Below are 72089 nucleotides of genomic sequence, written 5' to 3'. Positions count from 1 at the left end.
CCATTATCATGACGATTACTATAAAACATAACACTTATGCTCCCACTAGCTTCGACATGTATTCATAAACATCTTAACTTTCAGAAAAACAATACTTATTGAATTTCTTAAGTTCATGTTTCTAATACTTAGTGCTTTGATAATCTTTTATCAAGGCTTCTTGAACTTATACACCTTTGCCTTTGATAGTTCATATGTGTGTCTAAACAATTAAGACTAATTGCCAAACCTCACAATTCAAATCATGGAAAGGGATACCGTAACCATAATTGAATTCGAGAATGCAACTTTACAATCACTATCTTCTTAAAATCTTTCTTAGTGAAAGCATTTCCTCACAATCATTTTCATGAGGGAGGAAATCTTATGACACTTAGATTTAAAGCATTGTATTTGTTCCTATCCATGTGAATTTGTTAAAAAACAGAGTTTACGACAAATTCAAACTCATATGGATCGAACTTTCTTAATGTTGATTTCTTGCCTTATGGTAGCACGGCTGCCCTCCACGTCTTCCAAGTAGTTTAAGCAGCTCACCTTTTCCTATCAATGTACATTCCATTGATTAAGATGCTTTGCCTTTTATACGTTCAAAATGAGAACTCATAGGACTCACATGCATAATTAACTCAATTGGAACAACACAAAATCAAAATATTGTCAACACGATAGGTTGTAAACCTCAACTCGTGTGCTAGTGATGATCGATAAGGTTTATTTGATTTGTTCTTGAAACCTTTCAAGACCATTAAGACTCCCACTGACTCATTGACATATAAGATTCACTTGTCAATAAACATTTATTGACAATCAAATATTCAAGAGTTAGTGTAGCTTTTATCAAAACACTTTATAAATTGGTCCTAGTTGGCCTTTGTCTTATCCAAGACACCACAACTTTCCACATTTGATGAATGTTATAAACCTTTAATACTTTTCACTCATTGTCACAATCTTAACTTTAAGACTTGTTATTGGAACGAAGTATGATAGACTTCTTGATTTAACCATTTCTTCAATCCTTGATTCCTCTTCTTAAACATACAATTGTACTAAGACTCACTTAGAGGATCAATTAAGATATGGTTCTTAATCATTAAGACCTATCATAAAGCATAAAAGCTACTCTCCCTTCTTCTTAGAATGGAGAACCTTTTATTTTTCTGCCTACGTAATTCTTCTTATTCGTTCTACTATTGATCTAAACCCTTTAATCAATTCAGAATTACACTTAATCTTGTAAGTATAATCATATTTACTAAACCTTTAGTAAATCATGACGCATATCTTTGTTACTCTTGTGGTGAACTTGATCAACACACAACTTTAGGTACTCGATCTCCTAGTCCTTCACTTGACACTTTGTCAACGAATTAGTCTAATTATCAAATATGAAATTTCTCATTCATCATGCAACCAAGTTGCGTGATTCCAAATTTCAGTCCAATTGAAACTTTGGGCGATGAGAAACTCTCCGTATTTGGTAAATTCTCGACATTTCCATAAATAACATAACTAAGAATCATATCCATTCGTTGTATAAATATGCAAACATCAACTTTCATAACGATTTCATTGCAAGGAAGTAAACAAATAAATAAATAAGTCAAAATTTATTTTATTTATAAAAGCAGCGGAAAAACATTTGTCCTTACAATGCAAAATCAATTGAAAACTATGTAAAAGGAAAATTTCTAACAACTCAATCATAACTATCTAAGCTCAAAATCCAATCTTCAAGTCCATGCGATCGAGATCCATCTCTTGTGATTAGATTCATCTTGCTCTCTTATCAAGCTTCCTTTCTTTTCACCGATCCTTCAAAACATTCAAATGCAATCTTATCACATCATGTATTAAGAATCAATGAATAGGAACTTAACGAAGTTAGATAGTGGATTTTACCTGAAGCCTAGTCATACTTTTGACTCTCCCATATCTTAGATCTCTTAGGTAAATAGAGCAACTTCGTCTCCAATGCCCCTTCTCTTGGAAATAAAAACAAATTGACTCGTTTGGAACAACACATGGAACTACTTCAGACATCGCCTTTCTCTTATGATCAAACTTTTTGATCATTCCATGTCTTTCATTCTCATTGTCTATATCCATAGAGGTCTTGAAGGCAGATTCACCAATCAACTTTGCTTTTCTATTGCGCCAAACCATTGCTGATTCAACAGCAATAAGCATATAGGTGAGATCAATGAGGGTCACGTCGTGGTTCGTCTGATGGGTTTTGGTCATAAGACATCCTATGTGCTCATACAAACCCTAATGCTTGGATCTAGGTTTCTCTATTGTACATGCTTTAAATCCAAGACTATAAACCCTAATTCTAGTATATGAAATCAATATTAACATATGAATGGGTTTAAGAACATACCTTGATTGTTATAGAGTAATAACAATCCTAATTCCTCCTTGAATTGACTTTGGAAGGCTTAGAGTCACAAGTGTCACTCCTCTAATGGCTTACAAACACCAAGAGCAAATGGAGAAGGTATAAAGAGAGAGGAGAGAGGTTAGAATTCATCCTTAGGATTCCTTGGGAAGGGATACACGAATTCATGAGCCTTAGGGTCTTTATATAGGTGTAGAGATAGGGTTTCAGTCATTATCCTTATCTAGTTGCTTATCCACAAAGCAACCCATAAGATAATCCTTGAATCCTTATCATAGTCGAATTCTAAGGCCTTATCACCTTAAATTCGTTCACCCTAATAATAAGATAATCCTTACCTTATTTTGTAACTATCACATAGTTACAAATCAGCCCCTCTAGTTTAATTAATTACACTTGATTACAAAATTAATTCCCAATTAATTATTGACCAATATTAATTAAACAAATATGATTTCTCCTTTAATATATTATTCTTATAACATATTAATAAATCATAATAACCTCTCTCTCTTTATTTATTTCTCCAATCAAGTTGCTTTGGTGAAGGCAACCCAAAAGGACCATGCACCATCGGGTCAAGTACATACCAAAATAGTTATGGACTTAGACACTAATCCAACAGTCTCCCACTTGGATAAGTCTAATAACTATTATGCGTATGACTTCAGTCCTGATCTGCAATCGTTGCTTTCCAAAGCCGCTGTCAACTCTGATCATATCAGATACGCGTGTCCTTAGATAAGGGATCATATATTCCTCCATTCTAGATATCATATGAGATATGATTTCAAACCATTCTCTTTGTACTATATCTCGATTTCCGATTTATGACGACTGACTAATTGAACAAATCAAATTAGCCCTAGCCCGACCAAGCATTTACGTTTGTCTTCACTAAACCATCGAGGGGCCCAAAAGATATCGCTTTTATTCTTTGAATAAAAGGAATGGATAAACTTTGATACAATGCTTGCTTGCACTCACTCACCGAATGACACACAACAATATGTTGTGCAACCGATTCGTAAGATACAACTCACACATCTCAGTTTCAAGAATATACGATGTTATCGTCTCACCAATCACTCGTAATACAATTCATGGAGTGATCCAAGTGAGCGTGGGTTTAATCCAATGCTCAAATCATATTCATAAGCACTCATGAACGTTGCAGCAAACATTTGCTTATGTCTAATACTCTTCTAGACAATCCACACACCAATTCACGACAGTCTTCATTCATATCTACTTCCAACATATGAATGACTATGGCCCGTTTGAATAATTCGTTTATTCTTAATAAACTCAATTATTCTGGAAGTCAAAACATGCAAGGTGAAACACAAGAATAATACTAATCCCATATGGCCTCAAACCTTTGAGTATAAATGAAACTCCTTTTATTTATCACCATACCGATTACTCATTATTTGTCGTTTCGGGTAATCAACTTCTTACTTGAATTCCAACACTTGTCCCATGCTCCTAGCATGCACACAATGTTCACCTATGGTTCTTACTTTTGTAAAATAGACAAATTGAACACATTTCCAATCATTCTCATTTTACAACTCCAAATCCTTTTTCATAAGTGTAAGAATATCAAATTCTTGCTACTTATAGAATATGCTAGATTCTAACACTTTATGCAATGATCCTTTCGTAATGTCACTGCACCAAAGTCACAAAGACTATTGCCAATGATATTACAAAGTCCTCTATCGGAGATTATTACAAGACAATTCCTTAGATACGATGTCTCTCTCTCAAAGTACATTCCTTTGAACATCCTTTTGCATAAAAGTTTCTAATCTAGACATAGATTTTCAATATTTACTTCCTAATATGAACACGCTTCCATATTTTCCTCATGACAACTCATTCTTAATAGAATCTTTTCTATTTGTAATGATGTCAATATGGTACATCCAATACCATGCTTCCAACTACTCACAAGCAACCAATCCTCGTCGAACTTTGGATTGTTCTTTGATAGTTGTTTAATTATTTTAGTCAAAAGTGATTCTAGTCGCTTTTCCCTCTAAATGCGCTAGACATTTGGAAAATTTAAGAATGGTCAAACATTAAAGCATTTGCAATCGATCCTATACCCGAAGCGTATGGGACACGATGCACAATGTTTTATTTGCTATGTTCTAAAAATTCGAATTGTGAAGAGGAATGCCGTAATCATAATCGAAATTTTAAGAACACACTATGTACCTTTGACTAAATCTATTAACGTTTCACAAGCTAATCCTTTAGATTTGAAATGAAGCATAATATTCTCTCCCTTAATTATAGCAAAACAACTTTACAACCCTTACGACTTTGCAAGGTATAACTCTTGTTTTTCTATAATTAATATTGCCAACTTGCAATACTTTCCATAATAATCATACAATCATAACTTTTATGCTCCCACTATCATGATGATTACTATAAAACATAACACTTATGCTCCCACTAGCTTTGACATGTATTCATAAACATCTCAACTTTCAGAAAGACAATACCTATTGAATTTCTTAAGTCCATGTTTCTAATACTTAGTGCTTTGATAATCTTTTATCAAGGCTTCTTGAACTTATACACCTTTGCCTTAGATAGTTCATATGTGTGTCTTAACAATTAAGACTATTTTCCAAACCTCACAATTGAAATTATGGAAAGGGATACCGTAACCATGATCGAATTCGAGAATGCAATTTTACAATCACTATCTTCTTAAAATCTTTCTTAGTGAAAGCATTTCCTCACAATCATTTTCATGAAGGAGGAAATCTTATGACACTTAGATTTAAATGGTGTATTTGTTCCTATCCATGTGAATTTGTTAAAACCAAAGTTTACGACAAATTCAAACTCATATGGACCGAGCCTTTTTTAATCTTGATTTCTTGCCTTATGGTAGCACAGCTGCCCACCACGTCTTCCATGTAGTTAAGCATCTCACCTTTTTCCTATCAATGTACCTTTCATTGATCAAGGTGCTTTGCCTTTTATGCATTCAAAATGAGTAATCATAGGACTCACATGCATAATTAACTGAATTGGAACAGCACAGAATCAAAATATCGTCAACACGATAGGTTGTAAAACTCAACTCGTGTGCTAGTGATGATCGATAAGGTTTATTTGATTTGTTCTTGAAACCTTTCCAGACTAATAAGACTCCCACTGACTCCTTGACATATAAGATTGTTTTGTCAATAAACATTTCTTGACAAACAAATATTCAAGAGTTAGTGTAGTTTTTATCAAAACACTTCATAAATTGGTCCTAGTCGATCTTTGTCTTATTCAAGACATCACAACTTTCCACATTTGATGAATGTTATAAACCTTTAATACTTTTCACTCATTGTCACAATCTTAACTTTAAGGCTTGTTATTGGAACGAAGTATGATAGACTTCTTGATTTAACCATTTCTTCAATCCTTGATTCCTCTTCTTAAACATAAAATTGTACTAAGACTCACTTATAGGATCAATTGAGATATGGTTCTTAATCATTAAGACCTATCATAAAGCATAAAAGGTACTCTCCCTTCTTCTTAGAATGAAGAAACTTTTATCTTTCTGCCTACTTGACTCTTCTTATTCGTTCTGCTATTGATTTAAACATTTTTCAATCAATTCAGAATTACACTTAATCTTATAAGCATAATCATATTTACTAGACCTTTAGTAAATCATGACGAATGTCTTTGTTACTCTTATGGTGGACTTTGATCAACACGCAACTTTGTGTACTTGATCTCCTAGTCCTTCACTTGACACTTTCTCAATGAATTAGTCTAATTTTCAAAATATGAAATTTCTCATTCATCGTGCAACCAAGTTGCATGATTCCAAGTTTCTATCCAATTGAAACTTGGTCGATGAGAAACTCTCCCTACTTGGTAAATTCTTGACTTTCCATAACACAATAAGAAACAAATCCATTATTGTTAATAATTTTAACATCAATTTTTCATACACGCCATTGTAAGGATAAAATTTAAAATCAAAATTTATTTTATTGCGGAAAAATTTGTCCTTCACAATGCAACTCATTGAAAAACTTATGCTAATACATCTTTCTTAGCAATCTAATTCTAACTCTAAGTAGTAGCTCAAGAATCTAATCTTCGAGAAACGTGATCGAAATCCATTCCTTCACGGTTAGATTCTGCTCACTTCTTCCCTTAAGCTTCCTTTCTTTTCTTCGATCTTACATGACATCAATTGTAATCTTATCACATTATGTATTAAGAATCTAGAATAGAAGCTTAAAAGAGTTAGTTAATGGATTTTACCTATATTAGAGCAATACGTTTCGACTCTCCCATCTCTTAGATCTCTTAGGTAAATAGGGAAGCTTCGTCTCCAATGCCCCTTCTCTTGGCAATAAAAGCAAATTGACTCTTTTTGGAACAGGACATGGAACTACTTCAGACATCGCCTTTCTCTTATGATCAAACTTTTCGATCATTGCATGTCTTACATTGCCATTGTCTATATCCATAGAGGTCTTGAAGACAGATTCACCAATCAACTTTGCTTTTCTATTGCGCCAAACCATTGCTGATTCAGCAGCAATAAGCATATAGGTGAGATCAATAAGGGTCACGTCGTGGTTCATCATATAGTACTCTCTTACGAACTCACTATACGAGTTAGGAAGTGACTGAAGAACCCAATCAACAGCTATCTCTTCACCGACAACGGATCCCATCATTCTTAACCTATCAATGTGTGACTTCATCCCTAAGATGTGTGCACACACCGACTTTCCTTCTTTATGTTTACTTGCCAAAAGGGCTTGAGTGATATTGAACCTTTCAATTTTACAATCTTGTAGGTTAGGGAGAATAATTAGAGGAGGAGGAGGAAGTGGAGCATGATTTCTTGTTCCTCGATCGAATCGTGGAATATCATCTTCATGTGGAATGCTTGTTCCACGGGATTTGGGAAGACCATAGTTGTCGAACTTTGACATCTACAAAACGGGAGAAACAAATTCAAGTTAGTTGATTGATCGAGTCCTTAGTAAATCACCCAAATGAGATACTAAGGCTAGGACCCAACACAATACGCTACAACCTAGAAAAGGGATGTCGTAATCTAGTTGCAGAATATTTGAAGGTAAGTGAATGACGATTCACTAATTTCCACCATGAAAAACGAAAAAATAAATTTAAGTTTTAAATCTATGAAAACTCCTAGATCCTTTGAGATTGATTGAACTTTCAATGGCATTTTTAAGTCTCGATATGTCCCTCTAGTTTGTGACTAGGATGCCGAGGATCACAAAACGGGTGTGAATAACCATGCAAACTTACATGCTGCCCTCACATGTTACAGTCACCTATTCGATGTGCCAGTAAACCACACACGCTCCACCGAACTATGACAAACATTGAGTCACCATTTGCTACCTTTGCTTAGAACCATTTAGTGTGCCGGTAAACCACACACGCTCCACTAACGTCTTCGCAAGGGCACAAAGTGTAATTTCATGGAATTGCATCAATTCACTTTGCCTAAGTAACTAAGATTGGGAATTTGTAAAACATTTAGTTACTTTGTATTTCATTATACTTATAATGGAAGGTTTCGTCCTATCCTACCCGTTCGGCTAACGACCCTCCACTAGTCAAGAGTGCGGTGGGTAAGAGTGGATACCCATTCAATCGCCATTTTATAGGCAATTTCCTTAAACACCCCTTATAGACCAGCTTGGTGAATGAGGCCTACTAACGGTAAGACTGACTTTTACTCATACATATATATATATATATATATATATATATATATATATATATATATATATATAATGTTAGACTTTTAATGTTATATATAGTATAGGGTGCATTTTATACTTTTAAAATACTATGTGGTTAACTTTAACAATTACACTTTTAATTCAATTAAATGGTTAACCTAAACTTTTATGGATTTATTAAATCTCGTTTAATTATACACCTTAATTAATTAATAAAACCATAAGGGTGTAAATTGAACTTTTCAAAACATTACAAGGGTTTTAGAATTTAACATTCCTAATTAAACTTTTAATCAACTTTTAAATTCCAAAACTTGAGGGCAAGTTTTGAAACATTACAAAACCATTAGGGTTTCAATTATTTAAATTTCAAAACAACAAAACCTTTGGGTTCAAATTTAAACTATAAAACATAAAGGGTAAAATATGAAACTTTTTATAATAACAAGGATCAAATAACAAATAATCTAAACTAACATTTAATAACATAATTATCCATATTTGATTTGTTTAATGATTTTTTGCATAACAATTTATCAATTTACTCAAGATAATTAATCAATTATCTTATAAGGAAACAATTATCGTATTAATTGATAAATATCTTCATTTAGATAGAAATTATAGTCAAATATATCATATAATCGGATTAATATTGATATAACATGATAAGGTAACTATCCATATGCAAAAATAGCAAGAAATCCCGAGATAAGCATTATCTGACGAGTTGACTCGTCGAGTCACCCTGGACTCGGCGAGTTCAGCTATGGACTCAGCGAGTCCAGCCTCCAGAATACCAAAAATCGAATTTTTCAGATATACAATGCATCAATACAATTGAAACCATCCTAGGCTCTGATACCACTGATGGGTTTTGGTCATAAGACATCCTATGTGCTCATACAAACCCTAATGCTTGGATCTAAGTTTCTCTATTGTACATGCTTTGAATCCAAGACTATAAACCTTAATTATAGTATATGAAATCGATATTAACATATGAATGGGTTTAAGAACATACCTTGATTGTTATAGAGTAATAACAATCCTAATTCCTCCTTGAATTGACTTTGGAAGGCTTAGAGTCACAAGTGTCACTCCTCTAATGGCTTACAAACACCAAGAGCAAATGGAGAAGGTATAAAGAGAGAGGAGAGAGGTTAGAATTCGTCCTTAGGACTCCTTGGGAAGGGATACACGAATTCATGAGCCTTAGGGTCTTTATATAGGTGTAGAGATAGGGTTTCAGTCATTATCCTTATCTGGTTGCTTATCCACAAAGCAACCCATAAGATAATCCTTGAATCCTTATCATAGTCGAATTCTAAGGCCTTATCACCTTAAATTCGTTCACCCTAATAATAAGATAATCCTTACCTTATTTTGTAACTATCACATAATTACAAATCAGTCCCGCTAGTTTAATTAATTACACTTGATCACAAAATTAATTCCCAATTAATTATTGACCAATATTAATTAAACAAATATGATTTCTCCTTTAATATATTATTCTTATAACATATTAATAAATCATAATAACCTCTCTCTCTTTATTTATTTCTCCAATCAAGTTGCTTTGGTGAAGGCAACCCAAAAGGACCATGCACCATCGGGTCAAGTACATACCAAAATAGTTATGGACTTAGACACTAATCCAACAGTCATCATATAGTACTCTCTTACGAACTCACTATACGAGTTAGGAAGTGACTGAAGAACCCAATCAACAGCCATCTCTTCACCGACAACGGATCCCATCATTCTTAACCTATCAATGTGTGACTTTATCCCTAAGACGTGTGCACACACCGACTTTCCTTCTTTATGTTTACTTGCCAAAAGGGCTTGAGTGATATTGAACCTTTCAATTTTACAATCTTGTGGGTTAGGGAGAATAATTGGAGGAGGAGGATGAAGTGAAGCATGATTTCTTGTTCCTCGATCGAATCGTGGAATATCATCTTCATGTGGAATGCTTGTTCCACGGGATTTGGGAAGACCATAGTTGTCAAACTTTGACATCTACAAAACGGGAGAAACAAATTCAAGTTAGTTGATTGATTGATTGAGTCCTTAGTAAATCACCCAAATGAGATACTAAGGCTAGGACCTAACACAATACGCTACAACCTAGAAAAGGGATGCCGTAATCTAGTTGCAGAATATTTGAAGGTAAGTGAATGACGATTCACTAATTTCCACCATGAAAAACGAAAAAATAAATTTAAGTTTTAAATCTATGAAAACTCCTAGATCCTTTGAGATTCATTGAACATTTCAATGGCATGTTTAAATCTCAATATGCCCCTCTTGTTTGTGACTGGGATGCCGAGGATCACAAAGCGGGTGTGAATAACCATGCAAACTTACATGGTGCCCTCACATGTTACAATCACCTATTCGATGTGTCGGTAAACCACACACGCTCCACCGAACTATGACAAACATTGAGTCACCCTTTGCTACCTTTGCTTAGAACCATTTAGTGTGCCGGTAAACCACACACGCTCCACTAACGTCTTCGCAAGGGCACAAAGTGTAATTTCATGGAATTGCATCAATTCACTTTTGCCTAAGTAACTAAGATTGGGAATTTGTAAAACATTTAGTTACTTTGTATTTCATTATACTTATAATGGAAGGTTTCGTCCTATCCTACCCGTTCGGCTAACGACCTTCCACTAGTCAAGAGTGCGGTGGGTAAGAGTGGATACCTTTCAATCGCCATATTATAGGCAATTTCCTTAAACACCCCTTATAGACCAGCTTGGTGAATGAGGCCTACTAACGGTAAGACTGATTTTTACTCATACATATATATAATGTTAGACTTTTAATGTTATATATATAGTATAAGGTGTATTTTACACTTTTAAAATACTAGGTGGTCAAATTTAATAATTATACTTTTAATTCAATTAAATTGAAAACCAAAACTTTTATGGATTTATTAAACCTCTTTTAATTATACACCTTAAGTAATTAATAAAACCATAAGGGAGTGATTTGAACTTTTCAAAACATTACTAGGGTTTTAGAATTTAACATTCCTAATTAACTTTTAATCAACTTTTAAATTCCAAAACTTGAGGGAAAGTTTTGAAACATTTCAAAACATTAGGGTTTAGAATTTAAATATGCATCAAAATTAAAATATTTAATTAAAATTTAAATTCCAATACTTGAGGGCAAGTTTTGAATCTTTTTCAAAACATTAGGGTTTCAACTATTTAAATTTCAAAACAACAAAACTTTTGGGTTCAAATTTAAACTATAAAACCTAAAGGGCAAAATATGAAACTTTTCATAACAACAAGGATCAAATAACAAATAATTCAAATTAACATTTAATCACATAATTATCCATATTTGATTTATTTAATGATTTCTTGCAAAACAATTTATCAATATACTCAAAATAATCAATTATCACATAAGGAAACAATTATCTTATTAATTGATAAATATCTTCAATTAGATCAAAATTGCAGTCAAATATATCATATAATCGGATTAATATTGATCTAACATGATAAGGTAACTATCCATAAGCAAAAACAGCAAGAAAACCCAAGATATCCTCCATCTGACGAGTTGACTCGTTGAGTCAAGCCTGGACTCGTCGAGTCAGCATGGACTTGGCGAGTTCAGCTATGGACTCGGCGAGTCCAGCCTCTAGAAACCCAAAAAAACGAATTTTCCAGTTATACAATGCATCATTACAATTGAAATCAAGCTAGGCTCTGATACCACTGATGAGTTTTGGTCATAAGACATCCTATGTGCTCATACCAACCCTAATGCTTGGATCTAGGTTTCTCTATTGTACATGCTTTAAATCCAGGACTATAAACCCTAATTCAAGCATATGGAAATCGATATTAACATATAATTAGTTTTAAGATATTACCTTGATTGTTATGTAGCAATAACAATCCCAATTCCACCTTGAATTGACTTTGGAATGCTTAGAGTCACAAGTGTCACTCCTCTAATGGCTTACAAACATCAAGAGCAAATGGAGAAGGTATAAAGAGAGAGGAGAGAGGTAGGAATTCGTCCTTAGGACTTCTTGGGAAGGCTTACACGAATTCATGAGCCTTAGGGGGTTTATATAGGTGTAAAGATTAGGGTTTTAGTCCTTATCCTTATCTAGTTGCTTGCCCACCAAGTAACCATAAGATAAGTCTTAGAAACCCTTATCCTAGTCGAATTCTAAGGCATTATCTCCTTAAATTCGTTCACCCTATATTTAAGATAATTCTTACCTTATTTTGTAACTATCACATAATTACAAATCAGCCCCTCTAGTTTAATTAATTACACTTGATCACAAAATTAATTCCTAATTAATTATTGACCAATATTAATTAAACAAATATGATTTCTCCTTTAATATATTATTCTTATAACATATTAATAAATCATAATAACCTCTCTCTGTATTTATTTCTCCAATCAAGTTGCTTTGGTGAAGGCAACCCAAAAGGACCATGCACCATCGGGTCAAGTAAATACCAAAATAGTTATGGACTTAGACACTAATCCAACGGGAAGTCCCGTACGCCCATTATTTTATTTTCTATTTATTAAGTTCTATTGGTAACCAATTAATTTTGATCAACAATGTAACCTAACGATTAATCATTAAGATTTTGAAATATGAATAGTTTTTTTTACTTACAACCGTGGTGTAACGACCCACATTTTACAAAGAAAATTTTCATTTAAAAATAATCAAAAACAATTCCAATATTAAGAAAATCTAGTCATAATTGTTTTCAAAACATAAGTCAAATATAACTTTTATTCCAAACATCAGAGTGTCCCGTGAAAAACGCCCGAGAGAGTGCACGCCGCATCATCAAGCTTTGCCCTTGTCATTGGGCTCCGATGTACCTGAAACAATTCCACAAACTGTAAGCTAACGCTTAGTGAGTTCCCCAGAGCATACCCCAACACATAAGTCACATAACACATATATAACAGCTGTAAAGGCTTCGTCTACCACATATCACATATCATCTTAGTTGTAAAGCTATCTCTACCATTAGCCATAAAGGTTATCTCCACCGTTAGCTATAAAAGCTATCTTTACCATTAGCCATAAAGACTATCTCTACCGTTAGCTATAAAGCTATCTCTACCATATCCACAAAAGCTATCTCTACCACATATAATCACATATTCATGCCACACATCTCTACACAACGCATATACCAACTATCACAAAATGGGTCGGCCTAGGTGCCTTAGACCCAAAGGTATGGTGAGAAGACTCACCTCTGAAGACTGAACTGGTAAGCTGAAGTCAAATATATCCCACACGTTGCTCCTTCTTAACTGCCTATAATCAACAATGAGTAACTTAACATCATCCCATAAATACTCTCAAGTCAACCCTGGTCAAAGTCAAGGTCAACAGTCCATGTTGACCTCAACTTGTCGAGTATAGCCAGCCACTCGCTGAGTCCTTGCATAACTCGTTAACTCGCCAAGTCACTTGAGTAACTCGTCGAGTTCCCTAATGTTTGCGGCCGCAAACTCTCAACCGCAAACTCCTGACCGAAAACTCATGCCACCCGTAAGCTCTGAACCAAAAATGAGTAAACCCTACTCGACTTGTCGAGTCAGCCAAGGGACTCGACGAGTTCCTTCAGTTATCCCAAAGTTTGGCCTTTCCAGAGGGATCTAAGGTCCCAAACTTTGGATCCAACTTCTCCTAGTGAAGATACCACATGGTCCTCCAAAGCTAAAAATCCAAAACTAGACCTCAAACAAGGTTCTTGTGCATGGGAAGGGTTGAACTACATAAAAGGAGCAACTTTATGCCTTTGGGGACCTAAAAAGGTCCAGATCTGGGACCATAAGTCCAGATCCAAGCTTGACTCCATTTTTCCTTCCAAAAATGGTCATTCACTTCCAAGAAGGAGATCTAAACAACTAGAGGTCAAGGTAATGACTTTTTACCTTAGAATGATGGCTAATATGATGTAGATGCTAGATCTACTGCTCCTCTACTGCTTCCTTCTTCTTCAACCTCCACAAATCCTCCAAAAATGCTCTTACTATCACTCAAGGGTGTTTACAGCCGCAAACCACTTTCTGTAGGGAGCTAAGGTGCTAGGGGAGGCCACAAGAGCAGTTAATGATCTTTCTATAGGGGGAAAACCCCAAAATTAGGGTTTTATCTTTACAACTCCAACTCGCCGAGTCGAGCCTTATGACTCGCTGAGTTGGTCCCGATCCATGCCCATGATTAATTCCCCTACTCTACGAGTTGAACTCTCAACTTGCCGAGTCCATGCACCAAAAACCATGAAATTTACTAAATCAGATAATATCGGGAACAGGTGTTACACGTCTCCCCCACTTGAACTAGACTTCGCCCTTGAAGTCTGCTAACCTAAACAAATCCAGGTAGTGCTCTCGCATATCCTCTTCCGGCTCCCAAGTTGATTCGGAGCCCCTTTAGTGATGCCATTGTACCTTTACCAGTCTTACTTCCTTATTCTAAAGAACCTTGGTCTTCCTATCAAGGATCACAACGGGATTCTCGATATAGTTCAGGCTCTCATCCACCTCAATATTGCCTAATGAAATGACTGCGGACTCGTCAGTGACACACTTCTGAAGTTGTGACACGTGGAAGGTGTTGTAAATTTGGCTAAGCTCCTCTGGCAGATCCAGGCGATATGCCACCTTGCCCGCCCGGGTCGTGATCCTGAACGAGCCTACGAACCGAGGCCCCAACTTGCCCCTCTTCCGAAACCTGATAATTCCTTTCTAGGGCAACTCCTTCAGCAACACAAAATCCCCTACCTAGAACTCCAGATCTGAACGCCGTCGGTCAGCATAACTTTTCTGACGGCTTTGCGCGACCCTCAGCCAGTCGCGTACCTGCTAAATCAGTCTGGTTATCTTGAACAGGTACCTCAGTACTCCCCATGAACCAATGCCTAACCTCATCCCAACACACCGGGGTCCTACATCGTCGGCCATGTAACATCTCGAATGGAGCTCTGTCGATATTGGGATGATAGTTGTTATTTTATGAAAACTCTGCCAATGAGAGGTATGTGTCCCAACTCCCTCCAAAATCCAGCACACATGCACGAAGCATGTCCTCCAGTGTCTGGATCGTCCTCTCGCTCTAGCCGTCGGTCTGGAGGTGATACACCGTATTAAAATGTAGCCGAGTACCTAGTTCCTCATGAAACTTCTTTCAGAACCTAGATGTGAACCGAACATCCCTGTCCAAGACTACCGACACTGGCACCTCATGCCTAGCCACCACTTCTCGAACATTAATATCCGCCAACTTCTCCGTAGATATACCCTCGAAAATCGTAATGAAGTGGGCACTCTTTGTTAGTCTGTCTACGATCACCCAAATGGCGTCCATGCCACTAGTCGTCCTTAGTAACTTCGTGATGAAGTCCATAGTGATCTCTTCCCACTTCCACATGGGAAAGGGTAGTGACTGTTGTTGGATTAGTGTCTAACCCCGTAACCATATTTGGTAAGTACTTGACCCGGTTGTGCATGATCCTTTTAGGTTGCCTTCACCAAAGCAACTTGATTGGAGAAATAATAGAGAAAGAGGTTATTATGTTTTATTAATATATTTTAAAGAATAATATATTAAAAGAGAAATCATATTTGTTTAGTTAACATTGGTCAAGAATTAATTAAGAATTAATTTTATGATCAAAAGAAGTTAATTGAACTAAGGGGACTGAACTTTAATTATGTGATAGTTTCAAAGTAGGGCAAAGGATTCCCTATATGATAGGGTGGACGAATTCAAGGGGATAAGGCCTTAGAATTCATCCATGATAAGGTTTCTAGGGTTATCCTTTGGACTACTTGGTGGACAAGTAATCAGATAAGGATAAGGACTGACACCCTAATTCCCTACACCTATATAAAGGACCCTTGACATAGGAAAATCGGCCACTTGATCCTAGAAGTTCATAAAGCTGATTTTCTGCCTCTCCTCTCTCTCTCTCTCACACTCTCTCTGTCTGTCTGTCTGTCTGTCTCTCTCTCTCTCTCTCTCTCTCTCTCTTGCTTCTTCAATTGCTCTTGGTGTTTATGTGCCATTAGAGATACTACACTTGTGGTACTTGCTTTCAAACACAAGAAGATTCAAGAAACAAGTTGTTATTAAAATATAACAACAAAAGGTATGTAATTCATTCTCCTTTATGATTTTCAAAATTACCTAGGAGTATGTTAGGTTTCTTTTGTGTTCATAATGTTGTATAACTAATATTGAAAACATAGATCCGTATCTAGGGTTGCATGCACACATAGGATTGTTTGTATAAAACCCATCAACTGTACCTTGCCATGAGGTCGCTGATGCTCGACCTTGACCTTCCTGCAAGTCAAGCACCACTCCACTAACCAAGCGATCTCCCGCTTCATGCAGAGCCACTAATAACTCAGTCTCAAGTCCCTATACATTTTCGTAGCTTCATGCAGGGCCACCAATAACTTGGACTTATGTGCCTCCTATAATATCTTTTGTCTCACTTCCCAGTCACCGGTACCCAACACCTGGCCTCATTGCATCAAGTGGCCATGACTATCCTTAACAAACAAAGGATACCATCCTCAGATTTTCTTTATCTTCCAATTATCTTTCTTCACTCCCTCAAAGGGGGCCTATTTGATCATATCCAATAAAGGAGAAATCACCATCATCCTCAAACAATGGTTCCCAATCAGGGACCCTGCCATCTTGCGGCTCAAAGCATCGGCCACCACGTTAGCCTTCCCCGGATGGTATAGGATCTCACAATCATAATCCTTTAGAACATCCAGCCACCTCCACATGCTCATGTTGAGGTTGTACTGATCCATCAAATACTTTAAACTCTTGCGATCGGTATAAATGGTGCTCCACACCCCATACAAATAGTGCCTCCAAATCTTGAGGGCAAACACCACTACCCCTAATTCTAGGCTGTGAGTGGGGTAATTCTCCTCATGAGGCTTCAACTGTCTCGAGGCGTAAGCTATCATGTGCCTCATCTGCATCAGTACTGCTCTTAACCCTGAAATCGATACGTCGCAGTACACCACCAAATCATCTAATCCCTCAGGATATACTAAAATCGAAGCCTTACATAGTCTCTGTCTCAGGGTCTCAAACGCTGCCTGCTGATCCGTGTCCCACTGGTAGGTCACATTCTTCTTGGTTAAGCGGTTCAATGACACAACAATCTTCGAGAAATCCTGGATAAATCTCCGATAATAGCCCGCTAAACCCAAGAAACTACGAATTTCTAATGCGTTCTTTGGTACTTCCCACCGCATTACAACCTCGGCCTTGGTTGGATTGACCGAAATGCCCTCCTGATTGAGGATATGCCCCAAAAATTGTACCTCCCGCAGCTAGAAGTCACACTTGGAGAACTTTACATAAAGCTTCTCCGCCCTCAGAGTCTCTAGTACCTCCCTCAAATGTTGCTCATGTTGCTCCCTGTTCTTGGAATAAACCAGTATATCATCAATAAAAACGATCACTGACCGGTCCAGCATCGGTCAACCCACCCTATTCATGAGATCCGTAAATGCTGCTGGGGCATTGATGAGCCTAAATGGAATCACCACAAACTCATAATGCCCATACCAAGTCCTGAAAGCCATCTTCGGTATATCCTCATCCCGAATCCTCATCTGATGGTACCCCAGCCGAAGATCAATCTTGGAAAACCAAGACGCACCCTATAGCAGATCGAACAAATCATCGATCCTTGGCAAAGGATAACGGTGCTTCACTGTTAATTTGTTCAGCTCTCGGTAATCAATGCACATCCTGTATGTTTCATCCTTCTTTTTCACGAACAGGATCGGAGCTCCCCATAGGGAACTGCTCAGACAGATGAACCCTCGACCTAGCAGCTCCTAAAGCTGCGTAGATAACTCCTGCATCTCAGGTGGTACCAACCGATACGGTACCTTTGCTATCGGAGTGACACCAATTACCAAGTTGATGCGAAACTCCACCTTACTCTCCGAAGGCACTCCCGATAACTCTTCTAGGAAAACATCCCGAAAGTCATGTACAACTGGCACACTGCCCGCATCCATCCTTGTAACACCTGTTCCAGGAATTGTTTAATCGATGCAAGTTTTTAGGGTTTTGGTTCATGGACTCGACGAGTTGCTCACCGAACTTCACTCGGCTTTTGGTGCATGGACTCGACGAGTTTTAGGAATTTTAAGGTTTGGGGACTACGACCCGACTCGCTGAGTCCCATGAACAACTCGTCAAGTCCCTTGCATGACAAAACCATACAGTTGAATCTAATCGATTCCAATGCTTCTAACTCACATATTTAGACTCCTTAGGCTAGCATAACACGTAAAGTTGCTAACTTTACGTGCATGCATGATGATATAAGGCTAAAACAGCCATTACAATCTATAATGGAGGTCTAGGTCATGGCATGGGGCTATGGTTGAATAAAGGTGTCAACTTTAAGCTTCTAAAGCTCAACAATCCCCATATCTGAAGTCCTTTCATCCCCTAAGGTTCAAATCTCGGAAAGACCTTGGAAATGACCAAAAAAGTGACAATAACAAGCCTACATGAGGATCTAAGTGGATAGAAGCCAAGGTATAAGCTTTATACCTTTAACAAGTCTGAGATGTCACAAAACTCTAGATCTTCTACCCTCTTCTTATGTCTTCACTCTTTTTCTTCCTTCTCCTAGCTTCAAGCCACACAAAATGCAAGGAAATGGCTAAAGAATGCACAAGATCAATTAGGGTTTTGGGAGTGGGGTTGGGAGGTGATAAAGATTGGAGTGGAGGCTGATTATGATGCTTAAATAGGGTGAAAACCCTAAATATTAGGGTTTCATCCAACCTGTACTACTCTCCGAGTCAAGTTCCTGACTCGTCGAGTAGCTCACTTAAAACCCACACAAAAACTGCCTTCTACTCGACGAGTTAGGGCCACCAACTTGTCGAGTAGCCCTTCAAAGAAGCATAAAATAAATAAATGATTAAATCAAATACGTACCAGGGAACCAGGTGTTACAAGTTCGATGGAACTTTTGCTGATATTTCATTTGATCCGGAGGAGGAAAATATTCCAGATAATATGCTACTTATAGGGAAACAATTCATAATCCTCAACCGAAAGCTTAATTCAATTTTACAAATTTAAGCTGATGGAGGAGGTAAACATTCGGTATCCAGTTTGGAGGTTGCTTTGTTGTTAAAACGTCAAGAACATTGTCTTCATGATGCCATTCAAGATGTTGATCACCAAAATGAGACAAGGGTGAAGGCACAATCATTGAAATTTGCTTCTGACCTAAAAGAGTTAAAGGTTGTGGCGAAGGAGAGACATATCTTGTTTATTCAAGATGTCAAGAAAGTTCGTGAAGACGTCAACTTCAAAATTCAAGAACTCAGAGAGGATATAGGCAAAGAGGTTGTAGTTTTACAACAATATTATTCTTCTATTCATTAGAAAGTTAATATTATAGCTGATGTTGTCAAAAAGTTGTTAAATTGTATGAAGCTCTTGGTCCGAAGGACGAGCAGATGACTGTGGATGAAGTTCAAAGTTTTTTTTGAATATCAATCAATTGTTAGTTGAGTTGAAAGGTTTGGTGCTCAAAAAGAGTTTGGTGTCATCTTCGTTAATAACTCTGGAGCTTCTTACACAGAAGTTTTCCTTGCTCGGATCCACTATTCAAAAGGAGTTAGCCCTTTGTCGAAATTGTTGACTATTCTACCAATGGATGCCCTACATGTTTCAACAGGGGTTCAAGGGGGATAGAGGATTGGTGTTGGCAAGGGTTCTTTGTTCGGAACTGGTGGTAGTTCTTCAGTGATAAATGATGAAGATGCGAAAGTAGTGGGATCATGTTCGAAAGTAGTGGGATCAAACTTCTATTTCTTTAGTATATGCTTCAACAATTTCGACTTCCACAACAACCACTACAAGGCCTATAACAAAAGGAATTGTTATTGGTGGTTCAGTTTTTGGGGGATCATGTTCGAAAACGCTACTTCCACAAAACAATTACAGAATAAAGGGAAGGGTGTCATACATGAACCTTCTGCTGAGGAGAAGAAAGCTGCCATTGAACTAGAAATGGAGAAACAAAGGCAGATTCAAAGCATACTTTGAATCAGAGAAAGTGATCCTCCTGGGATGAACAAAGGTGATCCTGCTAAGTATTTTAACTATGAATATATCGAAGCCATGGTTCTATCTGGTGAGATGCATTCATTTAGCAAGAATCCTCAAAAGAGTTATGATATTGAGAATACTAATATCAATTAGTTAGATTTTCCTATAAATCTAATGATGTTTTGTGATGAGTAATTCGAGCTTGCGAATAAGTTCAAGGACAAGGAGGAGTTCAGAAGCTTAAAGTATCGATTCCATGCGGTGTTGGGAAAGAATGAAGATGCAGTCTGGTCTTCAGTGAAAATTGTTCGAGTTCTTAAAGTTACCAAGGATATGTTATGCGAGGGAATGTTACAGAATTACAGATATGTTACGGTAAGGGCCAACAATATGGTTTTTGCCTTCTCAGTTGCTGATTTCCCATTGATGAGCATATATGATCTTTTAATTGTTGCCAAGATCTTGAAGTCAATTGATTATTCGAAGATGCAACAAGTTAACAAGAAAGATTTCATGATGGGTTTCGAACACTTGAGGGTATTCATTGATGGTTACTATGGATCCATGGCCTTAACTGATATTGATCTGGCTACAACATTGGGAAAGAAATTTTTTGTTCCCAAATCAATGATCAAAAAATAGTCTTTTCTTAAAGATTACAAAGATGGGGAGATTTGCTTGAAGCCCTTAGGGATTGTGTTTGTGGGAAAGAATAAGAAGGGTACAATGACAAAATTTCTGTTTCAAGTAAACGAATTGAAAGATACACTTCTTCACATTACACCAATTTGGTTATTCAAATGAAAAATTGTGCGAAGAATAGTTACCAAGAGAAAGCAGAAATTCAGAAGATTGTTAACTGCTACATTGAGATAAGAAGAGTGTTACACCAAGCTGCTCCACTATTCATAACCTGATTTTGAAACTGCTTACAAATGGGGAAATTTGTTAGAGTCGAAGTATGTTGTAAGGCATCGAAGGTTATTTCATATTCGATGGTGATGTAATGTTATTACAAAGGCATAGTTATTTCGAAGCTATAATGTTTTAGTCATTTGTATTTTTTGTGTGCTTTCTACTTTTCCTATAAATAGGATAAGATACATAAGATAGATATAACTTTTTCTATTCTTCTGTCTGAAAACTCTTTTTATTGTGAAAACATAATAGAGTTGCAACCAGATTATATTTACTCAGTGTGTTCTTAATTCATTTCGATTTTGATCTCGTTTCATAACTTGATTAAATAACTTCTATAGTTAATTGATTCAATTCAATATATGATAGGTCATCATATATTAGCTCCCACAATTATTTACCCACTTTTCTATCTAACCCTAGATTTTAGTCAAAACTCTAGTCTTACAACTTTTGTAATCCATAAAGATCATAAGATTCAAGTTCAATTAAGAAAGATAGTCATGCAAACTTAATTAAACTCAACCATAAATAGATAAAACAATTATCATAATCACAGAAGGTTCTTTAATAAGCTAATTAAACAAATAACTAGTAAAAACTTAATCCAACCATAAATCGAAGCATAGATAGTCAAGCAAATCTACACTAAACAAAGTCATGGGGTTTTAGCCCATGATTTCAGCAACTAGAGTCAGAAAAAATGATTTTCATATGAAAAGACATGATTAAACTAGAATATAAAATCGTAATTAAGAGTTTATTGCTTTAATGCTTTACTTCCAAGCTTCAATTCAGATCCTTGGCCTTCAAAAATCGTCAATAGCACCAAGAAAAAGTCCCCATTTCGGAGAATAATGGCAGGAATTTATAGATTCCTGAAAAACAGATCACCACAACGTAGTAAGGCCACCATGTAGTGGTCTTCATTGTTATCCCGTATACAACAAGTCTTCGAAGTCAATCGGGAAAGGTCAAAACACCACGTCGTGGGGAAGTCACCACTTCATGTTGAATGCATTTTTCTTCATTTAAAAGTCTTCATTCAAATTCCTTAGCTTCCAACTTTCAGGCTTCCTTTCTACTCCAAGCATATCTTTTACCCCTACAACACAATACATAACAAATTAAGTACATTTTGCTCTATAAAGGGCATAAAAGTAATGAAAAATATTAAGATATGATGTACATTATATGTATAGATATGCACATATCAGGTACCACCAGGTTAGGGGGAGTTTGATACCGAATATCGATACAAGTTCCAATCTTCATAATTTTTTCGTACGAGCTTCAAATGTGTTAATTCTTTTTTTCAACACATTATTCTATGTCTTTAGTACACGTTAAGCTCAAGAATCAAATTAATTGTAAAAGTATTTATTTTAGTGCATGGCCTCAAACATAGGATATTGGGGCTCTTTCCACTTTTTTTAGTTTTTTATGATATTCTAACCCTCATAATTTTTTCGTATGACATCGATATGAGCTGATTTTTTTCTTGTATATTCATTGATGTCTTAGTTACGGAGGTAGGCTTAAAAAACAACCTAATTAGATAAGTATCAGCTAAACTAAAAAGCCTCAAACAGACTATTTTAGTTTTTGTAATTGTTTTGACCATGTTATGTTCCTCATAATTTATTCGTACGTAGGGGCGGAGGGACCAAGGGGACTAGAGGGTGCGCTTCCCCCTTAACGTCCTTTCTAATAAATAAAGTTTTTTTTTTTTTTTTTGCCATTTGTCACACTTCCATTCAATTTGCTAAATGTAGTTTTGTGGTTATTTTGAATTAATTTTTTTTTCCACATATCATTTTATGAGTTTTTCTATTTTATTAAATTCCATATAATATTTTAATGTAATAATTGCAATAAATGTAATAATAAATGGATATTAGCTTCACTAATAACTTACCTTTTAATTTCAAAATTTTCAAAATTAAAGCTTATTAGTTTATTTTTTTTTATTTATTTAAATTATTTGTTTAAATTTAAAAGATGAAAAATATTTCTATTATAATAAATCATTATTTTCTTATAAATTCAAAGTTTTCAAATATTTTAATCTTTATATTTAATATATTTTTTTTAAATTAATCCATATGGATCTTACAACTAGTTAATGAATATATGAGCTCACAAGTCAAAACTAGTTAATGAATATATGTATTTGTGTGTGAAAGAGTAATATCAATATCCAAGTTGTAAAAAAATTGTCAAACTCTTATTTGTATTTAGTCACAAACTTCAAATATAATGAGTAAACAAATGCCATTAAAATAATATGAACTTTTCATAGTTGTGAAATATCACGATCTGTTTAATGATATGAACTTTTCATCAACAGTAATTTGGTTTTCAAATATTTATTTAAGTCTGACAAGATATGTAGCTACCACCAATAACGGGTGAAAATTATGGGGCACAAATAGATTATAACGAAAGGTAAAGGGGGGTGAATAGAAGATAACCATAATGCAAAAAGGTCAGTAGGTGGCAAGTAAATCTTGAGGGCACTTAATCTAACAAATAAAAAGAAGTGGGTTATAAGTGAAAATATATTAAAAAATTAATCCAATGTCAGAAGTGGGATTTGAACCCACGCCCTCTCTCGAAGACCAGAACTTGAGTCTGGCGCCTTAGACCACTCGGTCATCCTGACTAGATATACATTTCTTTCGATTTCAATTTAATAAATATACTTTAATCTGAGCTATAATATTGTTGTTTTTAAATAGTATTTAACTTTATAATCAATATATTCTTGCTAAGTTAATGAAGAACTCTCAAGATTAAAGATCTTTAAACGTTAAGGTATTCTAGTTATTTTTTTTCCGCCAACACATATATATATATATAAAGCTCTAAATATTAATATATTATTTTTTAATTGGCAAGGTAATACACAAACACAAATCTTTGAATAACCAAGCATTCTTGTTAATATACGTGGCAATAAACAACCAGAGAGCATAAGTCATCAATCTAATTTTGTTACTTTGTTAAGTAGTAAAAGTATAGAGCACTAAATGTCGGTTGCTAATTTGTTGAAGAATATATACGTTTATATAAAACCTTTTTCGTTATTATTATTAGTAGACGAAAATTCATGCCTATGTTGAATATCTAAATTTGTAATAAAATTGAACAATATTATAAAATATACATATATCAAGAATAATATCATTTGATAACATTTACAAATCAGTTGCGTTTAAATAAAACTAAACATGTTTTTCAACTTACTATTATAATTTGACGTTATAATTGATTAATTTAGAAATTACTTATCTATTTTTTTTTTTTTTTTTTTTTTAAAATTGCGATCATGATGATTAATTGATATATGGACCATTGTTTATAACTTAACACAACTAACTTTTATCTGTTATTTAATTAAAAACGGCTTATTTGGAAAAAATGATATATAATAAAAAATAAAATTTTGATATTTTTATTTAATTTGACTCGTGGTTATATATTTATACTATTTAATATTTTTTTGATTATTTTGAAAAATAGTATTTGAACATATTTTTTAAGCTTCTTTTATATTTTGATTTATGGTTTATATTTAATGTAAAATTTTAAATTAACAAATAAATATAGTATAATAATAATTTTTAATGTCTACCAATAATAAAATAATATTTTATATTTAATAATATGTTTTCAATTAATAGATTAATTATATAAAACTGATTATAAAAATCAGATAGTAATAGAATTTTTCTTTACAATATGATATGATTTGTTAATTTACAGAGTGACATACAAAGTCTTTATACATACGATATATATATTGCTCTAAGTTTTATAGGGAAGTTGTTACTAGAGATCCTAAAGTACAATTCGTAAAAAAGCAATGGAAAAAAAAATTTGAATCAAAATCAAACAATTATATGTTCTCATATATCTCATATTCCATTAATTCACTATAAATATACAAAATATAATTCACTATAAATATACAAAATATAATGGGCCAAAGGGAAAAAAATTTGGACCTGAGTGGGCCGGTTATATTCTATATACACACAATACTCACATTAATATTCCTTCAAAATATGATCGGGTGTGTAGGTTGAACATTTAAATTGGTCCTAAATTCATAGAATAATGTTGACGGAAGACTTTTATTGAAGATATCAACAATTATGATGACATGACACATTGAAAACCTGGATGCAACCCACAACGACTTTATCTCAGAGGAAGTGGATGTCAATATCAATATGTTTTGGTATGTTTGTATTGCACCGAGTTAGAAAACATATAAACTACATTAATATTATCATATTAGATAATGATAATGATTGCCTTGGGTGGGGATGAGAGTAGTTCTAGCAACATATTGTGAAGTCAACATACCTTGGCTATGCCGCTGGCGACACCCCAATATTCGACCTCAGAACTAGAGAAGGATAGAAGGCATGGTGTTTGGATGACCATGAGTTGAGGTTACCCCTTAAAAATATGCAATAAATAGAAATAGATAGGTGTACGGTAAGGCAACCTCCCCAATTAACATAACAGTAAGCAATAAGATTTGAGGAAGGCGATGCATGATATGGAGTCTATATGAGAGGGTGTCACGAACATATCGAAGTATGCACATAATCGCCATAATATGAGCCTCTCGGGGATCATGCATGGAGAAGCGGACCTGCATGACAACATATATGAGACCCGGTCGGGTAAATGTCAGATTTTAAAGAATACCATCAAGGCTATGATACTCGGTGGGATCACTAACAGACGGTCCTGAAGTGTACAATTTAAAGTTTTAGAAAACCCGTGTGCAACAAGGCTTACAATTTAGCATCCTAACACGCTATAATATCTCAATGACATATTGAGTCTAATAATGAAAACGTATGGAGGCAGATATGGTAGCTGATGTCCTATGGAAGCAGTTGAGATTTTTGCAAGTATGTAAAGGAAAACTTGATGCAAATGGAGGATTAGTATTATTCTTGTGTTTCACTTTGCATGTTTTGACTTCTTGAATAACTAGGTTATTCAAACCATCCACAGTCAATCATACTTTGGAAGTAGGTATTGAGGCAAGACTGTAATGAATGGATTTGTAGTTTGTCTAAGTGTTTTAGACATATATGCAGTGTTCATGAGTACTCCTGGAATAAGATTGGAGTATTAGATTCAACCCACGCTCATCTGAATCACTTCATGGATTTTATCACTAGTGATTGTGAGACGATAATATATTATATTCTTGAAACGGAGACATATGAGTTGTAGTTGCGAGTCGGTTGCACATTGATATATGTAAACGCACTAGTAACTTGGTGTTAGAAAACATATCGTTGTGTGTAATTTGATGAGTAAGTAAAAGCGAGCATTTGGGTCGAAGTTTATCCGTTCCTTTTAACCCATGTGGATAAAAGCGATATGTGTGGGTCCCTTGATGATTTTGTGATGACACCCCTAAGTGCTTGGCCAAGCCTGGACTGATTTGATTTGTTCAATTAGTCGGCCTTCATAGATCGGAAATCGGGAAACAACAGATAGACAAAGAGAATGTTTATAATCCATTTCTCAGTCCATATAATATCTAGAATGGAGGAATATATGATCCCTTATCTAATGGACACGTCATTGTCTAGGTCAGAGTTCGACAACAAATTTTAAGAGCTACAATTGCTAGTCGGGTTGTGAAGTTGTACTTGCAATAATATTTATTAGACTTATCCAAGTGTGAGACTGTTGGATTAGGCATTTAAGCCCATAACTATAATTCGTATGTGTCACGCCCCAAAACCGGAACGGCGGAAACGTTCTGGGGTGGATGACGTCATGTCAAGTATCACAACAAATGCATTATAGTAATCAAAGTACAACAACCATTGCATTAATAGTAATAGTTTTACATGATTTACATTACAATACACCAAAGTAATACAAGTAGTTATATAAGTGCAGCTTAGCACTAAGCTATCTTCATCAACAGCTCCGGGAATGTACCTGTCTAATGCTGACCTGAGAATACAAGTCATTTAAAAAGCGAGTATCAACATTTTTACAAATGCTGGTGAGTTCATAAGTATTTAGTGTCATTTTATTCAAATAACTTTAATAAAAGTGGTAGTTTTAGAGTATCCTTTACATTAGTGTCCTTTCCAGAAAATCCTATATTTTCTTTAATAAAAGCAGTCTTCTACCAAGACTGGAAGGAGTTAAGTGGTAAAAAGTAGTTTTCCCTTAATCGCTATCATTATCAAAATACAGGATTTGATTATTAAAGAAAGCAAGAGAAATCAGGGAAATAACACATGCCTCAGCAGTGAGGACTGCTGACTAAGGCAAGGGGAATCATAGACTCCAGGAGAGTATCGAACGAACGACATGTCTGGCTCAGTCTAACAAAAGGAGATACAGACCCCAGACGGTACCAAATGAAAGGTACAACTAGTAAAGTCTAAAACAGAGAAATCAGACCGCTGACATTATCAAAATGAAAGATACAACTAGCAAGGTCTAGAAACAGTGTAACTCTGAAAATGGGTTCCCAGCATACAGTGTAAATTGCTGGTATAATACCGTTACCTTAAGGCCATGAATTATAAGGCAACCTAGGATACTCGTAACCATACTAACCGACACTAGAGTACCTGACGCCCTACAAGCGTCTATAAAATATGACATTTTTCACCCCTTGGCTTGGTGGGTCGTGGACTGTAGCTAGCAGTCAGGGTGCGGGGGTGTCAATCCTGTATAGATCTATACACACAATGTTCGCTCTCTCTACAGGATACTCTGGTTACCAACTAGACGACGGAGAAGGTCGTGTCCCGAAGATGCATCCTAAATAGTGGGTAGTGGGTTTCATATGTAAGCGCTGAATTAGGGGTAGAGACTCATAACTGGACTGACTAGAGTAAACCTATATGTCTATGCTCGCATACATAACATACAACTAATGAATCAAACGACCTTCGGACGACCATCAGATTCCACCAGACCACATCTCAACGAAGAAAAGGAAATAGGGCGGACAAGCCTTCCTAAGTCCTTCAATCATTATTTATATGCACCTATACAAGTACAGACATACATCTAACTACGACTGAGTGTGTAACAAGTGGAAACACATCGTGATGTATAACTGAGTCATGGTGTGTAAACGTACAGTGTGGAATAACCGAATCATAAAGTGTGAAAGAATAGTATGGAACAACTGAATCATAAGGTGTGAACGAATAGTGTGGAACAACTGAATCATAAAGTGTGAACGAATAGTGTGGAACAACTGAATCATAAAGTGTGAACGAATAGTGTGGAAATAACCAAATCGTAAAGTGTAAACAAACAGTGTGGGATAATCGAATCGTGAAGTATAAGCGTTACCAAATATAAGTGTATCACAAGTGGAAACGTTATCAAGTAGGAGTTTAAACTAAGTGAAAGCAAAGCAGTGACTTCTAACAAGCAAGAGTATATGAGATGGAAGACAACTTTGATGAGAACCTTGGAAAAACCTTTATACTTGAGAAAGTCACAACTTGGTATTCTTTGGTAAAATAAGTTTGAAAACCTTTAGAAAATTCTTTGGAAACCTTTGATAAACTAGTTTAAAATGAACTTTGATAAAACAGTATAAGTAAGAGTTATGAACAAGTGAAAACATTTTAGAAAACCATTTATAGTATCCTACTCGGTAAAATAGTTTACAGTGTGGTAAATTCTTGTGCATGCGGGTTATCAATCACATGTGAATCAGAATTTCACAAACAAAGAAAAGAAAAGAAAGAGGAAAGCTACGGATCAAAAAAGACCGAACCAAAAATAAAGATCGAAGACGAAGTGACCAAGAAGAAAGCATGGCAGATATAGCAGAGATGACGATGGAATAATACACTCAACTTACTTACTAGGGATGACACCGGACTAGACCTTGTGCGACCGACAACCCAAAAGCAACAAATATCGAGCAAAAAGGGCAATTCCTAAACATGCTTAAAGATACACTGTTTTACAGAAAAGAAAACATGGATGCCTAGCAACATATCAATGAAGTTCTCGAGGATGCAGTAATGCTAAGGATATTACCAATCACGTTCAAGGATGCAGCCGGACGATGGTTAAAATCATTACCACGAGGAACAATCACGACATGAGACACTTTAAAAGAGCAGTTCATACAACAATTTATCCCTCCATCAAAGGTCGCTAAATTGAAGAAGAACATCCAAAACCTTCAACAACTCGACGGGGAATCAACATGTGAAAGATACAAGGAGATGCTACGAAATTATCCGCAACACGATCTCAACGTTCAACAAGAAATTTCAACCTTCTATAATGAGATCAACGTTTGCACACGACCATTAATAATGTAATTTATATACTTATATTAATAAAAGCTACATATTGAGTTTGTAAAATCTTAATAAATATAGAGGTTGTTTTGTAAAATTATAAAAACTTGATAGATAAGAATATATAGGGCTGTAAATGAACCGAACGATCAATGAACTGTTCGTGAACCGTTCGGCGGGAAGTTCGCTTATTTTTGTTTATTTAATAAATGAACGAACATGAACATAAATTCTCGTTCGTTTAATTAAACAAATGAACATGAATAATGATCTTGTTCGTTCAATTATATCCGTGAACGTTCGTTTATGTTGTTCGTCTACATTTGTTTATATTCATTCATATAAGTTCTTTTAATGTTCATATATACTTAATTGTATTTGATTACATTATATTATATATATATGTTCATTTATGTTCATATATGTTTGAATTATGTTTGTTTATCTTTTTTCATTCATGTTCATTTGTTTATATTCATTTAGCATGATCACGAACATGAACGAACAAACATGAACAATGCAATTTGTTAAACGAACGAACATGAACAAGAAATTCCGTTCGTTTATCCGTTTGTGTTCGTTCATTTGTTCGGCTAACTTAAATGAACAAATATAAACAAGCCCCGTTCGTGTTCGTTCGGTTCATTTACCGCCCTAAAAATATACGTAAAATATTTTTAGTGTTAATCATAGCTTAAAAAATAGAGTTATATTTACACACATATTTCAATATTTCATAACCATATTATAATTATTTACATTGCATAACGCTAATTTACACTATATTTACTACTTTTGTCGCTTTTAAGAGGTATATATCCCACCCAATATTCGTTTTGCCTAAACTCTTCATTGAACAATGAACAAGACCACAAAATTGTCGAATGTAACCAAACAACATATGAGTATGCTACAAGCCTACCACGAAAATAATGAATACATGTCTAGCTTACTTTAAAAAAACGATGTATCAGTTAGGTCAAACTTATTTATTTTCTAATAACTATATAGATATCATTTTTATAATATTTAAACCTATTCTTTTAAATCATAAAACTACTTAACAAATAACTTTCTATTTTTGGCAACTCCATTACAACAAACTGTTAGATGTGTTAGGGCGCCTACCTTTGCATAAACCATTGAATGAATAAAACAAAGTCAAAGTCAAATATGAGGAATTAAATTCGACACCCGATATTATCCCCTCAGTGCAACTTGTGGGGATGGGGGATCAGGTATGGTCTTTTAATGAATTTTCAAACATATTTATTATATTATAATTCTTATTATAAGTTGTACGTTATTATTTCTTGAACAAAAAAAATTAGTTTAATGTTAAAACAATACAATATTACCAAAAACATTAGGAAGGAGTAGGGATGCCTCTAAAAACAATACGAAGGGATGCCTCTAAAAACGTACCAATCAACCAAACAAGTGTTGTGAGCCCACCATCGAGTGAAGGCCAAATACAATAGATTGAAACTAGACCAAACAAAAGTATCATTAATATTATATAATTTTTACATAATTAAATCTATCACATTAACAATTGCATCTAGTTCACCAAATTTCCTTTAAATTCAATAACTTTAACAGAATGTTGTAATACGATCAATCCAAGTAAGATTTGAGTCAGATAAATACTATTAATGTCTAATCGTTTCCGAAAAGAATTATTGATTTTTTACTACGTGGTTGGACTTAGACACAACAATTTTTTCTTAAGCGAGATCACTTGTTCGATATCTTTTTATGTAGAATAAGACATAAATATACAAACGTGTCATGATAATCCACCAATCTTGGTAATTAAGCCACATACTTCCACATCAAATTTCTTTTAAACAGATAAAACATTAAAGACGTGTTAATATAAAGTCTTTTTCTCATGTTGATCGAAAAAGAAACATCTGGAAGATAATGTCATGGATCATTCGCTATGACATTCTCCACATCAAATATATCTCAATCAGGTAAAAAACAAAAAACGTCACAAACTAAATTATAAACACTCGTTAAATATTAACCCATATCACACCATAACTACATGGTGTTGACTTTGGTCAGCCTTACCTAGTCTAGTTGTGTCGACCATACCGGTTCTATCTAATTGCCGACACCGGTCCAAATTTAAGAATTATAAAATATCATAAAACATAAAACTACCATAAAAAACTTAGATAATTCCAAAAAAAATCTCAATGCACAAATTCACTTTTTTATATTAATAATAATAATAATAATAAACATTTTTTTTTTTTTTTTTTTTTACATTTTTCTTTATCAACAATTACCAGTCACATGATACCCATCAAACCCAAAAGGCCTGGACTGGCTTCTTCTTAATCATCCCTATCATCGACACCCCAATCTCACAATTTCCATGATATATTCATGGAAAATAAAAATAAAAACAAAAACAAAAAAAAAAACCCAAAAAATATATATATAAATAAAAATCAGTTGTATTTTAAAGAAACTTTGGAGCCACAATTACTAGCAATCGGTAAATCCGAAGGCGTACAAACCAAAGCCCGTTGCTGTAAATGTCTCAAACTCTGCTCCATGCTAACTTGCACCATATCCGCCAGCATTTGTTTCGCATTTCCCGATTGCTCTTCTCCTTCGATCTGCGAAATAATGTCGCACACGATGTTTTCCAACGTGTCAGGTTCCATTTCCGATCTAGGGTACGGCGATTCTCGGAGTAATCGAAGGAGTGTGTGCGCTTTCTTCTGGGAGTTTAAGGTTCCCTGAACAGTAAGCTCCAAGAGCCCCGGAATGACACCTTCTTTCAGAATCGGCTCACGATATCTACACCTGTCGGTTTCACACATAGTTAAAAGTGTCCCCACTGCGTGTTCCCGGTTTTGTGGGGACCCACGTTCGAGAACCTCGACGACTGCTAACACTCCGCCGTCTTCCGAAGTTAGCGCAACTCTTCCGTCTTCGAAACCGACTAAAGCTTCTAGAAGAGCGGTGCATTTTTCCGAGATTTTCGAGGATTTTTTTGAGGTTTTAAGGATTTGTACTAGGTTAGGTATAGGATTCGATTCGAGGATGATTTTGAGATTGTCGGATTCGGATGAGAGATTTGAAAGTGCTAAAACGGCGTCGAATTTAGCTTGTGGGGTTCCTTTGTCAATGATCTTTACAAGAAATGGAATCGCCCCTGATTTTCCGATTGTCGATCTTTTTGCGACGGATGCTGAAAGTGTCGCTAATAATGCTGTGGCGTGTTCTTGCATGTTTGTGTTCTTTAATTCAAACAAACTCACAATTTGTTCTAATGCGCCGGCGTCCACGATACTAATCTTGTTCCTAGAACAAAAAGATATAATGTTTATTTTTATTTTTAGCTTCATGTAGAAGATGGAAGTAAAAGGTAAAAAGGAAATAAAAGAAAGAGTAAGAAATGGGTAAAAGCATAAAACGTTATATCGATAAATCATATAAAAGAATCAGATTCTATAACATTATCCACAGTAAAACAGATATGCACATGGGGTTAAATTGAAAAGACAATTCCATTTAAGCAAATATCAAGAAAACGCATAGTATTTTCAAAGATTTTTTATGTGTACAAATTTGGTAGTTTAGTGTACTCACTTTCGAATCTTTTTTGGTCTCTTTAACACAAGAATCATCAAACACCATGAAAAAGGTCAAGAACAAGAAGTTTCAATTTAAATTCTTCCCACTTCTTGAAACATATGAATAAGTAATATAGTTTCCCAAATTTCTTGTTTGTTAGCTATTTTTGGCAGAAAATACAGAAAAAAAATTCTTCGATATCTTTGTTTAGTCAACAGATTGTATCATTTTAGGATCTAAGTTCAGAAAATAGATTGAATTGTGTTTTCATCAGTGCCATTAATGAATCCTAGGAACAAAAGTAGGGCACGAATTTCAACCACCACAGTTAACTTCAAACTGAATCAATCAAACAAATAGATTACTTTGAAGATCAATCAAACAAAATTGCTTTGTAAATCGTTGATAGATTACGTCAATAAGTCATGATTTGCAGAAAAAAAAAAAGTTAACCTTATCATTCTCCAGATTAGGCTTCGATTGGATCTAATTGCCTTTTTACATGTAACCAATCGGAAGATTGATTGTGATCAAAAAGCAGATACATAAACACATACTTTAATATTATTGTCTTCCCCTTTTTGCTAAATTGATGAATCCGAGGAAAAAAGAGAAGGCATAGAAAGTGACACAGTTACACAAACCACAATCTGAATTCCAAAACTTGATCAACAAAATCTGAGTTAAAAAAATACTTACGTTTCGTCCTGTACGGCGAGATTAAGGAGAGCGAGGAGGGCGGCGGCCTTGGCTTCAAGGGAAGGAGACCGGAGCATGGAGACGAGGGGAACGATGGCGTCGGAAAACTGACGACGGCAGCTCTGGGAGGTTTTGGTGAGGCGACGGATCTCTTTAGCGGCTTGGATTTTGGTAAAAGGATCATGGTTGTTGTCGTGGATGAGAGTGAGGGTGTGAGTGATGGAAGCGGTTGTCGGTGTATGATCTGCGGTGACGACGGCGGGGGAGACGGAGGTGGTGGTGGTGAGATGGGAATCCATGTGGAAATACCACCGACGACGAGGAGGGGAGAGAATACGAGTGAAGTGGTGGAGGGGTTTATTGTGTTTAAAACGGAGGGGAGAGAGAATGTAAGGTGGAGAGGTAACGTGACAAGTGCTGCCGTGGCGTTAAGCGAAAGTTTTTATTTATTTATTTATTTATTTATTTATTTCGAATAAAAATTAATAAAATAGAAAATTACACAAATGGTCCTTATAGTTTGGGTTAATTTGTCGATTCGGTCCATACCATTTTTTAACTTCTACTATGATTTTGTTGCGCGTTTGGTCCCTGCCAATTTTAAAAAGATTGTATTGCACTTTCTATTTTTATATATCATTTTTTTTTATTAATGTTATTATTATTAGAAAATTTGATAATAAAATATGCAGGTCCCACATTCTTATTACCTTTTCCCATTTTCCTCTTACACATATCAAACTCAATATTAATGGGACCATCGATATATAATCTTTCTTCCTTAAAAGTCCACCTCTGTGGCCATCAGCATCCACCATCCCATCATATGTCTGACATCATTACTCTTCATCCTCTATTCCAAACTCCGTCAGTACATGCTAACCTAAAAACACATGATCGACCTTCACATCCTTACAAATTTGACCTTTAACAAGCAAATGGATTCAAGTATAACCATCTTGGAAAAAATGGAGGTTAAAAGAGGTTGTTGTAGGTTCCTCATATGAGGTGCATATCTGTAGGTCACCTGCTTTCTCGTCACACCCATTGGAAATCACAGGTCATAACTCCTAAAATGGGACCATTGATACAACATCATGAGATCCTCACCTATGTGATCCAATCCAACAATTGTGGTGGCTTTAGGGCTTGTGAAATATTATGGTCAACATATACCTTGACCCTGATAGATGTAGTTAACAAGAGGAGGAAGCACATAAGTGGTTACTAGAAGTGAAATATTATGGTTACCGAAATCTGGAATGATAAAAGGAACAAGTAGGAGGTGATGATGGAAATTATAGGTGAAGAAGTTGAAGCGTGAGCACTATCTGGGAGAGGGAAACATTAAAAAAGTGATAAGGATTCTCTGGGTGGCGGCGAGCTGCGGGTTATGGGTGGAAGAGGGTCACCGGGGAAGGAGAAAGAGAAAGGAAAAGGAAACTATTCCTTTCAGAATGTGGAGAGGGAGAGAGAATAAATGGACATTAGGGAGAAAGTGATAAAGGGTGTGGGTGGACTCACCTGTTTAATATATATAAATAATTAAAAAGCATTAAATTAATTAAAATATATATATAAAAGGGAAATACAATTTTTTAAAAACTGCGGGGACCAAACGCACAACAAAAACATACATTAGGGACGGTCAAAGTTAAAAAAAATTGTTATGGAGCAAACATGCAAATAAATCCAAACTATAGGAACCATTAATGTAATTTACCCTTAATAACATCTTTTTTTAATTTAATATTTCTAGTTATGGATCTTGACATAATAGGAATGTACAAGACACACCTAATATCAAATACTCAATCTGAACAAAAAAGTATAAAACTAAAAAAATAGACCATATATAAAATAAATTTATAACGTTTGGTTAAAAGATTGTATTTTCACATAATTAATATGTTTTTATTAAACATGAATAAATAGAAAGTTGTAACGTCATAAAATTTTCAACCAAAAATTTTCATTTTTACAACCATCAAAACATGAGTAATAAGTTTAGATTCCAAAGTAACAAGGTAGTCACAACCGATTACATAACAAAAGATAACGAGATAGTTTCCCCGAGTGTGTGTACGGTCACACTGGCGCCTTCCCACGGTCCTCACTAGTACATGAAACACATAATACAACAACTGTAAGCATAAAGCTTAGTGAGTTCCCAAAATACAACATACGCACATACGCCTTTCTAGGCCTTGACCTTCCGGTCCATGTGTCTCAGGGGACTTCCGTCCCGACTGGGTAAACCTTCCGGTCCTACCCACGTCAACCCTTACAGTCCATATGACCACGCCTTCCGGCCCATATCATATTGCCTTCCGGCCCGGATCAAACATATCATACATGAAACATATAACAAATAACTTAACACACATAAGGCATATATTTCATATCATATTCGACCTTCCGGTCACACAGTCAAAACCCTTCCGGGTACAGTATAGTGAGAAGACTCACCTCGAATGCCTCGCTAAGTCGCTAATCGTGAATCCTGAAATCACTCGGGCTCGAACCCTCGAGCTGCAATCCTCCTATGATATTATAAATCTATAATTATTACTTGTACCACAAAGGTGGGCCATCCTTATCAAGTCAACACAGGTTGACTTGGTCAATCGTCTTTAATCAATTTGGACCGGACTCGGCGAGTGCACACTAGTGACTCGGCGAGTCTACGCATTTTAATCAACTATCAGGGTTATTCCCTTTTGACTCGTCGAGTACTCCCCCGACTCGACGAGTTCCCCCTGGGCCTGAATCACAGGGCCACCGCGACTCAACTCGCTGAGTCGAAGGTCAACTCGGAGAGTCCCAACCTGACTCGGTCCACCTGTTAAAACCTTTCCAACTCTCTGTGACTCACTGAGTCGCCAACAACTCGGTCCGGACTACACACAGGATGGTCTCAAAGACAATCTTCAAGCGACTCGTCGAGTCTGTTCTTCAGACTCGGCGAGTCCATGCCATGCACCAGCTAAAACTGGCTTTTACGGTCAGATCTGTTCCATACATACATAGATCTGGCCTTCCCAAGCTTATTTGTCACGTAAAGTCTCAGTCTTGGTTGCCATGCAATGCATACAAGGCTTTTTTTGAAGAAACGACCTCTAATATGGCAAGTTTAGCTTCTAACTCAAAAGAATGGACATAAAGCTTGTCATAAGGGGTCTCCTGGACCTGCTAAAGTCCAGATCCAGGTTCCATATCTCCATGGGACCTCTCATACTTCTTATTCAAGCCAAGAAATGCAAGAAGAACCCCTAGATTTGGCACATCAACACAAAACACGAAGTTTGGCTCTGAAAATTACCTCAAGAAGACTCCCTTGATGAAATAGCAACAGATCTAAGCTCCCCAACACTTCAAGCTTGCTCCTCCCCCTCCTTTCCTTGCAATATCACACAAAATGATGAACAAATGGCCTTCAAACACACTCACAAGGGCTTACAGACGTATGGAGGCTCTTAGGGTTCAAGGTGGCCGCAAATGAGGGCCATAAGGTCCTTTAAATAGGGCTTAGGACCGGAAAAATTAGGGTTTCATTAAACAGCGCGGACTCGCCGAGTCCATCCCTTGGACTCGCCGAGTCCGGACGCGAACCCCCGCCCAAAACCGCGACCCGAGTCAGCGAGTTCGACCTCCAACTCGCCGAGTCCCCTCACAGAATGTCAAAAATATATGAAATGAAGATACCTGGGGATCCGGGCTGTTACAATTCTCCCCCACTAGAATAAGACTTTGCCCTCGAAGTCCCGCTAGGCAAAAAGCTCCGGATGCTGCTCCCGCATCTCTCGTTCCGGCTCCCAAGTCATCTCTGATCCCTTCCGATGTTGCCACTGAACCAATACCAGGGGTACCTCCTTGTTTCTCAAAACCTTGATCTTCCGATCTTTGATGGCTACAGGTCTTTCAGCATAATTCAGGCTTGCATCCACCTGAATATCCCCTAACGGAACCACCGTTGATTCGTCGACTATACATTTCCTCAGTTGCGACACATGGAAAGTATCGTGAATCTGTCCCAACTCTGGTGGCAAGTCTAAACGGTAGGCTACCCGGCCCACCCTTGCGATCACACGGAAAGGACCAATATATCGGGGCCCCAACTTGCCCCTCTTCCTGAACCGAATCACTCCTTTCCAAGGAGAGACCTTCAGGAGTACAAGATCACCAACTTGGAACTCAAGCTCGGACCGTCGCCTGTCTGCATAACTCTTCTGTCGGCTCTGAGCGGTCAACAACCTTTGCCTGACCATCTGAATTTGCTCGGTCGTCTGAAGCACGATCTCCGTGCTACCCATAACCTGCTGTCCCACCTCACCCCAACAGATGGGGGTGCGGCACCTCCGCCCATACAACAGCTCAAAGGGCGGCATACCAATGCTCGAATGATGGCTGTTGTTATACGAGAACTCTGCTAAAGGTAGATAGGTGTCCCAGCTCCCTCCGAAGTCCAACACACATGCCCGAAGCATGTCCTCGAGTGTCCGAATTGTCCGCTCACTCTGACCGTCTGTCTGAGGATGATATGCCGTACTGAAATGTAACCTAGTACCCAACTCTTCATGGAATTTCTTCCAGAACCTGGAAGTGAAACGCACGTCGCGGTCTGAAATAATCGAGATCGGCACCCCGTGCCGAGATACTACTTCCCTCACATATAACTCAACCAACTTCTCCGCAGAAGAGCTCTCGCTAATGGCTAGAAAATGAGCGCTCTTTGTCAGCCGATCCACGATCACCCAAATCGCATCGACTCCTCTCGCCGTTCGCGGTAACTTGGTGATGAAATCCATAGAGATTTGTTCCCACTTCCATTCAGGAATCTCTAGCGGTTGCAGCTTACCGTGCGGTCGCTGGTGTTCGGCCTTGACCTGCCGACAAGTCAAGCACCTCTCGACGAACCAAGCGACATCCCTTTTCATACATGGCCACCAGTACTCCTTCTTGAGATCCAAATACATTTTCGTAGCACCAGGATGAATCGAGAATTTCGATCGCTGTGCTTCCTCCATCAAAATAGTGCGCGCACCTCCCACAAACGGCACCCAAATCCGTCCCTGAAAAGTCATAAGCCCTCGACCATCCGTAACAAATCCTGATACCTGACCTACAACCCGTTCCTTCTTCTGGTGTTCCGGCTTCGCAGCCTCCATCTGAGCCCCTCGAATAATATCCAGAATCGGGGTCAAAACCGTCAACCTCATACAAATATCTCAGATCGGGGCGCTATCCGCCCTACGGCTCAATGCGTCGGCTACCACATTAGCCTTGCCCGGGTGGTACAGGATCTCACAATCGTAATCCTTCACCACATCCAACCACCTCCTCTGTCGCATATTCAGATTTGGCTGATCCATCAAGTATTTCAAGCTCTTATGGACCGTGTAAATCGTACACCGAACCCCGTACAAATAGTGTCGCCAGATCTTGAGGGCAAACACCACCGCCCCCAATTCCAGGTCGTGCGTGGGATATCTCGACTCATGAGGCTTCAACTGCCTCGAAGCGTATGCTATCACATGACCCCTCTGCATAAGTACTGCCCCCAAACCCGATATAAAGGCATCACAGTATACCACAAAATCCTCCATCCCTTCCGGGAGTGCAAGCACTGGAGCCTCGCACAATTTCTGACGAAGCGTCTCAAATGAAGACTGCTGCTCCGGTCCCCATGAAAACGTAACACCCTTCCGGGTCATCCTAGTAAGTGGCACAACGATCTTGGAGAAATCCTTGATAAATCTGCGGTAATATCCAGCCAAACCCAGAAAACTCCTGATCTCGGTGGGCGATCTCGGCACCTCCCACCTCAACACCGCCTCAATCTTGGCAGGGTCGACCAATATCCCCTTCTGGTTCACAAGATGCCCGAGGAACTGGACCTCTCGTAACCAGAAATCACACTTGGAGAACTTGGCATACAGTCTCTCCGATCTCAAAACCCGAAGAATCTCCCGCAAATGTTCCTCATGCTGGTCCCTAGTCCTCGAATACACCAAAATATCATCGATGAATACGATCACCGATCGATCCAGCATCGGTCGGCACACCCGGTTCAGGAGATCCATGAATGCGGCCGGGGAATTGGTGAGCCCAAAAGGCATCACCACAAACTCATAATGTCCATAACGAGTCCTGAAAGCAGTCTTTTGGATATCCTCCTCGCGAACCCTCATCTGATGATATCCCGACCTCAAGTCAATCTTGGAAAACCAAGATGCCCCCTGCAACTGATCGAACAGATCGTCGATCCTAGGTAACGGGTATCGGTTCTTAACCGTCAACTTGTTCAACTCCCGATAATCGATACACATTCGATGTGAACCATCCTTCTTCTTGACGAACAAAATCGGTGCTCCCCAAGGTGAACTACTCGGTCGAATGAATCCCTTTCCCAACAGCTCCTGAAGCTGCGAGGATAATTCCTGCATTTCCGGTGGAGCGAGACGGTAAGGCGCCTTGGCGATGGGCGCCGCTCCCAGAACCAAATTGATACGAAACTCCACTTGCCTCTCCGGAGGCACACCTGGTAACTCCTCGGGGAACACATCCGAAAACTCGCATACAACCGGAACGTCATCAATCGAATTGGGCCTCTCCGCGGTCACACGAGTATCCATCACATAGGTTATGAATCCATCACAGCCCTGTTGCAAACTCTGCCTTGCCCTGGCCGCCGAACAAAACGCCGACCCACACCGGGTCCCCTCGCCATAAACCGTGAGCACTCCTCCACTAGGGTCTCGAATCATCACCAGTTGTCTCTCGCAGTCAATGACTGCTCCAAACTTGCTCAACCAATCCATGCCCACGATAATGGAAACATCCCCCATAGCTAGGGATGTCAAAAACCCCCGTGGAACCCCGCTTCCGTGGGACCCCGATCCCGTATGGGACTAAATTTTTAAAAAAACCGGGAGCGGGAGCGGGAGCGGGGGCAAAATTAAACCCCGCTTATTTTCGGGACCGGGAGCGGGAGTTGGTATTCCCGTCCCGTACTCCCGCGGGGCCCCGGTTGTACATTTATGTAAAAAATATATATTTAATATAAAATACATATACAAAATAGATTTTCTAATTTTAAGTGTAGGTTAGGTTTCACTTTCCGGTTTTCAATTAATAGATATTGAAGAGGTAGTGAATTGATCATATATTTTTGGATATGTAAGTATTTTATATTTGTAATATTGGATTTGTCATATTTTATATTTTTAAGATTGATGGAATTGTCGTTTTATAATATTGAATTCGTAATGTTGAATTTTTAATTGTTTAGTTTCTAAAAGATTATGTTTTAAACTTTTAAAGTTATTAAAAACAAGTTTTTTAGCCTAGCACAAAATAGTCGTTTAGCAAAAAAAAAACGAATTTTAAGCGGGGGAACCGGGGGAACGGGGGCGGGACCGGGGGTGATGGAGGTAACTTGGAGCGGGACCGGGGGCTATGTAAACGGGGGAGCCAGGGGCGGGACCGGGAGCGGGGGCAACAATTGATTTCGGGGGTGGGAGCGGGGGCAGCTATTCCCGCTCCCGTTTGGTCCCGTTGACATCCCTACCCATAGCTATAGGGACCAAGTCTATAGGAAACTCGACCCCAAAAATCTCGAGCACACATCCTCGAATCACCTCGGTGGCGTATACCACTCTCTCATTCGCTATAGCAACTCGCAGGGGACGACTCATCGTCTCCTGATCGATATCGATGTGCTGGCTGAAAGCCAACGAAACAAAGGACCGACTCGCACCCGAGTCGAATAATACCAAAGCAGGCACGTGATTCACAAGAAAAGTACCTACGCAGATAGTAATATAAGTATAATATCTCAGCATAAATGTAAATACATGAAAGAATACATACCGGCCACTACATCAGGCGCCGCGCGGACCTCCTCCGCAGTCAACTGGAAAGCTCTCCCACGAGCCTTCGGAGCCTCGGTCTTCACTGGCCGAACCTCAGGAACCCTGGCAGCAGGCGAAGATCCCTGGCGAAGCTGGGGGCACTCGGCCTTCCGATGGCCAGTCTGGTTGCAATGGAAGCAAACCATAAATCCCTTGGGGCAATCCCTCGCAATGTGCCCCTCCTTGCCACACTTGTAGCAAACACCCGATCGACATGCCCCCTCGTGACCGTTGCCGCACTTCCCACAAGTGCGGCTCTTCTGTCCTCCGTACCTCAAATCAGCGGACTTGGTCCGCTTGGCTGCCGACTGCGACTGAGCCGGCCGCCGATCCACCCGCTGAGACTCGACCTCCTCCCTGGCCTGGGTCTCCAACTCGATCTCACGCTTCCTGGCATTCGCCTGAAGCTCAGCAAAAGTCTGATATGACGAGTTCGATACGAACTCCCGGATGTCTCTCCTCAGCACTCCCAAATACCGGCTCATCCGAGCCTGCTCCGTGGACACCTGCTCGGGGCAGAACATCGCCCTCTCATGAAACTTCCGCGTGATCACTGTAACCGAATCATTACCCTGCTTGAGGGTCAAGAACTCCTGAACCAACCGTTCCCTCTCCTCCGGGGGAACATACTCGTCTCTGAACATAGCAATAAATCTCTCCCAAGTCACGGCTGAAACCTCCGCAAGAGTGAAGTTCGCCGTCACGAACTTCCACCAATCCTTTGCTCCCAGGCGGAGCTGGTTCAAGGCGAATCACACCCTCAGATGCTCCGGACATGAACAAGTATAGAAGCATCCCTCGATATCAGCAATCCACCTCATCGCAGCAATCAGATCCTGCGTCCCGTCAAACTCTGGTGGTTTCGTGTTGCTGAACTCCCGGAACAGCAACGAGTCACCCCCCTGTGGTCTGGCAGCAGCCACAGTTGCGGTAGCTGCAGCGGTGGCAGCCTCAGTCAACGTGGCGTACCGCTCATCAAATGTCTCCATCAGCGTGGTCTTAATAGACCCAAACATCTCCGGAATCTCGGCCCGGATCGCTGTAGCTACCTCCTCATGAATCATCTGACGAAGCTCCTCATCAGTCACTCCACTCGTACCAGGTCTGTGTCGTGGTCCAACCATGATGTCTCTGAAATACAACATAAAATATCAGAGACTCTATCGGGCAGAATCGCACTCGATAACGTAGTCCTACTTAGTCTCCGATACTCGGGGATTCTTACTTGGGCTGCCCACTGACCCGGTGTCCTTGGTAGTACGGGCCCAATACTACCAATTACACCGCGTCGGTGTTCACCCCAAGTCCTCCTCCCCAAACCCCGAATCCTGAGTACTCTATTCTTGTCATACTCTAGTTACCCACTCGCTCTCGAGCACCTCATAGAATCAGGTTTCCCTAGACTAAGGCATCAAAAAATCAGGCCACTCTAGTCCTAATATGTATACCTAGTCTACTAGCATGCGTATCATATCATATCATATATCGTAACACATATAATAAGAGTATCTTAGGGATTTTTACCGTTCGGGCGCTGGCTGACCGTACACACTTTTTCTTCTTTGGTCGTCTCACTTATCAAAAATTTATTACTTATTTTTTTATTATATATATATATATATATATATATATATATATATATATATATATATATATATATATATATATATATATATATTTCAAATCCCCGGTTTGAGTTCAGTTACGCCCGAAGGTGTACCCGAATCCCTTAAACCAAGGCTCTGATACCAACTTGTAACGTCATAAAATTTCCAACCAAAAATTTTCATTTTTACAACCATCAAAACATGAGTAATAAGTTTAGATTCCAAAGTAACAAGGTAGTTACAACCGATTACATAACAAAAGATAACGAGATAGTTTCCCCGAGTGTGTGTACGGTCACGCTGGCGCCTTCCCACGGTCCTCACTAGTACCTGAAACAAATAATACAACAACTGTAAGCATAAAGCTTAGTGAGTTCCCAAAATACAACATACGCACATACGCCTTTCCAGGCCTTGACCTTCTGGTCCATGTGTCTCAGGGGACTTCCGTCCCGACTGGGTAAACCTTCCGGTCCTACCCACGTCAACCCTTACAGTCCATATGACCACGCCTTCCGGCCCATATCATATTGCCTTCCGGCCCGGATCAAACATATCATACATGAAACATATAACAAATAACTTAACACACATAAGGCATATATTTCATATCATATTCGACCTTCCGGTCACACAGTCAAAACCCTTCCGGGTATAGTATAGTGAGAAGACTCACCTCGAATGCCTCGCTAAGTCGCTAATCGTGAATCCTGAAATCACTCGGGCTTGAACCCTCGAGCTGCAATCCTCCTATGATATTATAAATCTATAATTATTACTTGTACCACAAAGGTGGGCCATCCTTATCAAGTCAACACAGGTTGACTTGGTCAATCGTCTTTAATCAATTTGGACCGGACTCGGCGAGTGCACACTAGTGACTCGGCGAGTCTACGCATTTTAATCAACTATCAGGGTTATTCCCTTTTGACTCGTCGAGTACTCCCCCGACTCGACGAGTTCCCCCTGGGCCTGAATCACAGGGCCACCGCGACACAACTCGCCGAGTCGAAGGTCAACTCGGCGAGTCCCAACCTGACTCGGTCCACCTGTCAAAACCTTTCCAACTCTCTGCGACTCACTGAGTCGCCCACAACTCGGTCCGGACTACACACAGGATGGTCTCAAAGACAATCTTCAAGCGACTCGTCGAGTCTGTTCTTCAGACTCGGCGAGTCCATGCCATGCACCAGCTAAAACTGGCTTTTGCGGTCAGATCCGTTCCACACATACATAGATCTGGCCTTCCCAAGCTTATTTGTCACGTAAAGTCTCAGTCTTGGTTGCCATGCAATGCATACAAGGCTTATTTTGAAGAAACAACCTCTAATATGGCAAGTTTAGCTTCTAACTCAAAAGAATGGACATAAAGCTTGTCATAAGGGGTCTCCTGGACCTACTAAAGTCCAGATCTAGGTTCCATATCTCCATGGGACCTCTCATACTTCTTATTCAAGCCAAGAAATGCAAGAAGAAACCCTAGATTTGGCACATCAACACAAAACACGAAGTTTGGCTCTGAAAATTACCTCAAGAAGACTCCCTTGATGAAATAGCAACAGATCTAAGCTCCCCAACACTTCAAGCTTGCTCCTCCCCCTCCTTTCCTTGCAATATCACACAAAATGATGAACAAATGGCCTTCAAACACACTCACAAGGGCTTACAGACGTATGGAGGCTCTTAGGGTTCAAGGTGGCCGCAAATGAGGGCCATAAGGTCCTTTAAATAGGGCTTAGGACCGGGAAATTAGGGTTTCATTAAACAGCACGGACTCGCCGAGTCCATCCCTTGGACTCGCCGAGTCCGGACACGAACCCCCGCCCAAAACCGCGACCCGACTCGGCGAGTTCGACCTCCAACTCGCCGAGTCCCCTCACAGAATGTCAAAAATATATGAAATGAAGATACCTGGGGATCCGGGCTGTTACAAAAGTTATACGAGAAAAATTAGGCTACATAAAATGAGTCTAACTATACATCATATGTATACACTAATGCCTGCTCTTTCCATGTAGTTTTATCGGGTGACATGGTCTAAACGTTCAAAGTGGATTAAAATCCGTGAAATAAAGATGATAGAAGCCCTTTGGTGAAGATCTTGAGAACAAAAGGCAACATAGAGAACATGGTCTAAATGTTCAAAGTGTTTTGAATGGTGTTTGAGAACTGGTCATTTGGATGAATAGGTGAGAGTTAAAGCAGAGATTCGGAGTCGGGACTTCATCAACTAGTGTTCAGACTGTGAGGTGAGTTTTCCCCATTGTACTTATGGGTCAAAGGCACTAAGGCCAGCCCATTGGATTGATATCTTGCTATACGTTGATATGTTGCGTATAGGATAGATTTGTATCATTATATGCTAGTCGCTAGTATGCGTAGATCGGTAGATCTGTAGAACTACATGTGATTTCTGATTGCATGAATATCTGTCTGTAGATTATGTTTGTTAACTGTTATATGTCGACATATTGTGTTGGGTTGAGACTTTACTTGTTTGTGCATGAGTCAACAGACTGGGGGTATTACAATCCAATGTTTGAGTGGACTCGAAGGTATTCCATTCCGATGGCTGAGTGGGCCCGTTGTATATTGGTATTCCAGACTGATTTCTAGGTGGACCTGTTGTATATTGGCATTCTAGTCTAATGACTGATTGGGCCAGGATGGGGCAATCCAGCCCAATGGTTATGGGCCCGTGGGTATTCCAGTCTGATGACTTATTGGACCCAACATGCTTGTTCGTTGATTATATTTGTTTGTGTGGTGGTGATATAGGGGAACTCACTAAGCTTTAACTTACTATTTTTATTTTATTGTTTTAGGTAATTCTAATGATTGCGGGAAGGCGAAGGAGTGACCGTACACATCCTCTGTTTATGGTTTTATGATTTTGGGATACTATAATATGGATAAATAATTTCGAAATAATGATTTTGTAAAAAATTATGAATATGGGTTGTTTTTTTTAAGTTCAAATTTTTTGTAATTTTTGAGTCATTACATAACTGACCTAAAACTCCAACTCATATCAACGCTCGTTGGCATCACTCTTCTTCTGACTCGATGTAATCTTTGTCTAATTTGTTGAATAAGCTTTGCCGTATGAAGGACTACCTCAATCATTCCCATGACTCTATGACCAACCTCTCCCCAACAAACCGGGTTATGACACTTCCTCCCACAGAGAAGCTTGAATGGTGGTGCACCAATATTGGAGTGAACCTAAAAACACATGATCAACCTTTACATCCTTACAAATTTGACCTTCAATAGGTAGATGGATTCAAGAACAACCATCTCGGAAAAATGGAGGTTAAAAGAGGGTGTTGTAGGTTCTGCATATGAGGTGCATATATGTGGGTCACCTGCTTTCCCGTCACACCCATCAGAAATCGCATGCCATAACTAATGGGTTTTGAGCACCACATCAATCCTATGGTGTACATGCAAACCTTAATGCTTTGGATCTAGTTTGTCTAATGAACATGCAATTGAATTATCCAAAGCTATAAACCCTAGATCTAACATATTATAAACTAAATTAGGGTTTAGAGAGTACCTTTGATTGTTATGTAGCAATAACAATTTATTCCTCCTCGTAATTAGCTTTAGAAAGCTTAGTGCCCCAAGTGCTACACCTCTAATGGAGTCACAAACACCACTAGCAATAAGGATGAAGGAGGAGAAGAGAAGAGGCACCCAAAAATGTCTAGAAACCCTAAGGAATCAATTAGCCCTGTTTTTGGTGCCCTAAGGGTTCTTAAATATGTGAGGCTATTAGGGTTTTGAACTGAGGAAACCCTAATCTAACTGCTTAGGCTCTAAGCAGCCCATTGACTCCTTTCCTTAGAGACATGGACGAAATCTTATGGGCTTCCTCATAAATTTCGTCCACTCCACTCTATTAAATCCATTAGCCCATTCTTGCAACTATCTTATAATTGCAACATCAGTCCCCTTTATTTAATTAATCTCTTTTAGCCACAAAATTAATTATCAATTAATTTTTGACTAATACTAATTAAACAATATGATTTCCCCTTTAATATATTATTCATATAATATATTAATAAATCATAATTAATCCTCTCTCTCTCTCTCTCTCTCTCTCCTTAATTCTTCCTACAAGTTGCTATGGTGAAGGCAACCCAAAAGGACCATGCTTATAATCGGGTCAAGTACATACCAAAATAGTTATGGAATTAGACACTAATCCAACAATCTCCCACTTGGATAAGTCTAATAACTATTATGCATAACTTCAGAACCTGATCAGCAATCGTAGCTTTCAAAATCTGTTGTCAACTCTGATCTTATCAAATACGCGTGTCCTTTAGATAAGGGATCATATATTCATCCGTTCTTCAAGATATCGTATAGACACAAGACATGGATTTAAATCATTCTCTCTGTCTATGTATTGTTTCCCGACATCCGATTTATGACGACTAACAACAGACTACCATTGAACACATGAACTTAGTCCTGGCTTGGCCAAGCGCTTAGGGTGTCATCACTAAATCATCGAGGGGCCCACAGATATCGCTTTTTTCCTACTTTGGGTAAAAGGAATGGTTAAACTTTGACTTAAATGCTCGCTTGCTCTTACTCATCAAATCACACACAACAATATGTTTTATAACACCAAGTTATTGGTGCATTTACATATTATTAATGTGCAACCGAATCGTAATTACAACTCACACATCTCGGTTTCAAGAATTTACAATATTATCGTCTCACAATCACTCGTGATAAATCCGTGAAGCGATTCAAGTGAGCGTGGGTTTAATCCAATACTCTAATCTTATTAAAGCACTCATGAACTCTGCAACAAACTTTTGCTATGTCTAAACACTTTAGACAATCTACAGACGGATTCATGATAGTCTTGCTTCATACCTACTTCTAATGTATGATCGACTGTGGAGGTTTGAATAACCTTGTTATTCTGGAAGTCAAAACATGCAAAGTGAAACACAACGATAATACCTAATCCTATATGGTCCCAAACTTTTGAGTATAAATAAAACACCTTTTATTTAATCACCATATTGATTACTCTTTATTCATTGTTTAATGTTTCATATAATCAACTTGACACTTGAATTATACTAACAACTGTCCCATGCTCCAAGCATGCACACTTTGTTTACTTATGGTCCATAGTTTGTGAAATAGATCAATTGAAAACTTTTCCAATGATGCTCATTTCACAATTCCTAATCCTTATTTCAAGTGTAAGAATACCAAATTCTTGCCACTATCGGAATATTTTAGATTCTAACATTTTATGCAACGATCCTTTCATAAAGTCACAGCACAAAGTCACCAAGACTCGGCCAATGAAATCACAAGGTTCTCTATTAGAAATTGTTACAAGACAATTCCATAGTCGTGAAATCTCTCATTCAAAGTACATTCCTTTGAACATCCTTCTTGCATAAAAGTTTCTAATCTAGACATAGATTCTTAATATCCAACTCCAATTACGAAAACATTTCCATATTTGTCATATGACAACTCATTCTAAATAGAATCTTATCTATTCATAATATTGTTGATATGGTCCATCCAGTACTATACTTCCAACTACTCATAAGCGACCAATCCTCAATGAACTTTGGATTGTCCTTTGATAATTGTTTAATTATTTTAGTCAAAACCGATTCTAGTCCCTTTTCCCTCTAATTGCACTAGGCATTTGGAAAATTTAAGAATGGTCAAATATTACAACATATGCAATCGATCATTCACCCAAAGCATATTGGACACGATGCATAATGTTTCACATAAAGACATGATACTTTATCAGTCTTTTCCCATAATATTTTATGTGCCATGTTCTCACAATTCGAACTATGAAGAGGGATTCTGACGAAATTTATTAACATTTCTCGATCTAAGCATTAGATTTTTGAAATGAAGTATAATATTCTCTTCCTTAATTATAACAAAACAACTTTCAACCTCTACAACTTTGCAAAGTGAATCTTTGTTTTGCTATAATTAATGTTGCTAACTCGCAATATTTATCATAATAATCATGCTCCCACTAACATGATGATTATTTTCTTACCAGCATAACACTTATGCTCCTACTAGCTTTGACATGTATTCAGAAAACAACTGAACTTCCAAAAAACAATGCTTATTGAATTCCTTAAGTTCATATTTCTAATACCTGATGCTTTGCTAATCCTTTATCTAATCTTCTTAAACTCATACACGTTTCCTTAGATAGCTTATATGTGCATCTAAAGAATTCTAGAACTTATGTTACTAAGTCTCAAAATGTTCAAACTAATTGCCAAATCTCACAATTCAAACTATGAAGAGGGATATCGTAATCATAATCGAATTTGAGAATACAATTTTCACAATTGCTATCTTCTTAAAATTTCTCTTAGTGAAAGCATTTCCTCACAATCATTTTCATGAAGGAGAGAAATCTTATTACACTTAGATTTTTATAGCGTATGTGTTCCTATCCATGTAAATTTGTCATAACAACAATCATAAGACAATGTTTGTGACAAATCTAACTCATATGGACTGAACTTGTTCAATCTTAATTTCTTGCCTCATTGCAGCATGATGGCCCACCATTGCTTCCCATGTTGTTAAGCAGCTCACCCTTACCTATCAATGTACTTTCCATTGATCAGGGTATCTTGCCTTTATGCAATTAATTTAGAACTCATGCATAATTAACTCAACTGGAATGACACAAAAACAAATATTATGTGAACATGATAGGTTATAAACCTCAAGTTGCGTGCTAGTGATGATCAACTAGGTTTATTCTTGATTTGTTCTTGAACCTTTTCAGGACCATTAAGACTCCCACTGACTCCTTGACATATAAGATTCTATTGTTAAGAAACATTTCTTGACAAACAAATATTCAAGAGTTAGTGTAGCTTTTTATCAAGTTTAACACACAATTGGTCCCAATTGGTCTTTGTCTTATCTAAGACATCACAACTTACCAATTTCAAATGTATAAGAAACTTTCTTAGTCTACATTTGATAAGTGTTACAAACCTATCAAAAACATGTCACTCAATTCACAATCTTGGAGTATGACTCTAAGACTCGATATTGGAGTGAAGTATGATTGACTTCTTAATTTCGTCAGTTCGACAATTCTCGATTCCTCTTCTTAGACATACAAATACACTAAGACCCACTTAAAGGATCAATTGAGGAATGTTTCTTAATCATTAAGATTTATCATAAAACACAATAAAAGGCACTCTCCCTTCTTCTTAGAATGGAGAAACTTTTATCTTTCTGCCTTCTTGATTCTTCTTATTCGTTCTGCCATTTATTGAAATCTTTTCAATCAACTCAGAATTATACTTAATCTTATAAGTATAATCATATTTACTAAGCTTTAGTAAATAATGATGAATATTTTATCTCTCTTTGTGGTAGACTTGACCAGCGCACAACCAAGTGTACCTGATCCTTAGTCCTTCATTTGACTCTTTGTCAAGGAGTTAGTCTAATTTCCAAATATGAAAGTTTTTTATTCATCACACAATGGAGGTTGCATGATTCCAAGTTTCTGTCCAATTGAACCTTGGGCGATGAGAAACTCTCCCTATTTGGTAAATTCTCGACATTTCCACAAATAACATAATTAAGAATCAAATCCGTTATTGCTAATAGTAGAAACATTCAAACATCAATTTTTCATACATGCCATTGCAAAGATAAATAAATAAGACAAAATCAAATTTTATTTTATTGCGGAAAAAATTTGTCCTTACAATACAATTCAACTGAAAAACTATGTTATTACATATTTCTTAGGAATCTACCCTAACTCTAAAGTAGCAGCTCAAAATCCGATCATCGAATCCATGCGATTGACATCCATTTCTTCATGATCAGATTCAACATGCTTCTTCCTTAAGCTTCCTTTCTTTTCTTTGATCCTTCAAAACATCAAAATATAATCTTATCACATCATGTATCAAGAATCAAAATAGGAACTTATAGCGTTAGTTAATGGATTTTACCTGAAGTAGAGCCATACGTCTTGACTCTCCAATCTCTTAGATCTCTCAGGTGAATAGGGTAGCTTCATCTCTAGTGCCCCTTTTCTTGGCAATAAAAGCAAATTGATCCTTTTGGAACAGCACACAACATTACTTCAAACCTTTCCTTTCTCTTATGGTCAAACCTTTTGACCATGACATGCCTTTCATCGCCATTGCCTATTTCCATGGAGGTTTGGAAGGCAGATCTATCAATCAGCTTTGCTTTTCTAGTATGCCAAATCATTGCTGATTCAACAACAATAAGCAAATAGGTGAGATCGAAGAGGGTCACGTTATGCTCCATTATATAGTACTCTCTAACGAACTCACTATATGATTCAGGAAGTGACTTAAGAACCCAGTTTACAACCAACTCCTTGGAGATAACAACACCAACATACCCAACCTGTCAATGTGTGACCTCATCTCTAATACACGTGCACACCCATACTTTCCATCTTCGTGCTTACTTGCCAATAGGGATTGAGTGAGCTTGAACTTTTCAATCCTTTGAACTTGTAGGTTATGGAGAACAATTGGAGGATGTGGAGGAAGTGAAGCATGATCTCTTGTTCCTTGATCATATCGTGGAATATCATCTTCAAAGGATTCAGGAAGACCATGATTGTCAGAACCAGACATCTACAAAACGGGAGAAAAATCAATTCAAGTTGATTGAGTCCTTAATAAAACACCCAAATGAGTCATTAAGGCTAGGATCCAACACAATACTCTACAACCTAGAAGAGGGATTCCGTAATCTAGTTGCAGAATATTTGAAGGTAGGTAAATGACGATTTGCCAATTTCCACCATGAAAAACGAAAAATGAAGTTTAAGTTTTAAATGAATTGAAACTCCTAGATCTTTTGAGATTCATTGAACTTTTCAAATGCATGTTTAAATCTTGATTATGCCCTTCAGGTTTACGACTAGGATGCCGAGGATCACAAACAAGGTGTGAATAACCATGCGAATCATGTGGTGCACCCAATGCTACTATCACCCAATCAATGTGCTGGTTAGCCACACACGCTCCATTGATCTATGATAAACATCGATCCACCCTTCACCACCAATGTCAATCCCAAATTAGTGTTCCGGTTAACCACACACGCTCCACTAACGTTTGACAAGGGTATGAAGTGTAATTCCATGGATTAGCATACAATTTCACATTTTTGCCTAAAGTAACTATGATTTTAGAATTAGTAAAAGCATTTAGTTACTTTATACTTCATTATACTTATAATGGAAGGTTTCATCCTATCCTACCCGTTCGGCTAACGACCTTCCACTAGTCAAGAGTGCGGTGGGTAAGAGTGGATACCCATTCAATAGCCATTTTATAGGTAATTTCCTTAAACACCCCTTATAGACCAACTTTGTGAATGAGGCCTACTAATGGTAAGACTGACCTTTTACTCATACACATATATATAATATTAGACTTTTAATGTTACATATAGTATAAGGGTGTATTTTATGCTTTTAAAATGCTAGGTGGTTTAATTTAATAAATTGTACTTTTAATTTAGCTAAATGTAAACGAAAACTTTATGGAATTATTAGCTCTCTTTTAAGTATACATTTAACTAAATTAATAAGACCATAAGGATGTAATTTGAACTTTTCAAAAATACTAGGGTTTTAGAATTTAATATTTTAAAACAAAACTTTTAATCAAATTTTAAATTCCAAAACTTGAGGGCAAGTTTTGAAACTTTTCAAAACATTATGGTTTAACTATTTAAATTTCAAAACCTAAAACTATTAAGTTCAAATTTAAAACTATAAAACCTTAAGGGTGTAAGTTGAAACTTTTTCAAACTTTATCAGGAACATTGTAGATCAACAATTTAAATAAGGCAATTAACAATTAATTGGTGGTTATCTAATTTTGAACTAGTCCAATTATATGCAAGATATTTCACCAAATAACTTAAATAATTAAACATTATCTTATAAGGCAACAAATATTTGATTAATTGGTAATTATCTTCTATTTTGGTAAGGATACTCACCCAAAATCAATGAAAATCGAATTTTATCAATTAAAAATGTTTTTGATAATAATCAAGCCAAAACATCAAGAAAATCGCGAAGATCAGCTGGCAAACACGCTCACTCGGCGAGTTCAGTCATGGACTCGGCGAGTCCAGCCCTAAAAACTCAAAATTTTCGATTTTCAGTTAATATTCAATCAAATAAGCATCAAATTCATCAACAAACAACCCTAGGCTCTGATACCACTAATGGGTTTTTAGCACCACATCAATCCTATGGTGTACATGCAAACCCTAGTGCTTTGGATCTAGTTTGTCTAATGAACATGCAATTGAATTACCCAAAGGTATAAACCCCATATCTAACATATTTTAAACTAAATTAGAGTTTAGAGAATACCTTTGATTGTTATGTAGCAATAACAATCTATTCCTCCTTGTAATTGGCTTCAGAAAGCTTAGTGCCCCAAGTGTTGCACCTCTAATGGAGTTACAAACACCACTAGCAATAAGGATGAAGGAGGAGAAGAGAAGAGGCACCCAAAACATCTAGAAACCATAGGGAATCGGTTAGCATTGTTTTTGGTGCCCTAGGGGTCCTTAAATATGTGAGGCTATTAGGGTTTTGAACTTAGGAAACCTTAATCTAACTGCTTAGGCTCTAAGCAGCCTATGGAATCCTTTCCTTAGAATCATGGATGAAATCCTATGGGCTTCCCCATAAATTTCGTCCACTTCACTCTACAGAATCCATTAGCCCATTCTTGCAACTATTTTATAATTGCAACACCAGTCCCCTTTATTTAATTAATCTCTTTTAGCCACAAAATTAATTATCAATTAACTCTTGACTAATATTAATTAAAAAATACGATTTCTCCTTTAATATATTATTCATATAATATATTAATAAATCATAATTAATCCTATGTCTCTCTCTCCCCTTAATTCTTCCTACAAGTTTCTATGGTGAAGGCAACCCAAAAGGGCCATGATCATTATCGGGTCAAGTACATAACAAAATTGTTATGGAATTAGAAACTAATACAACAATAACTCCAAAAATGGGACCATCGATACAACATCATGAGATCCCTCGCCTATGCAATCAAGTACAACAACAATGGCAGCTTTAGGGATTGTGATATATTATGGTCAACATATACCTTGACCAGTGTTGTAAAACTCGCCGAGTTGACCGATGAATCATCCGGGTACTTGCTACTTGGCCCCTTACCGAGGCAAGTTATAGAATCCCGAGTACTCTTTTATCGACCCCTTACTAAACTAAGCAGTGTTGTAAAACCCGATCAACTCGGTGATTAATATGTATAATATACTTAATGATTAATTATTTAACACAAACACATGTGATTATTACTATATATATATATATATATATATATATATATATATATATATATATATATATATATATATATATATATTAAAATTTCAGTAATTATTCATGAAGTGAGACCATTATATGTTTTTCAGTTTTTGTATATACAAATGTATCTAATTTTCTTATATAATTCAATCGAAATAAGATTTTAACTTGTGATTTTGACATATATATAAGTTCCCTAAAAATATTTCTACATCAATTACCGAATCCGAGTACTTCCCGAGTACTCCTGACTACTCGCTACTCGGTAGTCGGCCGAACAGGTATCGAGTAACGAGTTCTACAACCTTGACCTTGACCCTGACAAATGTAGTATACAAGAGGAGGAAGCACAGAGGTGGTCACTAGAAGTGAAATATTGTTGTCACCGAGATCTGGAATGACAAAGGGAACAAGTAAGAGGCGATGATTGAAATTATAGGTGAAGGAGTTGAAGCACGAGCATGATATGGGAGAGGGAGGCATTATAAAAGTGATAAGGGTTCTCTGGGTGGCAATGAGCTCAGTGTAACATCCGGAAATTATAAGTGTTTGGAGGAGAAAGAAGTTTAAAGAAGGAGCAAGGATTAAAATGGAGCTTGTAGATCTTGGAGATTAGCACCATTTCTGACTCATTTGAGGTATCAAGCTTCAAACTTGATCATTGCATGTTTAGATTTGATTTTGGGGTGTTTTATGTCACTTTTTGTAACAACCCGAAATTTGTTCGTCGCCAAAACCCGTTTTACCCAAAAGTTATTGGATTCGTTCCGTTTTCTCTTTGGAGTTAATCGTATAAACTTATATGTTTATTTTATCTTAATGAATGTCTAAATCACTCAGGAACTTATGTTATTCGCCCAAAATCATTATTTCATAAGTTTTAAAAATGTTCCCGTCGGGTGACGGAAACTCAATCGGGTGCGACCAAAAGCCGCGTTTAGCGTCGGTATCAGGTAGAATTCCATCGCGTGCAAATTTTAGGGACTATATAAACGTGTTTCAGCTTTCATTTGAAGCTTTTTCCTTCTCTCACTACTCTCTCTCTAACCTCTCTCCAAAATCCAAAGATTTAGTGTCCAAAACTCAATTTTAAGGCTTCAAATCCTTAAGGTACCTCCCTAGCCTTAATCTATAACATCTTTAGCTTCCAAATTCGAGATTTAAACATGAAATTGGACAATGTATGTGAGTTTACAGCCTAAGAAGATGCCTAGGCCATAAACACTAAATATGAGGGGTTTTGAGCCTTTAAACCCTTCCTTGACTAGATTGGACCTTGGATATAGCTATGGGACTTTAAAATATGTAATCTAAACATGTAAAACTTGAACTTTGTGATGTTTGGAGGAGTTTACGGCCAAGGATCATTCTTGGGCCGTAAACTCATATAATGAGGGTTTTCATGCCCTTAAACCCTTCCAAATCACTCCTATAGCTTAGATATGAATTATAGGGCCTTGATTCTTGCATTTGGACACTTGAAACATAAATTATGGGGGACTTAGATGAGTTTACGGCCAAGGAGAGTTCTTGGGCCGTAAACTCCCCAAAACTTGGCATAAATCCCATTCTAAGGTGTTAGAAAGAAATCCAACACCACCAAAAGCCTTAGAATAAATCAAGGGACCAACCAAAAATACTTTGAGGGCCTAAAACACATCATTTGTGAGATTTCTAAGGGTTTACGGCCAAGACATGTTCTTGGGCTGTAAACTCCAAAATATTTGGTGTTAAGATGCAAACTACACACCCTTAAGGCCCTTAGATGAATTTTAGAAGTCCTTTCATGCAAGTTTTAGACCTTGAAACACCTTGGAACACCACACACTAGAGTTTACGGCCATGAAAGGGGTTTCATGGGCCGTAAACTCCACAAATCCCTCATATGTCCCTTGCAAACTCATGTTAGGCCTTGGATTAATTTTACCAATCACATGTGATTTGTTCTAGCACCATTTAACATCATTTTCTTGGGTAAATAAGGGTTTACGGCCTTGGAGCCAAGCTAGGCCATAAACTCCTTTAAAGGGGGTCAAATTGATGATTTGAATCATTCCAAGTCCTTAAACCAAGTCTAGAAATTATCCCCTAAGTGTTGGAAGTCCAAATGGCACCATAAAGCACCCATCATGAGTTTACGGCCGTAAACTCATGGGGAAGGGTGTTTTGGCCGTAAACTCCCATAAGGGGAGTGTTCCTTTGATGTCCAAACTCATTTCCCAAGTCCCTTGTATCATTCATGTCCCTAAACGCCACCCGGGTCCCACCAAACACTTGTATCGGAGTGTTATCGCGACCTGAAGCATTGGTCCCTATCCGACAATCAATCTAAGTCCTAATTAGATACAAATGTGTATCTTTACATCATAATTAGGAACCTTGTGCATTTACAAGTCCCGGCTCAGCTCTTAGCATCCAAACCGTCTCGTACCTCGTCCGGTGAGTTCATACCCCTACGGCTTTTTCACTGTTTTCAATGTTTTCAGGGGGGAATACAAGCAAACTATAACTGTTTTCCAATCACAACATTGATGTGTTTCAAACAATATTTGACAAACCTATAAACTCTTTTACTCCTGATGTATTATGCTGAGCATAAGGAATGACTATTCGATTTCAACTAAATGGATTTTAGTTAAGGAAACAATCAAACTAATCAAATTATTATGGGAATAATTTGGGGGTCCTTACTGTTATTTCTATCGTATACTAATATCTATACTAAGTTATTAGATAAACTATGTCTGTTTCAGTTTATCTCCGTATCATTTGAATGTATTATCCGATAATTTCATGTATGTATCTATACTTTACTGTACTATGTTTCATAACCTTCTGTATGTCGATATCTTATAAGAACCCTGTGAATAGTTTAGTACTAGCTTGTGAGATAGTCACTACCCTTTATGGATGATCAGTAAATCCTCCCTGGAAGTGTAACCAGAGTCTCCTGGAGGGAGAGCGCGGAATTTGTGAATAGATCTATTCGGGACTGACAATCCCACACCTTAACTGCTAGCTACAGTTAGGCGGGCACGCCTAGGGTGACAAATTTCTGGATATCGTTCGACGTCTGACAAACGTCAAGGAGGTCACGTTGTTGTATTAGTATGGTTACCCGACTCACAATATGTATTAATACCAGCTTATTCACAGTTTGGGTTCAGAAACTACGTCTCGTTCGGGATAGTGATCCCATGGTTTTGCATCTATATTTTATATCTCTTTCGGGATTGTGATCCCATGATATTGTTTCTAGATCTCTTTCGGGATAGTGATCCCATGGTATTATCAAACTGTTTTATATCTATGTCCTTTACGGGATAGTGATCCCATGGTTTATTCTTATATCTCTTTCGGGATAGTGATCCCATGGTTTACTTCTATATCTAGTTCGGGATAGTAATCCCATGGTTTGTATTTACAACTTGTACGGGATGTTTTTCCCCATGGTCTTAAACTATATCTTATACGGGATAATAATGATCCCATGGTTTGTAACTATGTCTTATACGGGACAGTGATCCCATGGTTTTCTAATCTATATCTTATACGGGATAGTGATCCCATGGTTTTCTAAATCCATATCTTATACAGGGTAATGATCCTAAGGTTTCGTGTCTTAACTATATCTTATGCGGGATAGTGATCCCATGGTTTCTAAATCTGTAACTTATTCGGGATAGCGATCCCATGGTTTCAATCTATATTTACATATATACATCAACTTATCTCGTGTTTAATTCGGGATGATAGTCCCATGATCTTGAACCTGTACTTTCGAAAATGTCAAACTAACTTATATGTCTTTCGGGATAGTGATCCCAAGATTTTCATTATATAGTTTTGTGTGTTAAACTATACTTGTGTTATACAATCGATCTTACAAATTAGGAAAATATGGGATTTTCCTGGGGTAAAATACAGAACATAATCGAATTGGTAACATATGATAACCAGAACAACTTTACGTAAGAAAATATGAGATTTTCTTGTATAACAAATCTTTTCGGAAACTAAAGGAAACCGATACATTTTCATAAAACAAAAACCGCTTATGAACTCACCAGCTTTATGCTGATTTTCAAACCGCTTGTATTCTCAGGTCCAAGTTAGACAGGTACCCGGTGATCTCTTTTGGCGAAGACGGAGAGCGTGGAAGACTCGTCTCAACTTTTGTTTATATGACGCATATGTATATCTTGTATAACTTTACTTTTGAAACAAATGTAAACTTTCATATATATGTAATGTAATGTTTGTTTACTGTGAATACTATGTACATTGGATTTGATACACAACGTGGTAGTCAACCCCGGAGACGTTTCCGCCTTTGGTTTTCGGGGTGTGACACTTTTGGACTCCATTGTTAAGGATGCTTGAGTCTTTATAGTTTTAGAACATAAGAGCTGTCCTTTTGGGCTCTTAGAAGCACCTAGAGTAATAAAAATCGGACCTTGATGGTTAAGTCACAACCATGCAAGTGTTTGAAGGTCACAAAGTTAGGTTAAGGACCAAAAATCATGTTTTGACCCCAACCATGAATGTAAGCACATAAATTTTGTGACTTTATGGACTTTGGAAGCTGGCCGGTTGTCACACCCCCAAACCAGAACGGCGGAATCGTTCAAGGGTGGATGACTTCATGTAGTATCGTAACAATTGAATACATAGTAAAGAAAGCTATTCAACCATCACATATATAATTTAAAAGTTTAAATTGTTGAAAGGTACTTGTCTCAAAGGAAATTACAATATGATGATTTAAAATGAAATTAAACTAACGCCGTAGCGTCCCTTCTTCAAAAGCTGCAGTTTACCTGTATTACTGAATTCTTGAGAAATACAAGTGGTTTTAAAAGAGTAGGTCAACATTTAAGCTAGTGAGTTCATAAGTATTTAGTGACAATGTTTATATGAAAAAGAATGAAAATGGTGTTGGGTTTTGAGCATTCTAACACTCCTAAGTGTACATGCAACCCTAAATACCTTGGATCTATGTTTTCTCTATTATACATACAAATATGAAATTTCCAAGGTATTCATCCTAACTAGCATAATAACATGATTCATATGAATATATCAAGTTAGAATTACATACCTCTTTGATGTAGAAAGTCTTCATGAAGCTTGAGTGCCTAGTGCCCCAAGTGTGACACCTGAAATGGTTCACACAACACCAAATACACTTGGAATAACTTGAGAGAAACTTGAACACTCCTTGAAATCGTTTAGCCCTCAAACTCACACATAGTGCATCATTTCTTAAGACATGGGATTCTTTTATATGGTGGCTATTAGGGTTACACCATGTAACTCATGACTTTACCCATTCCTTATGCTCCATGGATTTTAACCTCTATGGAGTATCCATGGGTCACCCCATGGACTTAGTCCAACATAAGGAATCTTGGATCACAAGCCCACATATATAAGAATGAATGATTTACACAATCAACCCATATATTAAATTAATCTTATTTTGATCACTTAATTAATTCAAAATTAATTCTTGATCAATACTAATTAAATAACCTTATTAATATATTAGAACTTATAATATATTAACAAATCTTAAGTGTTATTTCTCTCATTTTAGTCTATCCAAATGCATGATGCCATGCAACCCAAATGGACCATGCCGGGTCGGTTCAAGTCTTACCAATTATAGTTATGGACTTAGACATTAATCCAACAGTCTCCTACTTGGATAAGTCTAAAACTATTATTGCGTATGACTTCAAGAACCGACTGGCAATCGTAGCTCTCAAAAGATTCTGTCGAACTCTGACCTTGTAGATGAACTCTGACCTTGTCAATGACTTGTCCGTTAGATAAGGGATCATAGATTCCTCCATTATAGATATCATATGGACTGAGACATGGATTATAATCATTCTCTCTGTCCATTTGTTGTTTCCCGATTTCCGATTTATGACGACTGACTAATTGAACAAATCAAATCAGTCCTGGCCCAGCCGAGAACTTCCATTTGTCATCATCAAATCATCGAGGGGCCCACAGATATCACTTTTATCCCCAAGGTAAAAGGAATGGATAAACTTCGACTCATATGGCTTGTTCTACTACTTGTTGAATCATACACAAAGACACGTTTTATAACATCGAGTTACCAATGCGTTTTCGTGCAATCAATGTACTATCAACTCATAGTAACAACTCATATCTCTAGGTTTGAAGAATATAAGATATTATCGTCTCATGATCACTCGTGATAAATTCCATGAAGTGATTCCAATGAGTGCGGGTTGAATCCAATACTTAGAACTTATGAGCACTCATGAGTGTTGTAGCCCTTTGTCCAACAACTTAGACCTCTACAAGCCAACCCATGACAGTCTTAATTCATATCTACTTCCAACATATGACCAACTGTGGATGGTTTGAATAACTTAGTCATTCTGGAAGAATAACCTAGTTTATTCGGGAAGTCAAAACATGCAAAGTGAAACACAATAATAATTGAATCCAATATGGTATCAAACCTATGAACATAAATAAAACACCTTTTATTTATCACCATATGATTACACATTATTCATTGTATATTGTTTCAGCTATCACCTTTATTCTTGAATTAAAACACTAGTTGTCCCATGCTCCGAGCATGTACACTATGTTTTCTAAACAATAGTCATGCCACACACCAAGTATGCATACTATGTTTGTCTATGATCTTTACTTTTTGAATTAGATCAATTGAACATAACTCCAATGATCCTCTTTTCATAGTCCCAAATCCTTACTGCAAATGCGAGAATTCCAAATTCATGCCATTTACTGAGATCTATTAGATTCTAAACTTATATGCATAGATACTCTTGTAATTATTATGCATAAAGTCGCAAAGACTTGACAATAAACATTACAGATGATTCCAAAGGAGATCAAATCCTTGTAAATATCCTTCTTGCATTAAGTTTCCTAATCTTACACAGATTGAATAATTTCTAACTTTGAAACATTTCCATATTCCATTTTGACTATCACTTCTAAACAAGAGTTGTCTCCTTATAGATTATGTCAATATGGTCCTTCCATAATTATCATTATACTTCCAACTGTCCTTGAGCAACCAATCTTTGGTAAACCTTAGATTGTCCTCGACAATTGTTTAATCCTTTTAGTCATATCCAATTCTAGACCTTTTCCCTTCTTAATGCCCCATGCATTTGGAAAATTTTAGAACGGATGAATATAGCACATGTAATCGATCCTATATCTGAAGCATATGGGACATGATTCATGATGTCTTACATAAAGAGTAAACCAGTCTTTTGCTATAATATTTCCATTTCAATTTGCCAAGTTCTCATAATTCAGATTATGAAAAGGGATGTCGTAATCATAATCGAATTTTAGAACGCAAATAATGAACCCATATACAGAATTTCCTTATGTTGATCCATTCCAACATGAAATTCATATATATTTCCTTGACTAAATATGATTAAAACCTTGATCTAAGCTTTTAGATTTGAGATGAAGTATAATTTCCTCTCCCTTAATTATAGCAAAACAACTCTTTCCCAATTGAAACTTTTGTTTTCTATAATTAACATTGCTAACTTGCAAATTTTATCATAATTATCATGCTCCCACTAACATGATGATTATTAGCATAACACTTATGCTCCCACTAGCTTTGACATGTATTCAGAAATCAGCTGGACTTCTAGAAATCAATACTTTATTGACTTTCTTACCAAAGTTCAGATTTCTGATACTAGATTGTTTTGATAAAACTTTATCAAAATCATACACCTCTCTTAGATAGCTCACATGTGTGTCTAAACAATTTTAGAACTATGAAAAGGGATGCCATAATCATAGTATTAATTGTTTAGACCATTTCCACTTCTCACAAGTCCATGTTAGTGTGTCGGGAAACCACACACACTCCACTAACGACTTTGAGAATGCAAATATCACAATTGCTATCTAGCTAAAATCTACTTAGTGAAAGTGTTTCCTCACCATCATTTTCATGAATCGGAGAGAAACCTTATGACACTTAGATTTAATAGTGTATGTGTTCTTATCCATGTGAATTTGTCAAAACCATAATCACAAGACAAGGTTAGTGACAAATCCAAACTCATATGGATTAAACTTGTGTAATCTTAAATTCTTGCCATCTGGCAGCTCAAGGGCCTGCCATTGCTTCTAAGTTGTTGTGAAACCAATTGAGAAATCTCAGAACTCCTATGCAAAGCCAACTTGAATAGGCACAAAAATTTCAACATGATAGGTTATAAACCTCAAGTCGTGTGCTAGTGAAGGACTTTAGGTTTTATTCTTGATTAAGTCTTGAAACTTTCAAGAGCATTAAGACTCCCACTGTCCTCTTGACATATAACACTCTCTTATCAAATATTCAAGAGATAGTGTGGATCTAATCAAGACAAACAATTCACACAATTGGCCTTAGTTGGTCTTGTTTTATTCAAAACATCACAACTTACCAATTTCAAATGTACAGGAGTAGAAAACTTTTACTCTTACATTTGACAAGTGTTTTAAACCTTCTTTAAGACATGTCACTCAAGTTACAATTTTAGAGTATAACTCTAAGACTTGTATTGGAACGAAGTATGAATCATCTTCCTGGTTTAACCACTTCAACAATACTCCTCTTCTTAACAATCAGAATGCACTTAGAGGATGAATTGTGATAAGGTCTCTAAATCATTAAGATGATATAACACGATATTAAAGTACTCTCCCATCTTTTCAGACTTGAGAAACTTTTATCTTTCTGCCATACTTTGATTCTTCTTATTCGTTCTATCGTACATTGAAACTTCTCCAATGCTACAGACTTATACTTAAACTTATAAGTATAACCATATTTACTGAGCTTTAGTAAATTATGATGAATAATCTTATCAATCTTTTGTGGTGGACTTGACCAGTGCACACGAATGTGTGCTTGATCCCTTAGTCCTTCACTTGACTCACATATACATGTGAACAAGGACTAGTCTTAATTTTCCAAAGTTGAAAGTTCTCGTTTATCATACTGTACAACTTGTATGATTCCAAGTTCCGGTCCACTTGAAACTTGGGTGATGAGAATCTTTCCTTATTTGGTAAATTTAGACACTACCACAACCGAAAGAATCAAATCCATGTTTCCAATATTGCTATCAATGGAATCTTATAAGAAACAACTTTTCACAAATGCCATTGTAAGGATATTTAAAATAAATAAAATCAAAACCTTTTTCTTTTATTTTAAAACTTTGCAGAAAAACTTATCCTTACAATCCATATGAAAACCTTGTTGTTATCTATTCCTAAGAAATATAAATATCATAACTCTTAAGTAATAGCCTAAAATTCTGATCATCGAACCATGCGATTGAAATCCATCTTCGCGATCAGAATTAGCATGTACTTAAAAGAGTTAGACAATGGACTTTACCTGAAGTAGAGCCAAACTAATTGACTTTAACATCCATAGGTAAATTTGGCAGCTTCGCAACCAATGCCCCTTCCTTTGGCAATTTAACATATGGACGCTTTGGTAATGGAACATAGGACTATCACAGACTTAGCCTTTCTCTTTACCATTTGGTCAACCGGGTTGACTATGACCGATCCCTTTCCATTGGGAAGAGAGAGCTTTACTTGATATCCAATGTCATTATTTTCAAATGTCTCGGCTTGTCAATAAGTGACTACATCTCCAAGATGTGATCACACCTAGAACTTGCGTTGCCAATAGGGCTTGAGTGAACTTAAACTTTTTAGGAACTTGTGGGTTAAGGAGAATAATTGGAGCAGGTGAAAGAAGTATGATATCCATGGGACATCTTCTTTATTTAGGAAAGCTTGTTTCAAGAGATTTGGGAAGATCATAAATGTCTAGACCAAACATCTTTTTGGGAGATATTCAAGATAGTTGATTTAAAGTCCTTAATATAACACCCAATATGAAATATTAAGGCTAGGACCCAACAAACTATTTTATAACTTAGAAGAGGGACGCCGTAATCCAAGCTATAAAATATTTGAAGGTAGGTGAATGATGATTCACCAGTTTCCACCAAGATAAACAAAATGTATTATTAGGTTTTAATTGGTTTTGAAACTCCTAGATCTATGAGATTCATTGAACTTTTCAATGGCATGTTTCAATCTCGAGTGTGCCCTTCAGGTTTTGTGACTTGGATGCCGAGGATCACAAAACAAGGTGTGAATAACCATGCAAATATTCTTGGTACCCTTAAGTGTTTACCCCTCAATCGATGTGCCAGTTAACCACACACGCTCCATCGATACTATGATAAACATTAATTTACCCTTTGCCTGCCTTGTTAAATACGAGTTAGTGTGCCGGTTAACCACACACGCTCCACTAACCGACTTAAACAAAGTGCAAAGTGTAATTTCATGGATTAGCACCTTATTCACATTTTCCTAAGTAACTAAGATTGGGTATTTATAAAATGTTTAGTTACTTAGTATTTATCATTAATACTTTTAATGAAGGGAGAATTATAGTCCTTTTCCTACCCGTTCGGCTAACGACCCTCCACCAGTCAAGGAAGCGGTGGGTGAGAGTGGACACCCATTAAACTGTCATTTTATAGGCAGTAACCTTATACCTCCCTTATAGACCGGCTTCGTGAATGAGGCTTACTAACGGTAAGACTGACTTTACTCTTATACATATATATAAATATTATTAACTTATAATATTATAAAGTATAATGGTTAAATTTTAACTTTTAAAATTCTAAAGGGCTAACTTGGAATTAAAGTATTCATAAGAGAAAAGTTTTCAAATTCCGAAACTTGAGGGCATGTTTTGAAAATATTTAAAACTAATTAATTCCATAACTTATGTGTTTAAAGTAGTTTTAATTCAAAAACTCTTCAAGTTCCATAACTAGAGGACAAATTATGGAAGACTTTAAACTAATAAAAGTATGTAACTTTTTCTTTATTTGTAACATATGAAATTAATTAAGGTTACACATTTTAATGATTTAATGAAGTGACTCTTGAACCTCCATAACTTGAGGATAAGTTATGGAGTCATCAAAGCATTCAATGAAAACAAGACTCTTCATTTTTGTAACCTATGTTAACTTTTATGAGTTTTAAGATTCATAAATGTGACTTTTAAGTTACATAAACACATTTTATGAACTTCTTTTGGATTAATTTGGATTAAAACCAACTATCACATAATTTTTTTCATTAATCTAAATTCACTCATAAAACAAGGTAACACAAAAACCTTTTGGTGATCCATAACTTATTCTTAAGTTATAGAATTCTTTAAAACATTAACACCAAATTTTGTAACTCCATAAAAACTTTGAATCATTTTTTTTTAAAACCTTTTCATATCCATAACTTATGGAGGTTTCAAAAAATAAAACTCTTTAGATCAAACTTTTAAAACTAATAAAATAATCATATCATTTTATCTTTTACTAAATTTAACCTAATTCAACTCATATAGCAAATTATTCAAATTTTACAAATAATTAGTTTTTCACAAGAACAAGTAATTATCTTAAAATTTGACAAACTTCATGTTTTTTTTTCAACTTTGAAAATAAAATATTTGTATCAATATAACAGAAAACAACCCGTGGCTCTGATACCACTGTTGGGTTTTGAGCATTCTAACACTCCTAAGTCTACATGCAACCCTAAATACATTGGATCTATGTTTTCTCTATTATACATACAAATATGAAATTTCCAAGGTATTCATCCTAACTAGCATAATAACATGATTCATATGAATATATCAAGTTAGAATTACATACCTCTTTGATGTAGAAAGTCTTCATGAAGCTTGAGTGCCTAGTGCCCCAAGTGTGACACCTCAAATGGTTCACACAACACAAAATACACTTGGAATAACTTGAGAGAAACTTGAACACTCCTTGAAATCGTTTAGCCCTCAAACTCACACATAGTGCATCATTTCTTAAGCCATGGGATTCTTTTATATGGTGGCTATTAGGGTTACACCATGTAACTCATGACTTTACCCATTCCTTATGCTCCTTGGATTTTAACCTCCATGGAGTATCCATGGGTCACCCCATGGACTTAGTCCAACATAAGGAATCTTGGATCACAAGCCCACATGTATAAGAATGAATGATTTACACAATCAACCCATATATTAAATTAGTCTTATTTTGATCACTTAATTAATTCCAAATTAAATCTTGATCAATAGTAACTAAATAACCTTATTAATATATTATAACATATAATATATTAACGAATATTAAGTGTTATTTCTCTCGTTTTAGTATATCCAAATGCATGATGCCATGCAACCCAAATGGACCATGCCGGGTCGGGTCAAGTCTTACCAATTATAGTTATGGAATTAGACATTAATCTAACAAATGGTTTGTTCACACTAAATGTTCCAAGAAAATCCAATATTTTCTACATAGTAGATGGTAGTTTGATTTGTTCCAAAACTGTAATGCAATAGTGCTTTTCATGCCTAAAATAGTAGTTTTATGTACAAATCATTAAGGCATTTGAAAACCCCCGTAAATCAATGTGTTTTTAATACTCCATGAGTATTATAACCATGCTATTTGACCGGGATGCCTATATCAACGTTCTTCAGGCGTTGGAAAGTTATGAAGTTTGTCACCCATGCATGCCGGCCTAGCTGTAGCTAACAGCTTAGGTGTGGGATTGTCAATCCTGTATAGATCTATACACAAGTATCACGCTCCCCCTATAAGAGATTATGGTATAGAATACATGACAAAAAATACATACTTGAAAGTACGTGAAATGTCTCACAAAATTTAGTATAAAACAAATTTACGTATGAAAATGTCCATTTGTTCTTGTATATGAAAGTATCTTCTTTGATGTAGTGTACCTAATATGTAAATGTTCATGATTTCCTCATAAACTATACCTATTATAGTTTTTCAAAGTGTGTTTCGTTCATATAGTAAACCCTAGTGTAATGCTCTCTCATTTTGTAAGGTATAACACGTAAAGTGACTTAACTGATCACATATACCAAATGTAAAATGGAACATTTGATTTGTTTATATATATATATATATATATATATATATATATATATATATATATATATATATATATATATATATATATATATAAACATTTTATTTCCACTCGACAAGGTGTTATTGAAAATATATATCTCATACGAGAGTACTCATGTAGTAGTTTATGAATCACATATGATTACCTAGATAAAAAGTTTATATAATGAATCGTTAAGTTACACACGATAATAACCGGGTGTTTTACTTGCATTTCCCCCTTAATATTGTATAAAAAGCATTTACCAAACATTTAAAAGCGTAGTTTATAGGAATATGGACTCACTTGAAAGATTGAAGAAGGTGAGATGAAAACCGAGCAGAAATTTGACTCGAGAAAGCGGATTTTCTCAGGATTCTTAGGAATCTTGGGATCACAAACGACCTTCAGGGCTTGAGTATGGAAACCGGGGCTTCGGGATATCACGTGCACGAAAAACGAGGCAAAAATGAAAAAAAGATGAGAGGAAATGAGCATTTTCCCTGGAACCCTCACATCCCTTTTATAGGGGCTGGGAACCGCCTCGGTACGCTGGGCGTACGCATGCGTCATGCGTGTCCGCCTCCTCAACTACCTCGGAGCTCGGATGGGATGGGGCATAGCCTCGCATAGGGGGGCGACGTGGACGATCTGAGGCCTAGTCCTCGAGTACGCTGTTGTAACGCCAGGCGTAACTTGGATTGGGCCGGTGACTCCCTCTTCGGATAATACCGAAATTTGATTTAAATTTAAATTTTTATTATTTAGTAAACTTCAAAAATTCATATCTTCTTCATACGAACTCCGTTTTCAACGTTCTTTATATCCACGCGTAGGTGAGACTATCCTCTACAACTTTCGTTTAGACTCCGTCGGCAAATTTTGAAATTATTTTTATTATTTATTTTTTAAAAGGTCGGGGTAAGAAAAGTTTGTTAGAAATCCATAACTTCTTTATCCGATGTCTGTTTTTTCCAGACTTTTTACCGTTGAAATACCATTTTCAAGACCTTCGATTCTCATTTAGGTCATTCCGGCCAAAAGTTGCTCGATCTCTGTTTCGAGTTTTTAGATGTCTACTACTATACCGAACTTGGAAAAGTCATAACTTCCTCATACGAAGTCAGATTTGGACGTTATTTTTATGTATGCTCATGGTTTAATGATATCTAACATAGTAGGTAACCAAAATAGAGACTTTTGTACATTTTATTTTCAAAGTTAATTTCATTATCTTCAAAAGTGATTACAATACTTGGCTTTTTAAGTCATTAGATAAAATCGAAATACCGGGTTGTCACATCATCCCCCCGTTAGAGGGAATTTCGTCCTGAAATTTAATGTAAGAAAAACACTTGTGGATTAGGGAAAAGATGTGGGTATTTGTGTTTCATCTAATCTTCGCGTTCCTAGGTGTATTCAGGTCCTCTCTTTGCATTCCAGCGGACCTTCACGATGGGTATGCGACTTTGTTTTGTTATTTTAATTTCCGTATCCATGATTTCAATTAGTTCTTCGATAAAATGGAGACTGTCATTGATTTTGATTTCGTCTAGAGGGACGACGAGGGTCTCATCGGACAAACATTTCTTCAAGTTTGACACATGAAAGGTAGGGTGGACGTTATTGAGTTCCTGCGGTAGACGAAGTTTGTAGGCTACCGGGCCGATCCTTGCAAGGATCTGGAATGGTCCGATATACCTTGGGTTTAGTTTCCCACATTTTGCACAATGTATTAACCCCTTCCAGGGTGAGACCTTTAATAACACTCGGTCCCCTACCTGAAATTCGAAGGGTTTCCGTCTTTTGTCTGCATAACTCTTTTGTCTGTCTCTTGAAGCCTTTAGTCGATCCCGAATTTGTACAATCTTCTCGGTTGTCTCTCTTATGATTTCCGGGCCAGTGAGAGTGCTATCGGGTACTTATCCCTTGGCTAGTTGTGTGTCACCTACTTCAGTCCAGTACAGTGGTGATCTGCACTTCCGTCCTTTGAGGGCTTCAAATGGAGCAACTTTAATGCTGGAGTGATAACTATTGTTGTATGAAAAGTCAACTAGTGATAAATGGGTATCCCATGCTTTACCAAAACTGATTACACAAGCTCTTAGCATATCTTCCATGGTTTGTATGCTCCTCTCACTTTGACCGTCGGTTTGTCGATGGTAAGCAGTACTCATGTCGAGCCTCGTTCCTATAGATTTTTGTAATGATTGCCAGATTTGCGAGGTAAACCTACTATCTCTGTCGGAGATAATGGATATTGGTACACCATGTAACCGCATAATCTCTCGGATGGAGGTTCGAGCTAGCTTCTCCACCTTGTTAGTTTCTCTTATTGGCAGGAAGTGAGCGGATTTTGTTAACCTATCAATGATTACCCTGATGGTGTCTAGTCCACCTGCTGTCTTGGGTAATATGGTTATGAAGTCCATCGTTATACGTTCCCACTTCCACTCGGGTATTTCGGGTTGTTGCAGGAATCCCGATGGCTTCTGGTACTCTACCTTGACCTTAGCGCAATTCAGACACTTGCTCACATAGGTAGCGATCTCTGCTTTCATGTTCGGCCACCAATATAGTTTCTTGAGGTCTAGATACATCTTGTCTGAACCTGGATGTACGGAGTATCGAGTCTTATGAGCCTCGTTCATGACTACGTCTCCGAATCCACCAAACTCCTGTGTCCATATCCGATCCATGAAGTAATGGACTCTGTCATCCTTGACTTCAAGATTATTGTCCATTCCTCTTAGGGCTTCACCTGCCACATTCTCTGTTTTCAAGGCTTCCCTCTGATCTTCCTTGATTTGTGTGGATAGATGTGAATGGATCGTCATGGTTAAGGATTTCACTCGGTGACCTGAATATTCTTTCCGACTAAGGGCATCAACTACTACATTCGCTTTTCCTGGGTGATAGCGAATCTCACATTCATAGCCATTTAGTCGTGCAACTCATCGTCTCTGACTGATGTTGAGTTCTTTTTGGTTAAGGATGTGCTAAAGGATCTTGTGATCGGTGAAGATCGTGCATTTCGTGCCATAAAGATAATATCTCCAGATTTTTAGTGCGAAAACGACTGCTCCTAGTTCAAGATCGTGGGTAGTGTAGTTGACTTCGTGCGTCTTGATTTGTCTTGAGGTGTACGTGATGACCTTACCTCGTTGCATTAGTACACATCCAAGACCTTGTTAGATGCATCACAATAGACTACGAAGTCTTCTGTTCCTTCTGGCAAGGATAATATAGGTGTACTGCATAGTGCTTGCTTAAGTGTTTGGAATGCATCATCTTGTTTTCCTTCCCAATTGAAAGTTACACCCTTCTGTGTCAGGGTGGTGAGTGGTTTAGCAATCTTCGAGAAGTTTTGTATAAATCTACGGTTAAAGCCAGCAAGGCCCAAGAATTGTCGAAATTTCGTTGGGGTTCTTGGAGTTGACTAGTTCTCAATTGCTTTGATTTTGGAAGGGTCCATGCGTATTCCGTCTTTTCTAACCATGTGACCTAGGAAATCTACCTTCCTAATCCAAAATTCACACTTAGAGAATTTTGCGTATAGCTTCTCTTTTCTTAGTGTTTCCAAGACTTGTCGGAGGTGTTGACTATGATCCTCTTTATTCATTGAATAAATTAGTATATCGTCTATGAACATGATCACAAATTTGTCCAAGAATGAACGGCACACTCGGTTCATTAAGTCCATGAACACCACCGGTGCATTTGTTAATCCAAAGGGCATCACTACAAACTCGTAGTGACCATAACGAGTTCGAAAAGCTGTTTTGGGAACATCTCCTTCCAAGACTCGTAGTTGGTGATACCCAAATCTTAAGTCGATCTTTGAGAAATAATTCGCTCCTTGGAGTTGGTTAAACAAGTCGTCGATGCGTGGTAGTGGGTATCGGTTCTTGACAGTAAGCTTGTTAAGTTCCCGGTAATCAATGCACATGCGGAAACCATCCTTCTTCTTTACGAACAAGACTGGTGCTACCCAAGGTGAAAAGTTTGGCCTGATGAACCCTTTGTTGAGCAGTTCGTTTAATTAGCTGGATACGGCGACTTAGCTACTGGGGTAGCTCCGGGAATTAAATCGATTCTGAACTTGACTTGTCGTTCTGGTGGGACTCC

General features: G+C 37.1%; 1 protein-coding gene and 1 non-coding gene across 2 annotated transcripts; both read right to left on the bottom strand.

The window, feature by feature from the left end:
• Positions 1–23849: 23849 nt before the first annotated feature.
• Positions 23850–23933, bottom strand: TRNAL-CAA (transfer RNA leucine (anticodon CAA)). The gene has a single exon. It is a non-coding gene; the product is annotated as a tRNA-Leu (tRNA).
• An 8112-nt stretch (positions 23934–32045) lies between these two features.
• Positions 32046–34288, bottom strand: LOC145043784 (U-box domain-containing protein 17-like). Its single transcript, XM_078992535.1, has 2 exons — positions 33910–34288; positions 32046–32937 (listed from the first exon to the last, which is right to left on the bottom strand). The coding sequence occupies exons 1-2, from the start codon at positions 34206–34208 to the stop codon at positions 32076–32078; spliced, it is 1161 nt and encodes a 386-aa protein (XP_078848661.1). The 5' UTR covers positions 34209–34288; the 3' UTR covers positions 32046–32075.
• Between the last annotated feature and the right edge of the window lie 37801 nt (positions 34289–72089).

The sequence above is a fragment of the Lactuca saligna genome, chromosome 4 (assembly GCF_052625555.1).
Source record: "Lactuca saligna cultivar CGN05327 chromosome 4, ASM5262555v1, whole genome shotgun sequence".
Taxonomy (NCBI): Eukaryota; Viridiplantae; Streptophyta; class Magnoliopsida; order Asterales; family Asteraceae; genus Lactuca; species Lactuca saligna.
Note: the sequence above shows the minus strand (reverse complement) of the source record. Positions and strands in the feature narration are given on the sequence as shown.

Bases quoted from the DNA above. Each gene is read 5' to 3' on its own strand.
- LOC145043784 (XM_078992535.1), bottom strand. From the start codon at position 34,208: ATGGATTCCCATCTCACCACCACCACCTCCGTCTCCCCCGCCGTCGTC. The intron at 32,938-33,909 runs GTAAGTATTTTT...TTTTTGTTCTAG, and splicing joins CTCGCCGTACAGGACGAAAC to GAACAAGATTAGTATCGTGG.